The following is a 72089-nucleotide window of genomic DNA, read 5'->3' as shown; positions in this document are numbered from 1 at the left end:
AAATACTAAGGGGTTGCTATAAACATTAGTAAAGTATAGATCAATAACATGTATATCAAATATACCTATGTTCACTTTGCCATCCTTCTTATCCGCCAATTACTTGGGGTAGTTCCGCTTCCAATGACCAGTCCCTTTGCAGTAGAAGCACTCAGTTTCAGGCTTAGGTCCAGACTTGGGTTTTTTCACTTGGGCAGCAACTTGTTTGCCGATCTTCTTGAAGTTCCCCTTTCTTCCCTTTGTCCATTTACTTGAAACTAGTGGTTTTGTTTACCATCAACACTTGATGCTTTTCTTGATTTCTACCTTCGTCGATTTCAGCATCACAAAGAGCTTGGGAATCATTTCTGTTATCCCTTGCATATTATAGTTCATCACGAAGTTCTACTAACTTGGTGATGGTGACTAGAGAATTCTGTCAATCACTATTTTATCTGGAAGATTAACTCCCACTTGATTCAAGCGATTGTAGTACCCATACAATCTGAGCACATGCTCACTGCTTGAGTTATTCTCCTCCATCTTTTAGCTATAGAACTTGTTGGAGACTTCATATCTCTCAACTCGGGTATTTACTTGAAATATTAACTTCAACTCCTGGAACATCTCATATGGTCTATGATGTTCAAAACGTCTTTGAAGTCCCGATTCTAAGCCGTTTAAGCATGGTGCACTAAACTATCAAGTAGTTATCATATTGAGCTAGCCAAACGTTCATAACATATGCATCTGCTCCTGCAATAGGTTTGTCACCTAGCGGTGCATCAAGGACATAATTCTTCTGTGCAGCAATGAGAATAAACCTCAGATCACATATCCAATCCGCATCGTTGCTACTAACATCTTTCAACTTAGTTTTCTCTAGGAACATATCAAAAATAAAACATGGGAGCTAAACACGAGCTATTGATCTACAACATAGATATGCTAATACTACCAGGACTAAGTTCATGATAAATTTAAGTTCAATTAATCATATTACTTAAGAACTCCCACTTAGAAAGACATCCCTCTCATCTTCTAAGTGATCACGTGATCCAAATCAACTAAACCATAACCGATCATCACGTGAAATGGAGTAGTTTTCAATGGTGAACATCATTATGTTGATCATATCTACTATATGATTCACGCTCGACCTTTCGGTCTCCAGTGTTCCGATGCCATATCTGCATATGCTAGGCTCATCAAGTTTAACCTGAGTATTCTGCATGTGCAAAACTGGCTTGCACCCGTTGTAGATGGTCGTAGAGCTTATCACACCCGATCATCACGTGGTGTGTGGGCACGACGAACTTTGGCAACGGCGCATACTCAGGGAGAACACTTTTTATCTTGAAATTTAGTGAGAGATCATCGTATAATGCTACCGTCAATCAAAGCAAGATAAGATGCATAAAAGATAAACACCACATGCAATCAATATAAGTGATATGATATGGCCATCATCATCTTGCTTGTGATCTCCATCTGCGAAGCACCGTCATGATCACCATCGTCACCGGTGTGACACCTTGATCTCCATCGTAGCATCGTTGTCGTCTCGCCAATCTTATGCTTCCACGACTATCGCTACCGCTTAGTGATAAAGTAAAGCATTATAGGGCGATTGCATTGCATACAATAAAGCGACAACCATATGGCTCCTGCTAGTTGCCGATAACTCGGTTACAAAACATGATCATCTCATACAATAAAATTTAGCATCATGTCTTGACCATATCACATCACAACATGCCCTGCAAAAACAAGTTAGACGTCCTCTACTTTGTTGTTGCAAGTTTTACGTGGCTGCTACGGGCTTAGCAAGAACCGTTCTTACCTACGCATCAAAACCACAACGATAGTTTGTCAAGTTGGTGTTGTTTTAACCTTCGCAAGGACCGGGCATAACCACACTTGGTTCAACTAAAGTTGGAGAAACTGACACCCGCCAGCCACGTGTGTGCAAAGCACGTCGGTAGAACCAGTCTCGCGTAAGCGTACGCGTAATGTCGGTCCGGGCCGCTTCATCCAACAATACCGCCGAATCAAAGTATGACATGCTGGTAAGTAGTATGACTTATATCGCCCACAACTAACTTGTGTTCTACTCGTGCATATGACATCTACGCATAAAACTAGGCTCTGATACCACTGTTGGGGAACATAGTAATTTCAAAAAAATTCCTACGCACACGCAAGATCATGGTGATGCATAGCAACAAGAGGGGAGAGTGTTGTCCACGTACCCTTGTAGACCGAAAGAGGAAGCATTTGCACAACGCGGTTGATGTAGTCGTACGTCTTCACGATCCGACCGATCAAGTACTGAACGTACGACACCTCCGAGTTCAGCACACGTTCAGCCCAATGACGTCCCTCGAACTCCGATCCAGCCGAGTGTTGAGGGAGAGTTTCGTCAGCACGACGCCGTGGTGATGATGTTGATGTTCTACCGATGCAGGGCTTCGCCTAAGCACCGCTACAGTATTATCGAGGTGGACTATTGTGGAGGGGGGCACCGCACACGGCTAAAAGATCAACTTGATCATGTTGTGTCTATGGGGTGCCCCCCTGCCCCCGTATATAAAGGAGCAAGGAGGGGTGCGGCCGGCCAGGGAGAGGGCGCGCCAGGAGGAGTCCTACTCCCACCGGGAGTAGGACCCCCCCTTTCCTAGTTGGAATAGGATTTGGGAGAAGGAAAGAGAGAGGGGAAGATGGAAAGAGGGGGCCGGCCCGCCTTGCCCTAAACCAATTCGGTTTGGGCCTTGGGGGCGCGCCCCACACTCCCCTTGCTTCCATCTATTTCCACTAAGGCCCATTAAGCCCCCGGGGGGTTCCGGTAACCTCCCGGTACTCCGGTAAAATCCCGATTTCACCCGGAACACTTCCGATATCCAAACCTGGGCTTCCAATATATCAATCTTCATGTCTCGACCATTTCGAGACTCCTCGCCATGTCCTTGATCACTTCCGGGACTCCAAACAATCTTCGGTACATCAAAACATATAAACTCATAATATAACTGTCATCGTAATGTTAAGCATGCGGACCCTATGGGTTCAAGAACTATGTAGACATGACCGGGACACGTCTCTGGTCAATAACCAATAGCGGAACATGGATGCTTATATTGGCTCCCACATATTCTACGAAAATCTTTATCGGTCAAACCGTACAACAACATACGTTGTTCCCTTTGTCATCGGTATGTTACTTGCCCGAGATTTGATCGTCGGTATCTCAATACCTAGTTCAATCTCATTACCGGCAAGTCTCTTTACTCGTTCTGTAATACATCATCCCACAACTAACTCATTAGTTGCAATGCTTGCAAGGCTTATAGTGATGTGCATTACCGAGTGGGCCCAGAGATACCTCTCCGACAATCGGAGTGACAAATCCTAATCTCGAAATACGCCAACCCAACAAGTACCTTCATGTAAGTGCATCTAGTGCCCCTTAGTGATTTTGGTGTATTGAAGACTCATAGGTTAAGGGACTAATGCGTTTGTGAGTGTACACAGGTCTATAAGTATATGAGGAGTTTGATATTTACAAAGAAAGTCGACCCCTAAAACTGAAGTTCTTCGACTGAAGACTTTGGATTTCTGAAGACTTTGAAAGTGAAGAAATTGGTGTGACCTTGAAGACTTGGTATTCATTCGATGAACATGAAGCGTGAAGACTTTTGTTTTCGTAGTTTCATTTTCTCTTTATTGAGTCATAGGAAACACCCTACTGTTAAAGGGGGTCGAGGAAATACTAAGGAAAAATTTCCATGTGATGCTCAACTCAAAATCCTACACCTACCAATCCCTTCGAGTGAAGCCATTGGAAATCTCATACAGTCCAGTCATATTCTTTAGTGACAGAGACGAAGTTCTTCTGGTCTCTGAGGAATTTGTTCTGACTGAGGAGTTAGGTATTCGCCAGTGCGGATTAGCTACACAGTGAGGAACATGATAGCCCTGAGGATTTTGCTACTCAAAACTCCGACCGTTGTTGTGCTGTGAGCCAGCTGTCCCAAAATATCTATCCACCTAACGGTCATATCATTGAAGGGCATTTATGTCTTATCATGTCGGGCTGCTCCCTAGGCTATAAATAGCCGCTCCCTACAACCACTAGCTGGTTGGCTGCTCCGAGAGAAACTGACACTTGTCATTTGAGAGCAACCCATCCTCCGAGGACTTTGAGCGAAAATCATCAAGTGAGGAAAACCCAAACCCAAACACCTACTGTCGGGGATATACCCCGCGGCGTAAACCGGCCGGAAGCATAACCCGGCCGGACTTGGCGGTTTACTTGAGACCCGGCTAAGACTTGATGACTCACTGGCGACCCGTTTGGGCTTGGCGGTTTACGGTTCATTGGTAATCCGGCAGGCGGGTTAGAAGAACAACAAGACCCGGTGGCCCAACAGACGGTTCATGAAGGCCGGTTCATACTATGGTGGGCCGGTTTAAGGAGAAAGGCATGACGAATATTTACCTTACAAGGAGTTAAGACCAAGACTTGTATCCGGTTCGTATTAGAGATAGACTAGTCCTAATCCTAATAGGACTCCACATGTAAACCGCCCCTTCAACATATATAAGGAGGGGCAGGGCTCCCCAAAGAGGGGAGAGAAAAAGAAGAAACAATCTTAGGGCTAGACACAAAGAGGAGAGCCGGTTTACGGCAACTCCCTCGTGATGATAATGAGACCTAGCCTCAAACAACATGTAGGGCTATTATCGGACGATGTTTCCCGGGGCCCGAAGCTGTCTAAATCCTTGTCTTGCATGTTGATCCGCCCTGCGTCTCTCGTCCCACTCAACCCCTCTCAAGCTACCACATAGATGCGTTGGCCTCGCGACTAAGTCCTGACACTAAGGACATCTGCCGTGACAAATCCACGACAGTTGGCGCCCACCGTGGGGATAGCTCACGGTGGTGTTGAGTTCTTGGAGGGAGCTCTTCAAAGGATCGAGAAATTCGCGATCGGCCGGATCAGAAAGAACCGGTTCAAAGGTATATTAATTATGGCAATGATCTCGTTGGGCAATGGAAAGTATGGTTAGCAAGTGACCATGGAACCATCTTGGAAAAGTCTACGTCAGAGCTATATCCATTAAACCGGATTTACAACCGATGAGATCTGAAGGATACGAGGGTTTGGCATGTTTTCTGTACGTCACCAAGTCGATGCGATCTGTCGAATCCAAGTTGAAGATCAGATTTTGGCCGCTACAGTCGTGGATCGCCAAGGCCGACAGAAATTATGTTGCCGTCTGCCGGGTCAGATCGGTCAACAAGGGTCAAAATCCGAGGCGTTTCCATACATTGAGCTGTTAAAAGCCTGCTGTGGCACGGAGTAGTACTACTTCTAATAAACAATTTATGCTATTGTTGCTTAAAGGCAATGCTACGTGGTTGCTATTCGCATCAAGTGATCCATCTAGTACTTGAGTACTGCATATGTTAAAGCTTAGATTTTTGAGGAGATATTATTGATGAAGACCGCTTCACGTGAGCATGCATGTTTGGACAAAGGACTACCGCATCGGCCTTGCCTCCACTCCTGTCGCACATTGCCGCAGTCTTGAGTCGCCCGCTTGGGTGGCTGGCCTTACCCCGCCGCTCGCCTGTGGCTACAGTTCCAATGGACGGCCTCTTCTGCTGCTCTAGGCTGCCAGCCCGCTTCGCCGGGTCAATTCTGCAGCAGCTACGAGCCGTCCTCGGGTTAAAGTCAATCTGCCGGCCCGCCGGCTTCGTACCGTTCCTGAAGCGGCCCCGCGGCGGGTACCCGCGACAAGCTGGCCTACCGGCGTTGGACAATACTACGAGGTGCTATCCTTCCTACAGATTTTATTAGCACAAATAATGTTTTTTCCAAGAACAATTACTCTGGTCTTTGCTATTTTTGGGCAGGATCATTATTTGTTACAAAAGGTGTCGCAAAGGGACGCATGACAAGATTATTGCACTAGGGCTGGTCCGTGCCATGCTGCTGGATGGCTGCATGGGTAAGTCGCCGTCCCCCGCTTCATCAACACACGGGACTAACTCGCCCATCTGTGCTGGCTTACAACGCCGCGGCCAGCTCGTCCGTCCGTATCGGCTTACAACGCTGCGGCCGGTTCATCCGTTTGTTCCGGCGGGTGACTCATCTATGGTTGATTTTAGCTTCACTGCGGTGGATAAATTCCGGCCTAACATATCAGGTGACATCTATCTAAATCCATTTTTGATATATATTGTTTTTGTAAAAAGAACAATTACGTTGGTTTTGCATATTTTTATATGCAGGACAATTATTCGCCACAACATTGGTGTTACACCATGCATATGGAGCGCGCACTGGCGTCATTATATACTGGCTTTTGACCATTCCGCACTGCTCAATGGACGCGCGCAAACCGCCTGTGGTCTGGTTTACATCAACACGCGGCCGGTTCTCCATCTACGCCGGTTTACAATGCCCGCAGGCGACTCCCCGCCCGCGCCGGTTTACAACTCCCGCGGCCGACTCTCCCGTCCGCGCCGACTTACTATGTCGCGGCCGACTCATCTGGCCGTGCCGTCTCTGAAGCTGCGGCTGTCTTTGTCGTCCGTCTCTCGTGACCTGGTCTACATCAACATACCGGGCCGCACCTGTCTGCATGAGCTGGTGATTGGGCGCACAAGTCGCCGCCACTACAGTTTTGATTAACTGCAAATCGCCAGTTGGAAGGAACCATTGGCCGAGTTGCTGACACGGCTCATATGGGATCATTTACAACCCGCCGCAGTCACCTCAACCTTCTATGGATTCACATAGTGCTATCAACGCCAATGATATACAAGTTATGCCGGTTTATATCACGGTCAAATATGGAGAGTCTCAAGCCAACTCCTCGAGTCACCTTTGAGACTCGGGGGCTACGATGACATGACTCAGCGAATATTGCCAGTTTCAGCAAATTTAAGAACCCCGGGACGATGGAGGAAAGGATAACCCGGTCTCGGAGGCTACTGTTATATTGATAGAAGTTTAAAGGGCGTCAGAAAATTTCCGGTTTAGAAACTATATGACAGTTACAAAATCCCGGTTCAATGAAGAAGATCTGGGTCATCAGAAAGGATTCCGGTTTAAAATCCGGCTCAAGGGAAGTCAGTCTAACTGCAGCTCTCAAATATCCGGTTTACTGTCCAGTTCAAGGGAAATCTGTTCTCCCACAAAAGCTCTGAAGCGCTCAAATCCGGTTTAACAATGTCCGGTTCAAAAAGGAATTAACCTCTCGCAAGTTCAAGTTTAAAGGCCGACAGAAAATTTTCCGGTTGAAAATGAAGATTCCGGTTTAAAATCCGGTTCAAGGGAAAGATGTCTCCCACAAAGCTTTGAAGCTCTCAATATTCGGTTCAAGATCCCGGTTCAAGAAGAATTTATCTTTTGCAAAAAAAAAGTTAAAAGTTGCCAAAGAGGACCTGCTGCCATGATGCGCAGTTCAAACATGGGTATCCCGCCTTACTGGCCTGACATATTATCGATCACATGGAGGCTTCTGCTTTATAAAGCGGGGTCTCTATTCTTTTACATCATGTGAGGTTACACGGAGTTGCTCTAAAGCGGCCTCCGGTTTACCCCTTGAGTTCTCTTTGCTAAAAGCATCGTGTTATATCACTTGGAGGATTGGTCGTGTCCGAACCAATACCATGCCTCTTGATAGGCTAAAGCCACCAGATCACTTGGGGACTAGGTCATGTCTGAACCAGTCACGCCTCTTGATCGGCCTAAGGCCACAGAATCACTTGGGGGCTTGGTCGAACCCGAACCATGACCACGCCATTTGGTCGGCATAAATGCCACAAGAATCACTTGGGGACCTGGCTAACTAGAACCATAGTTACACCTAACGGGAGCTTGGTCGTGTTTAGCCATGGTAACGCCATTTGATCAGCTTAAATAAAACTTTTCTTTTGCTTCACACTTTTCTTTGAAGGGGGGGGTTGCTTTTCATTATGTTACTTAAACCGACAAAAAAAATGATTGACGGAACACAGTTCACGTCAATCCGGAGACTATTTGCCCGGTTTAACATCCACTTATGGAGTAAACCGGTGTTTATCACAACTCGGCATGGTTTTATCATAAACCGGCACAATATGGAAGGAGTTATCAGTACTCAAGATTTGGGTTATCACCCTTACTACAAAAAGTTGGTAAAACCAACGATGTGATTCAATGTCACAGGTATGATATATTTCATATTTGATTATTCTAAATGCAGCCTTGATTATAAACCCAGGTTATATGTTGGGTATTATGACCCATCCGGCGGTAAAACCGCCAGGACACTTTAAACTTGTTGTATGCAGAAACAGGTTTGTTAAACCGGCCTGGTTTTTGGACTATAAGTCGCCAGCATATATATATTTGGATTGCGCCATCGGAATTATGCGCTTATAAATCATTGGGTTATATTATTCAAATAGCCAAACTTGGCTGGATTTTCATTATGATATTGAATGAATAAGGTTTTCATACCGGATTATATTATCTTGAATAGCCAACATGGCTGGATTTTTATGGTTATTAATAACCGGTATTATTGAGTTTTCAAAGTCGCTTTAGCGCAACGGTTATTATTTTATCAAAGGATATGATTTATTCTACAATGGAAGGAATAGTCCCGAGTCGCTGCAGGCTCACGACCCGGCACTTGGGGGCTACATTATTCAAATTGAGGTTACATGCAAGTCTCATGTCGCTGCAAGCATGCACCATGACACTTGGGGGCTAATGCAAAGTCATTTTTACTAGTCTTATTGAAGACCCGACTCATCATATTATAATGAGCCGACCCTTGGGGGCTACCAATTGCTCCAATCAACAATTCAAGTATATATCAAAGTCCCGGTTCAGTATTATTTTACTAAGCCGGCCCTTGGGGGCTACACGTTGTTGTTCAAAGTTTACAAGATTATATTTACAAAGTCCCTGCTCATTATTTGCATAATGACCCGGCCCTTGGGGGATACACTGGTTGAATTTTTTATGAGCATCAAGCAATTACAAGTCCCAGGTTGCTGCAAACATGACAACCCGGCACTTGGGGGCTACATATATGGAGTATTCAGTTTATATAATTGAGATGAACAAACCGGATTTCCTCAAGGTTGAAACACTTATTGGAGCAAGTCTTAAGTTATCACTATGTTCTCTTCTTAAGACTTGGGGGCTACAGGTATTATGCATATAAAGGAGGAACATCTTCTTTTTATAAACCAGAATTATCAGTTTTTATAAACCGGCAGTTTTAGCAATGATAAACTGGCAAGTTCTACATCTTCAAACCGGATGGATATCAGATAAGTATTTCAAGACCAAAATTTCTTAAGCCGGCGTTTTTTGAAACCGACTCAAGTGTATTATTCTTCATAATATTTTTCTATGAGAAACCAATGTTAGCAATTTAAAGTATGAAGCTGATTATTGATCCGGATTTCTTAGAAGAAGGGAATGACAAGGACTAAAGGATGATCAGGTGCCGGTCCACAAGAATTCTTAACCCGGAGCACAACCTGTCAAATTTGTTCTTGTGTTTATTTTACAGGATCAGTTTAATATAGATAAATCCAAATTAAACTGGGGGCTAATGTCGGGGATATACCCCGCAGCGTAAACCGGCTGGAAGCATAACCCGGCCGGACTTGGCGGTTTACTTGAGACCCGGCTAAGACTTGATGACTCACTGGCGACCCGTTTGGGCCTGGCGGTTTACGGTTCAGTGGTAATCCGGCAGGCGGGTCAGAAGAACGACAAGACCCGGTGGCCCAACAGGCGGTTCATGAAGGCCGGTTCATACTATGGTGGGCCGGTTTAAGGAGAAAGGCATGACAAATATTTACCTTACAAGGAGTTAAGACCAGGACTTGTATCCGGTTCGTATTAGAGATAGACTAGTCCTAATCCTAATAGGACTCCACATGTAAACCGCCCCTTCAACATATATAAGGAGGGGCAGGGCTCCCCAAAGAGGGGAGAGAAAAAGAAGAAACAATCTTAGGGCTAGACACAAAGAGGAGAGCCGGTTTACGGCGACTCCCTCGTGATGATAATGAGACCTAGCCTCAAACAGCATGTAGGGCTATTACCGGACGATGTTTCCCGGGGCCCGAAGCTGTCTAAATCCTTGTCTTGCGTGTTGATCCGCCCTGCATCTCTTGTCCCACTCAACCCCTCTCAAGCTACCACATAGATGCATTGGCCTCGCGACTAAGTCCTGACACTAAGGACATCTGCCATGAAAAATCCACGACACCTACAAACCCCAAGTGATTGAGCATCACTGAAGAGATTGATCCTGCGTGGATCCGACACTTGTTACCTTTGAAACTGTGCTTCTTCCAGATGGTTAGGCGTCATGGTCTAGAGCATCCAAGAGGAATTGTGGATCGCCGAGTGACCAAGTTTGTGAAGGTTCGGAAGTCACCTGAAGACTTACCATGAGTGATTGGGCGAGGTCTGTGTGACCTTAGCTCAAGGAGAATACGGTGAGGACTTGGTGTCCTGAGCTGCGTGTTCAGGACTAGGTGTCTGGGACTGTGTGTCCTCGAGTTTAAATACTCAGCCGCTCCAACCAGATGTACAACTGAGACAGCAGTTGGAACTGGTCTACCAAATCATTGTCTTCACCAAGCTTACTAGTTCCATTTCCTCATAACTGTGTTGTGTACTCGTTCATATCTATGCTTGAAGACTTTGACTGAAGATTTTGTCAATTTCCTCAGTTCATTTCTTCAGTCAGTTTGTCTTCATCCTGTGTTATCCTGTGCTTACGCTTTCTGTACTCTGTGTCTGTCTTCATTTCATCATGATGACTATGTTTGTATTATGTTATGTTTACTTTTGAGTACTTATTCCGCTGCTAGGAGTTCTTCGCTAAGGAATTTCCTCATCTGCAAATTCCTTAGTGAAGAATTCATAAAAATCGCCTATTCACCCCCCTCTAGTTGATATAGCGCACTTTCAATTGGTATCAGAGCAAGGTACTCCCTTGTTCTATGTGATTTTGGTTTAACCGCCTGGAGTTTTAGTTATGTCAACCGCAGGTATGAAGAAAGTGACATGCCCCATCTTTGACGGTCACGAGTATCCCAAGTGGAAGGCCATGATGAAGAAACGCCTCATGGTGATGAACAGCGAGCTGTGGACCGTCACTGAGATTGGTCTGGTTGATCTGTGCAAGATGGCGGTAGCAGATGACATTTGCAAGTACACTCTTCTCAACCTCACGGCGAAGGACGTCATCTGCTCATGTCTATCTCAAAATCAGTTCAGGAATATCATGCATCTCGATCATGCGAAACTTATCTGGGACCGTCTCCCTGAGGTCTATGAAGGTCATCGAACCTGTCATGATCCTTGGTTTGAGGACTTCAAGGAATCTCTCAATGCGATGACATTCGAACCAGAATCATCATCTTCTGCATCATGCCTTATGGCAAAAGATGCTAAGGTAAGTGAATGCTACCTATCCGAGTCTAGTGATGATGAATCTGGTGATGAATTTGGACCCAACTATGTCAAACTTGCTTTCCTTGCCACTCAACAACAAAAAGCTTTTGAAAAGGTTCAAAACATGCTAGACAAAAGTGATGATATGTTGGGTGAAGAAATGGATCGCACTAAAGCCTTGACTGAAAATCTTCAGAGACTTCAGACTAGGTTTGACAACCTTCAAGGTCATCATAACACTATCTTATCTGATCATGAGAAGCTTTCTTATGAATTTATTCAAAGAAAGCAAGACCTTGAGAAGTTAAGAGTGAGTTATGAAGATCTTCAGAAGGAGCGCGATTCATTACTTGCTCAACAAATCAGCGCTTCTTGGGAAGAATTTGTTCCTCCTTGTTTGAAATGCATTGAACGTGAAGCTGCTAATTCTTCACCTGAATGTTCAAATGCTACTAATGTTTCAAATTCTTCACATGCCTCTGCTATCACTAATTCCTCATCTGAGGACATTGCTAGTATCACTGACGATGTAGGGATGAAGGAATTGTACATGACAGGCATGTACAAAAGCCTCAAAGGGCATCAGACTCTTCGTGATGTGCTTAAAAAGCAGATCCTCAACAGGAACCCTAGGAAAGAGGGTATTGCCTTTGAGAGGAAACTCAATGCTGATGGTACATATTGGAAGCCTGAGCAGTACCCCAAAACTACATGGGTTGCTGCAAAGGGACCTCCAGTTGATCCATATAACTTATCTGGATTTGTATGTGAATTTCCTCGTTCTGATGATGAGTCATTTGACTCCAACTATAAACTGTTCAAAAAATCAGAATGGTGAAGTATTTGCTAGATATGTTGGCACTAACTGCAGGAACGGTCCCCCTATGAAGAAAATCTGGGTTCCCAAAAGATGCCTTGAAAATCTTCAGGTGAATGTCATCATGACGCCACCTGTGAAGAATAGGAACCCCAGATCAAATTCTTCATATGGACCAAATTCTTCATATGGATCCAAGTCCTCATACGGACCAAACTCCTCACATGGATCATATTCCTCAAAAGGATCAAAGTCCTCATATGAATATCATCATGCTAACCCGTCTGTTTTGCAGGGAAGATCTAAGGATTATGGATATGTGCATTATTCTTCAAATCATTATGTCCATAAGTCCTCGAAGAATTTCTCTGCTTACTCTTATGCTTACTCTAACCCCTCTTATGTGAAACAAAATGGACTGGCATCTATGCCACCTTTCTCTTATGGAGCTCGCAGAATGATGAACTCTTTGCCACCCCTTCAGATGTGGGTGGTGAAGAAAAAGAACTAATCTCTTCTGCAGGGTCAGGTCTCCAGACGTACGTAATCGTCTGAAGAATCTGCTGGAGACCTGAGTATGCCTGAAAGGACGCAGGCTAATCATGAAGAAATGAACCTTCATTTCTCACGTCCTCATACTGCTTTATCTGTTCTTTTGCTTGATGAAATTGATCTGATGAATTGATGTCATATTCTTCACTGATGAAGTATATGAGTTCGTAAGTTGCACTAATTCATCTGCAGGATGATCAACCCAAAGCCACTGAGTGGGTCCTTGATAGTGGATGTACAAATCACATGACTAGTGAAAAGAATCTATTGATGGATGCTCCATTATCTCTGTCGCATCTGAAGCATATCATCTTTGCCGACAAAGGCAAAAGTCAGGTATTGGGTCTAGGTAAGGTTGTGATCACAAAGGATCGACACATGGACAAAGTCATGCTTGTCGAGTCCTTAGGATACAACCTCATGTCTGTCTCAATGCTTTGCGATCTTGATATGGTTGTTGTCTTTGGCAAGTACCGTTGTGTTGTGCTTATGGAAGCTGACAATTCCAAAGTATTCGAAGGCTTTAGGAGAGGAGACTTGTATATTGTTGATTTCTCTACAGGACCACAACCAGCCGTGTGCCTACTTGCAAAAGCTTCAGAAGGCTGGCTCTGGCATCGACGACTTGGTCATGCAGGCATGAGGAATTTGCACACGCTTGCGAAGAAGAAGCATGTCATTGGCATTGAGAATGTCAAATTCCTCAAGGATCACTTATGCGGAGCCTGTGAAGCTGGAAAGATGACCAAGGCCAAGCATCCAGCAAAGACTATCATGACCACTACTCGTCCATTTGAATTGCTTCATATGGATCTTTTTGGTCCTAATCATTATTCTGCTGTTACAAACGATGCATCTCTATATGGCTTTGTTATTGTTGATGATTACTCTCGATACACATGGGTACACATTGTTACTTACAAACATGAAGTGCAGGAAGTCTTCAAACGATTTTCCTCGAGGGCTTCAACCAACTTTGGTGTGAAGATCAAGCACATCAGAAGTGACAATGGAACCGAGTTCAAGAATTCTGGTCTAGATGACTACCTTGATGAACTTGGTATTACTCATGAGTTATCTGCTCCTTATACTCCTCAGCAGAACGGTGTCGTGGAGCGCAAGAACAGGACTCTTGCTGAGATGGCTTGCACTATGCTTGATGAATACAAAACGCCTCATCGTTCTGGATTGAGGCAATTGATACTGCGTGCCACATCATCAACAGAGTATATCTTCACAAATTCTTCAAGAAGACTGCCTATGAACTCCTCACCGACAAGAAACCCAATGTAAGTTATTTCAAAGTCTTTGGTGCTAAATGTTGGATTAGAGATCCTCATCACAACTCAAAATTTGCACCAAAAGCACATGAAGGTTTTATGCTTGGTTACGGAAAGGACTCGCACACCTACAGAGTCTTCAACAACGTTCTTCACAAGGTTGTTGAAACTGTAGATGTGCGGTTTGATGAAACTAATGGCTCGCAAAGAGAGCACCTACCTACTGTGATAGATGAACCAGCACCTGAGGAAAGTATCAAGTTCAAGGCTACTGAAGATGTAATTCCTACTAAAGAATTTGCTGAAGAATTCATTCCAGAACATGAAGAATGTCGAGCTAATGCACCTGAAGAAAATACTGAAGAAAATGGTGCTGAAGAGAATGCTGATCAAATTCCTCAACAACAACCAGCTCACCCTCGCATTGCAAAAGAAGTGCAAGTTGAAAAGATCATCAATGACATCAAAGCGCCAGGTCCTCTCACACGCTCAAAAGCTTCACATTTATCTAACTTTTGTGGGCACTATGCTTTTGTCTCTATCACAGAGCCCACTAAGGTAGATGAAGCATTTCTGGAGCCTGAGTGGATTCAGGCCATGCAAGAAGAACTACATTAGTTCGAGCTCAACAATGTCTGGGAACTGGTCAAACGTCCAGATCCTTGCAAGCACAATATCATTGGCACAAAGTGGATCTACCGCAACAAGCAAGATGAAAATGGCCTTGTGGTGAGGAATAAGGCACGGCTTGTAGCTCAAGGCTACACACAGGTTTTGAAGATCCAAAGAATCCTGACAAAGTCTTCAGACTCAACAAGGCCCTCTATGGCCTCAAGCAGGCCCCACGGGCGTGTGATGAATTTGCCTACATGATGAGTGAAGAATATCAAATGTCTATGATGGGAGAATTAAAATTCTTCTTAGGTATTCAAATTCATCAACAACGCAATGGCATATTCATATCTCAGGAGAAATACCTCAAGGATGTACTGAGGAAATTCGGCATGCAAGATTGCAAAGGCGTCAAAATTCCTATGCCCACAAATGGCCATCTGTGCACTGATGAAAATGGTATTGACTTCGATCATAAGGTATACCGCTCCATTATTGGTTCTTTATTGTACTTATGTGCATCTAGGCCAGATATAATGCTTAGTGTTTGCATGTGTGCCCGATTTCAAGCTACACCGAAGGAATCACACCATAAGGCTGTGAAGCATATTCTTCGATATCTAGCTCACACACCAACACTTGGATTATGGTACCCCAAGGGCTCGGCTTTTGATCTCATTGGATATTCTGACTCTGACTATGCTGGTGATCATGTGGACCGCAAGTCAACATCTAGTACATGTCATTTCCTCGGACGGTCTTTGGTCTGTTGGTCCTCGAAGAAATAGAACTGTGTATCACTATCTACTGCTGAAGCTGAGTATATAGTCGCTGGTTCTTGCTGTGCTCAATTGCTATGGATGAAGCAAACTCTCAAGGACTACGGCGTCAACATGAAGAATGTGCCTCTCTTCTGTGACAATGCGAGTGCCATCAAGATTGCTCACAACCCAGTTCAGCACTCGAAGACTAAGCACATTCAAATTCGTCATCATTTTCTTCGTGATCATGTGTTGAAGGGCGACATTTCTATTGAGCATGTGAAGACTGAAGAACAGCTAGCCGATATCTTCACAAAGCCCTTGGATGAGAAGAGATTTAGCAAGTTGCAGTGTGAGCTAAATATCCTAGAATCTTCGAAGGTTCTTTGAAAAGGACACTCATCCTAACACTTATGCAAAATTGATGACTTAGATGTGCAACACATGAAGAAACATTTTTCTTCAATCAATGAATAATAACACTCTAAGTGTGAAGAAATTAACGAAGAATTTGATTCTCAGAACCCTACGATAATTGTACGCGGTGTCTGAAATCATCATTCTTATACGGTGGGTCACGCCACCACCAAAAGTTGAAATTCCTCAGTTGTTCAAATTCTTCAACTTTGCATTGTCTTCACTGTTTCCGTTGTTTTTCTTCATTGGCTATATATATATATATATGGCTACTTCTTCAAGTTGGTTTTTCTGCTAAGTGAATGTGATCGGACCCTTCCCCCTCTATGCTATACTCAACCCAATCTATTCACAAATTCTTCATGTGCGTTCTATTTGAAACTCATTCAAAATCTTCACTGTGTCCTTGTTAGCTGAAGAAATTGCGAACGGAACTTTTAACGTATCTTATCCAATTTTCGGCTTTGCCTCTCAAACCATTCTGCATCCCACGACATACTTATCCACTCACCCATGATCTAACACGATCTCCACTTCTCAGTACGTGGGTGACACATGTCATGCGAATGAGAAGGGTCAGGGGCACGTTCATCCAAATTCTTCGCGCGAACGGTTTTCACCATGGCTATAAATACCCCTCTCCCCTTCCTCACTTCTTTTACTCCGCTCGACCTCTCTCCAGCTCGAGCCTCTCAAACCCTAGCGCCGCTGCTACTTCATCATCGCCGGTGAGGAAGAGCTTCACTGCCTCGACCTCGTCGCCGCCGTACTCGCGCCGGCCGCGGAAATCTTCACTCCGCCGCCGCCGTAGCTGTCTTCCTCCGCCAAGTTAGGGCGTGGAAGATCTGCACTGACGAACTTCACATCTCCTCACTCCAGTTCGTCGTGTTCTTCGTTCAGGGTAATTAAAAGTTACTTTTACTTCCCTCGTTGATTCGAATGATTATCTACAAAATCTTCAAAGGTGTTTTTTCTTCATATCTTCACACACTAAAACACCTCTCATATCATTTGTTCTTGATTCATTTCTCTAAGCTTCGAATTTCTCTTCAAGATTCCTCAATTGTGCGGATTTCTGATCTGTACAACTCTGGAACCTAGGACTAAGAACGCTTAGTGAAATTCTTCAAGACTTATCTGGACAAATTCCTCAAACTTGTTCTTTTTAAAACCTTTTGAGAACGCATATGACCTCTCCAAATTCCTCGCAACTATACTCTGTTCACAAATACTCATGTCCGCTGCTGAATCACTAGGTTCTCATCAACTTAACTCATTTGAAGCGTTCCTTGAAGAAAATTTGCATACATCTTCAGAGAATTCCATTGTTCAAATTCCTCAACTGAAGAAAATGGCTGACGGTAAGAAGCCACAGAAAGGAGGAAAGAGGCCTGAGGTCAATACTGCTTTTGAGATCCCTGATGACATATATAAGGACTATTGCACCCCTGATGAGGCCACTCATGGCAAGGAAACCAAGAATGAGCGCAAAGTGTGCATCCAAAGAATAGAGAGGAGATGGGCAAGAGAGTGGAGGGAGTACAGGTATGTTACTCCCAAATACATGAAGAAATTCGCACTCAATCCTCCATGCCAAAGACCTCCATTGGCACCTGGCCAAATAGCTGATCCCACCAGCCTCAAGCGCGGTGAGGATTATCCTGACGAATGGGCAAAGCACCAAGCCAAGCTGGCCAGGCAAGCCAGAGAAGCAGTGAGGAAATTCAATGAAGACTCTGCTGCTGCTGCTGCCTTTGCTGAGGCCTCTGCTGTCAAGCCGAAGAAGGCTATGTCAAAGAAGTCTAGGCGTAAGCCAAGTGCTTCACCAACAGTGTCCTCAAGGCCAAGTTCCTCAGCAATGCCCTCACGGCCAGAATCCTCAAATCCCTCACGGCCAATTCCTCATGCTGCTCCTGCTCCTTCAAAAGCCTCAGCTCCTCCAAATTCCTCAGTTGTTCCGACAAAGTCGTCAGCACCTGTGCATCTTGCCTCATGCCAAAGGACTGCAGGCATCTCCATTGCCTCAGGTGTCTCGGCTAGTTCCTTAGCTGCACCAAATTCTTCAATGGGACCCTCTCTACTGAAGACAAAGGCCACTGCTGGACGAGGTCCTCGCCCAAGTCCTCAAAAGAAGTAGGTCGCCTTCCAAGTGCCGTCTGAAGAAGACGAAGCTGATGATGATGAACTTGCTGAAATCATCAGAGATAGACAAGTCAGGGCCGCTAGAGCCAAGGGAACAGATGTGCCACTGCTTTTGGATCCCAATTTGATCCTCAAATACATTGGTGTTTGGCACAAGGACCCAAACACTCCTATGCCTGATTTCAAGTTGACTCCTGGCTAAAGTCACATGTTGACCCATTTCATCCAAGAAGAAAAATGGAAATATGAGAAGGCTAGGTAGATAAAGAAAGCGCAATATAAAAAGGAGAAATTTTTGAAGAACAATGTTGTCACTATGACAACTGATGAACTTGTAAAAATCCAGTCTGAAATCAAAACCCTCAGCGATGACTTCAAAGCCTACTATGCTGATTGGCAAGGAGCCAAGGTCAGGTTTGTTAAACTGGCTGAGAAGTTCACCTCAAATGTTGCAGCTCCATCGCAACAGGAAATTCCTCAGGCTAAAGCATCTACTCAGCCAACTAAAGAACATGCCAGCACCATTGATGAAAATCAGGCTACTGAAGAAAATGTGAGTTCCAGGGCTGATGACTGCATTCCAGCCACTGAAGAAATTGCCAGGGCATCCACTAGTGGTGCGCCTGAAGAAAATGAAGAAATCAGGGCAACCACATCAGTTGTGCCTGAAGAAAATCAACCAGATTCCTCTACTCCTTCTGCGCCAACACCAACTTCGATCCTTCCATCTCCATCAGATGTAAAGAAGACCAAGGCTGCAGAGCGTGCAGCAGTGAAGAAAAGGAAAGCATCAGCTGCTTCAGATTCTTCAGCTCCGAAGAAGATGAAGCCTATGACAAGCTCATTTGCAAATCCAATCGATGTTGTTCCAATCTCAACCATGCCATCAAAGGACCTTGTTCCTTTTGGTGAAGAATACAAGATCCCAAGCGGATCTGATGAAGAAAATCATTCTGCTGCTTCGTCAGAGTAGATTGATGAAGAAATTGAAGTGGATATGATCCCTTCAACACCTGTTATCTCCTCGTCTATGCCTCAGTTCACAGCTGAAGAGGCTGGCGTTGAAGAAATGGAAGATGAAGATGTGGACATTGGCTGCTCCACCCCAGTGATGAGTGATGAATTCTGGGAAAGTCAGCATCCAAACTCTACAATGTTCATACCGTTGCAGCAAATAACTCAGTCCCCTGCACAAACTGTTCAAATGGGCTCTGAAGAAACTCATCCCACTTCATCTGTACGTGAAGAAATTCCAGCCACTAGTGCTGAAGAAACTGCTGCTGCTGAACATTTGAAGACGCAGACTGCCACTAAAGAGGAACCAAAAATTCCTCAGCCTGAAGAACCTGTGATTTAGATTCCTGAGGTCGTGATGCAACTCACTGACACTCCTCTGCCCAAGCCAAAGGATCCATTCTCATGCAAGCAAAAGTTCAAGGCTGATGATTTCTTCGACGAGCACGTATTCTTCGAAGACTACAACCCATATGATTCTGCTCGCATAAGGAAGAGACATTTCTGGACTGCTAGTCAAGAAAATTTCTATTCCTTAGTGATGTTCAACAAAGAGAAAATCTTCTACCATGAGCACATTCCTCACGTGGATATGAAATCTCTGTCGTGCTTCATGCCAGTCCTTAGTGTTCTTCACGACGCCGGCCTATTAAACTTCTGTTCTGACATCTGTGATTGGAATGAAGAACTGATTCTTCAATTTTATGCGACGCTGCACATCACAGGAGATTCTGAAGATGTAAATTCATGGGTGCTGGACTGGATGTCTGAGAACACTCACTACACAGCACGAGCTACTGAATTGCTTCGTGCCTTACCACTCAGTCCTCCCCTTGAAGAAGCTCGTTGAATTTACAGTGAACCTGAGCTTACAAATCACTACATGCAAGTTTTGATGAAACCTTTGAAGCTAGGTCAAGCCCCACGAACCAAATTCCTCGTGAAGGAATTACTTTTTGTGCCCCGAACTGTCTATCGCATTCTAACGAGGACAATGAGTCCCATCAAAGGCCACGACTCCTCTGATGAGGAAATTGTTGGCATCATGAAGAATCTGGTATTCAATATCGTCCATGGCATTCCTGTCAATTATCACGATTTCTTCATGAGGACTCTGGCAAATGTTGCACTTTCACCGTTTGAGCTGAAGCCTTATGCACCATGGATTACGAGATTCCTCAGGACAAGGTCTTCACTCAACTACAAAGCTGATGTTCAGAATCACCTCAGCTACTTGCCCCCGATTGAAGTCCTCAAGCAGACCTATTCGTCAGTTGATGAAAAGGGCAAGGCACCAGTTGTTATAGATGAAGGCATTCGTCCATTGGATGGTGACTTTCGCAAAGCTCCATCTTATTCCACCAATGATGAATCTGTCACACATGACTCTGCCAATGCACCCAAGTCTACTCCTCAAGCCACAGCTCCACGTGTGATGACTGACCGTGAGCTACTTCTTAGTCTTCACCAGAAGGTGGATCGAAATCATAAATGGGTTAAGCGTCAATTTGGTTCATTTCTTCACAACATGACTGCTACACACAATGCAGTGAAGAAAAACCATTACTATCTCCATGAAGTGTTCGGTCGCACCTGGGCCATTCTGTCTCATCTGTATGGTGAAGAAGATCTGAAGAAAATGGGTCTCAAGGAAGATTTTGACTGGTCTACGCCTCCACCGAAGAAATTCAAGAAGGTCAAGGTTCCTTCCTTGGTGGCCAGTTCATATTCTTCATCGCGCGACACCGATGAGAATGAAGACTTGGATGACACTGTGGCAGGCCCTTCCACGACAAACGACCCCAACAACGCTGGCGCTCCTTCATCAACTTGATATTCTTCAGGGGCGTTAGTCCTCATATTCGATCCTTTTGGTCATTTGATGACAAAGGGGGGGAATTTTGAGTTAGTCTTCAAGCGGGTCTTTCTATATGGGCATTTTTTTGTTTGTTAAGTTAAAACTCTCGTTCTTCTGAGACTTTATTAGATCGAGTTGTAAACTTAAACCCAATGGTGCTCTGATACTTTTGATTTGTTTTTCTGCATGCTTATTCCTCATATATGCTAATGCACGCATGCTGAATTACATCAGTCACCATATTCCATCATGCATTTCAAACTCTTCATTGTAATATGTCAAATGCGTGTATGAATTACAAGATATAGGGGGGATCTCCATGATTCTACTCTTCAAGTGTGCAATGCTTCAAAAGCAAATACCTCACTATGCACATATTCAGGGGGAGTTCTATATCTTGCAATCAAATTCCTCAATATCAGTATTTACACTTCATATGTTTATCCCCATTGAAAACTTAACCTATATTGTCATCAATCACCAAAAAGGAGGAGATTGTAAGTGCATCTAGTGCCCCTTAGTGATTTTGGTGTATTGAAGACTTATAGGTTAAGGGACTAATGCATTTGTGAGTGTACAAAGGTCTATAAGTATATGAGGAGTTTGATATTTACAGAGAAAGTCGACCCCTAAAAATGAAGTTCTTCGACTGAAGACTTTGGATTTCTGAAGACTTTGAAAGTGAAGAAATTGGTGTAACCTTGAAGACTTGGTATTCATTCGATGAACATGAAGCGTGAAGAATTTTGTTTTCGTAGTTTCATTTTCTCTTTCTTGAGTCATAGGAAACACCGTACTGTTAAAGGGGGTCGAGGAAATACTAAGGAAAAATTTCCATGTGATGCTCAACTCAAAATCCTACACCTACCAATCCCTTCGAGTGAAGCCATTGGAAATCTCATACAGTCTAGTCATATTCTTCAGTGACAGAGATGAAGTTCTTCTGGTCTTTGAGGAATTTGTTCTGACTGAGGAGTTAGGAATTCTGTAAGTGCATCTAGTGCCACCCCTAGTTGGTTTTGGAGTATTGACGACAAACCTAGTTGAGGGACTAATGTGTTTGTGAGAATTGCAGGATAACACAGGTAGAAGTCCCTCATTGATTCGGTTTTCCTACCAGAGATGACCCCTAAAAATGTATGAAGACATTGAAGTCAAAGGTGGTATGTGAAGACATTCACATTGAAGACTATGACATGAGAAGACATCGCGTGAAGACTATGGAGCGCGAAGACTTAGCAGTTTCGTCGTTCTGTGTTTTTCTTTGTTGAGTCATAGGAACCACCGTACTGTTAAGTGGGGTCCAAGAGAACCAGTCAGAATGACTGAAGTGATGCTTAACCAAAATCCTATATCTTCGAGTGAAGACTATGAGAACAAATCTTGTCCAGAGTTGGATAAGTCAGCTTTGCTTGTAGCCCAAGTAAAGTTGCCGTGTGTGTTTGAAATCTGACCGTTGGAACACGTGTCAGTTCCTTAGTGACCCAGGGTCATTTCGGACAAATCAGGTCGGGTTGCCTAGTGGCTATAAATAGCCCACCCCCTACAGCCATAAACGGTTGGCTTCTTAGAGTTAGAGTACGGCTTTTGTCGTTTGAGAGCAACCCACCTCAGAGCCTTTGAGAGAGAATTCCTTGCGAGGATAAATCCCTAAACACCCAGAGCCAAAGAGTGTTAGGCATCACTGAAGTCTTCCTGTCTGTGTGATCTGAAGACTTATTACACTTGAGGACTGTGAATCCTCCAGCCGGTTAGGCGTCATGTTCTGAGCATCCAAGAGTCATTGTGGATCGCCGGTGAACGAAGTCTGTGAAGGTTTAGAAGTCTACCTTGAAGACTTACCAGAGTGATTGGGCGAGGTCTGTGTGACCTTAGCTCAAGGGGAATACGGTGAGGACTAAGTGTCCTGAGCTGCGTGTTCAGGACTAAGTGTCCGGGACTGAGTGTCCTCAGGTTTAAATACCTATCCGCCCTAACCAGACGTACAACTGTCACCGCAGTTGAAACCGGTCTACCAAACCTTTGTCTTCATCACGCACACTGGTTCTATCCTTCCCATCTCTTTATTTATAGTTGGCTCTTGTGAAGTCAGTGCCTATTTGCATTATCTATTTGTCTTCACAATATCTTCCTACCTGATCCTTACTGCCTAGCTGCTATTAGTCATTGTGCTTTCACTTCATTGAATACTTGACTATGGTTTGCCCAGTGTAGTCTACCTTCCGCTACATGGTAATAGGTTTATTTCTATCGTTGTCTTCGAAACTTACATGTTTTGAAGACTTTCATAAAAATCGCCTATTCACCCCCCTCTAGTCGATCACTAGCACTTTCAAATTCGCCAATGCGGATTACCTACACAGTGAGGAACATGATAGCCCTGAGGACTTTGCCACTCAAAATTCCGACCGTCGCTGTGCTATGAGCCAGCTGTCCCAAAATATCTATCCACCTAACGATCATATCATTGAAGGGCATTTATGTCTTATCATGTCGGGCTGCTCCCTAGGCTATAAATAGCCGCCCCCTACAACCACTAGCTGGTTGGCTGCTCCGAGAGAAACTGACACTTGTCATTTGAGAGCAACCCATCCTCCGAGGACTTTGAGCGAAAATCATCAAGTGAGGAAAACCCAAACCCAAACACCTACAAACCCCAAGTGATTGAGCATCACTGAAGAGATTGATCCTGTGTGGATCCGACGCTTGTTACCTTTGAAGATTGTGCTTCTTCCAGACGGTTAGGCGTCATGGTCTAGAGCATCCAAGAGGAATTGTGGATCGCCGAGTGACCAAGTTTGTGAAGGTTCGGAAGTCACCTGAAGACTTACCACGAGTGATTGGGCGAGGTCTGTGTGACCTTAGCTCAAGGAGAATACGGTGAGGACTTGGTGTCCTGAGCTGCGTGTTCAGGATTGGGTGTCCGGGACTGTGTGTCCTCAAGTTTAAATACTCAGCCGCTCCAACCAGATGTACAACTGAGACAGCAGTTGGAACTGGTCTACCAAATCATTTTCTTCACCAAGCTTACTGGTTCCATTTCCTCAACTCTTTCATTTCCTCATAACTGTGTTGTGTACTCGTTCATATCTGTGCTTGAAGACTTTGACTGATGATTTTCTCAATTTCCTCAGTTCATTTTCTTCAGTCAGTTTGTCTTCATCCTGTGTTATCCTGTGCTTACGCTTTCTGTACTCTGTGCCTGTCTTCATTTCATCATGATGACTATGTTTGTATTATGTTATGTTTACTTTTGAGTACTTATTCCGCTGCTAGGAGTTCTTCGCTAAGGAATTTCCTCATCTGCAAATTCCTCAGTGAAGAATTCATAAAAATCGCCTATTCACCCCCCCTCTAATCGATATAACGCACTTTCACTTCGGAGACACCTGCAGAGCACCTTTATAATCACCCAGTTACGTTGTGACGTTTGGTAGCACACAAAGTGTTCCTCCGGTAAACGTGAGTTGCAAAATCTCATAGTCATAGGAACATGTATAAGTCATGAAGAAAGCAATAGCAACAAACTAAATGATCAAGTGCTATGCTAACGGAATGGGTCAAGTCAATCACATCATTCTTTAATGATGTGTCCCCGTTAATCAAATGACAACTCATGTCTATGGCTAGGAAACTTAACCATCTTTGATTCAACGAGCTAGTCAAGTAGAGGCATACTAGTGACATGCTGTTTGTCTATGTATTCACACATGTATTATGTTTCCGGTTAATACAATTCTAGCATGAATAATAAACATTTATCATGATATAAGGAAATAAATAATAAATTTATTATTGCCTCTAGGGCATATTTCCTTCAACAGCCCCACTCATTATTACGTGAGAGTGTCACGGGCGGCGAGCTTCACAGGCACTAGGCCTTCTTCACAGGAACCGGCGTTGCTTCAAAACGCCAGACGAGGGCCCCGCCTTGCGCCACCCCCTGCCACCGCTGGGACGACCAGAAACCGGGACGGCCCAACGAGGGCAGAGGGGACGCCAGCGGCACCCTCGGCGACCACGGGTCCTTTGCCGGGGGAAAGGTCGTGGTCGCCACCCCGGCAGAGGGCCTACCTCTGAGTGTTGCCTTGCTCCACATGACTCGGGGAGGGGGCTTGCTCCTGGCCCCTTCCACGCAGCCCCCAGCGGGTTTCTCCTGTCGGGCCGGAACCACCGTTCGGCGCCGGGGCCTGGTTCATCTGTGACTCATGGTTAGCGTAAGCTTTCTCCTGAGGGATTAGTGGTACCATATATATGTTGTCGACGGTGCGGTTGGCGGGGCTCTCCGGCGGCTCCTGGAAGGCTTCAGCTCCCAATGCTTCCTCCTATCAACCTGGCCCGAGAAATGAGCTAGGGTCGTCCTCCGGTGTGTACTCTTGATCCATCATGCGGGGCACATAGGCTTCTGGGGCTGTTATCCTGAACACCTCGCCATAGTGCCCCACACTCCACGTCGCCCGACCTAGCGCAGCGTCCTGAGGATGAAGACGAGACGCCCCGCTGGGGCCATGGGGGGCAACGCTCGTGCCCGTGCCCACCAGAGGCGGCGCGAGGGCAGCGGGGCCCACTGTGCCGCCGGCCGTCCTGGCGCCGGGGACGCCCCCCGGCGCGCCTGAGGGCGCGCGGTTGCAGCGTGGCCCGTCATGAGGTCCAGTGGCGGCTCGGGAAGGAAGCAGATAGCAGAAAGGCGGCGCTCCTGATGTCGCCGCATCCAGCAGCTCGGCGACACGTTCCAGCAGTGCGTCGCGTCCGCTCTCCATCAGCCGGCACCGCCGCAACTCTCGCGCCACCGTGAGCGCGGCCCGCATGTTCGCCTGCTCCCGCCGAGTGTATGGTGCCGTTGCTGCGGCGTGGCTTGCGGCCCTTGCAGTGGCTCGCGTTTGCCGTGGAGTGAGGGTGGATGACGCCTGGCCCCACTGCCCGCACCCTGCAGGCGACGCCCGCGCAGCTTGGGGCGCGGGGTCGAGATCTTCGTGGGCTGGTGTCGCCGCCCGGTCTGGCCAAGCTGCCCAGCAGTCGGAGTCAGCCCTTGGGTCACCGGACATCGGGGTCGTGGAGCGTCGGCGGGTCGATTGGCGAGGAAGAGACTCCGGCGCACCCCTACCTGGCGCACCAGATGTCGGATCTGGGGTTTCGGTAGACCCTTAAGGTTCGAACACTGGGGTGCGCGCGAAGTTCCTTCCCTTCTACCGATTTACGCCCTAGCTCGCTAAGGTCTCGCGGACGAACTCGACGCACTCGCAACAGAAAGACACAAGATTTATACTGGTTCGGGCCACCGTTGTGGTGTAATACCCTACTCCAGTGTGATGGTGGATTGCCTCTTGGGCTGATGATGAACAGTACAAGGGGAAGAACAGCCTCTTGAGGTTGAGGTGTTCTTGTGTTCGGTGTGGCTAAGGGTTGGCCCTTGATCCGGTCTCCTCTCTTTGTGGTGGCTAGTTCTATTTATAGAGGCCCTGGTCCTCTTCCCAAATATTGAGTGAGAAGGGAGCCAACAATGGCGGGCAATTTGAAAGGGGGCAGCTAGTACGAGCTATCCTGACAAAAGGTGGTCTTCGCCTGCCAAAGGTTCTGGTGATGACGCCGTCTTGGGCTCCACGGTGACCTCCGTCCTGCCGTCCTGCAAGTCTTGGTCTTGTTGCACCAATATGGAAACATTTGCTTGATGCCTCGGTACTCCCCACATGCGCTTGCTCCCTTAGCACAAAAGAGGAAGCAAGGACACTGCGCACGCTGGCGCCCGCATGGTGTCGATCGTCACGGCTCATGTCATGAGAGCCTCGCGAGGTTCGCCCCGCCTTGATATCTCCGCTCCTCGCGAGGCAGCCTGGTGAGGCCGCTCCTGACGAGGTCTTGCGTCGTCCGCCTCGCGAGGGTCTTGGCTCCTTGTCGATGAAGATGGGCCGTACAGGCCTGCCAACACAGCCACGCCATGGGCCGCAGGCAGGCAAGTCTGGGGACCCCCGTTCCCAGAACGCCGACAATTTCCTCTTTTAGGCTGCCACCTGGGCCTTCTATGCGTGGGCCCTTCTGTATTTTTTAGAGGACTATGCACATGCTACCAATATTTTTTTGAAACAAAATATGCAGATACATATACACCCCTGTCCCCAAAGGCATGGGCCTATGAATTTGCCCCTCCAACGTAGGCGCGGCGCTGACCATGCGTCTATATTGTGTTTTTCTAGAAAACCAAAAGCTACCAAAGTGCTTCTCAACAATTTGTATGGTAAGGAGATAAACATAAACTAGCTGGTTTGTACTAGGGAAAATGCTTCGTGGAGAGAGGACGAGGGTGACTCAAACCCTATTCACCGCCCCATCTCCTCCCTATCTCGTCGCCGGGCAAAGCTTGTGCACGAGCTGTGCTTGCTTGGGAGGTCCTGGTCGACGAGGGGCGGGAAGAGGGGGAGGCCTGCTTGTGGAGGCATTGGAGGGCGGGAAGACAAAAGGAGATGTGTGCTTGAGCGGCAGACTTTGTTAGGTTGTGCCCATGCTGACATTAGTGATCCAAGGCAGCAATCTTCAACGGCGGCCTGACCTGGCTAGGTCACCGGAGGAGAGGGAATTGATGCATAGTCCCTGACGGAGGTGAGCTTGACATTAAACCCGGACCTATCATGCAATGTTCTGGTTGATTTTTTTTTGTTTTCTTTAGGGAGTCTTGGAGTTTGGTTTGAAGCGGTGAGGCGGCGGCCCTGTTCCTTGTAGGAATAATGTTTTCTTTGCTTTTTTGTGTTCTATTGGTATGCTTATCGCCGGCAGAAGGCATGTGGAGATGTGTCTCCAACTTTCTGGGATCTGGTCGGTTTAAGTTTTCAGTTGAATCTGTCAGGATACAACCAACGTTCATGGTCTTTGCAGACCATGGCCGTCGGTGTCGCCTGATCTGCATCGACGACTTTCCTACCGTTACTTTTACAAGCTCATGGGTTTGAAAAAGTTTGCTCCACCTAGGCGAAGGCCTAGAGGCGGCATCGAACTATGCTCATGACATGCAAATGGTGGATGCAGAAGAAAGAAGACTGCAGCATCCCCAATTACTTGAATGTAATTTTATTTTTGTGTATGAGTATGTTTCTAAGGACATGTGAATGTTTATTTTTATTTTTTTGCGGGAAAGGACATGAAAAATTTAATATACTCCTAGAACCTTAGGCCTTTTTCGCAAAAAAAACTGGTTTGTACCCGGAGCTGCAAGGAAGCTAAAATGGCTTGTCGAATCAACAAGAGGCACACTCCTCTTGTTGAGCTGAGCGTAGCTCATATGGTTACATTGCTTGTGGTGGAACTAACCCAGGGTTCAAGTCCTAAATTTGGCATTGATAGATGTATTTTTCATGATTTATTTCAGGCCTTCCTGAGATGTACATTCAGTGAGAGGAGATGTTTCCATCGACTACAAAGGCATGTGTGGCAACTTCATCAATCTCAAAATGATGTGTTTTCTCAGTCACTCGGAGTTGCTTATAAGTATAGGATGTGCGTGCGTTTATAGGGATGAGTTATGTATGAGCGTCTGCGTCAATATTGTGTTAAAAAAGACTCAACAAGAGGCACACAAATGTACTCATGTACTAAAAAAAACAAGAGGCGCACAAATGGGAGTGCGACATGGCAGAAAAAACTCACAAGGCAAGTAAAGATGAATCAATCTTACGCGAAAAATGGAAACCTCAAAGGAGATGTGGAAACCTCAGTGCCCGCCGCAAGTATAGAGGAATCAATCTGACACCAAATATGGAAACAACAAACTTGAGGGGAAGATTTCCCAAAAGAATAAATCGTGGAAAAGAGCTTCCAAATTTATCACGAGGAAACCGGCGTCTATATAGGCTCGCGTGGCGTCTGCATGTCTTGCCGATCGACTAAGTTGGCTTACGTTCTTTTGTCTCGAGATTAAGAGCGTGCAATCAGACCGGCCGAGGCGATGGTTGATCTTCTTCGTCTCACCGTGTGGATGGTGCTTTTGGCCGGCACTGGAACCAATGCTGCCCGTCTCTACCCAACTAATCAACAGGTATGTATACTCATAATCGATCGTGTTAATCAAATTTCTAAATTACAAATAAGTTTGATAATTTGCACGTTCATTGTTGATCAGGTAAACCTCCAAAAGTGGAGGAACGAAACGAGGATGTTCCCCCGAAGATGGTCGCTCGGTCAAGTTTCACCACTCGATACTGAATCTGGTTTTCAAACAGAATACGTAAGTATGTTTATGTTTATTTTTACTTTTTTGCCGGGAGACTAGCATATACTCTTGATTTGAGATATATTCCAAAACCATCGCTAATACTCTTGATGAACACAAAAAACTTGACTTTGTGCTGTGTCGTCACTTAGGTTGCTGCGCACCAGACAGCAGCATCCGATCAGGGTTACTACGGGATCATGGCGACGATGGACGTGTACAACTTCAACCTCGGCATCGAGCAGTACACTGTGGGCTCGATCATCCTCTTCGACGTAGGAGACGGTGAGCCGAGCAGCTACAGTACAATCCAGATCGGCTGGGAGGTAAGTGTGTGTGATATCAACATGCATGCCAGCGCCAAATGCATGGAGAGATGTGATATACAGATGGCTTACATTGCTTCCTCGATCATTGTCGTTCTTCTAGGTTTCACCCAAGATGTACGGCGATTTGCGCACCCGTTTAGCTGGCCTATGGACGGTGAGTCTATAATACTTCCTTCGTTTCTTTTTAATCTACATATAAGATTGTAGGCTGCTTTGGGATCCACAAGATGCATGACTTAATTAACTATCCTTCTATGGACTAACACGTGTTGTTGTTGTTCTTCTTCTTTACTGTTGATGTAGAATGATGGGTTACAAGAAACTGGTTGCCCCAATGCCCAGTGCGGTTTTCGGCCGGCAGAGGGTGCACCCATGACGCTCGGAGGTGTAATTGAGACAGTTTCCCAACCCAAGGGACTCAAACAAACCATCACTATTATAATTTTTAAGGTACACACCTCCACCCAATATTGGCATGTGGTTTCATCCCGAGATGTTTACTAATTTATGTAAAATTATACAAAAAAAATTCCTGAAAACATAATGTGAAATTCATCTTAGATTCCAATCATATAATAAGATGCATCCGTCCACACCCGAAATCTCACTTTCTTAGCTAGACATGTATCTCTGTATCTACGAAGCTAATATAAAAGCAGTCTATGTGGGCAGTGTTGATCTAATCCATCTCATAATTTCTCATCAATGGTGGGCAATTAATATTTCATATTATGCTTAATTTGTATAAGTATAATTACTTGGTTTTTTTACATGTAATTTTGTTACTAAAAGTACACATCTTTGCTCTATCTGCATGTTATTTGGTTCTTTTTTACCAAATTTTAAATTAACATGAAATTATATGATCATTGATGTGCACTGGTTTAAAATTTCTGTGTGATTGTATTGAATAGATATGATATATGATAAAAAAAAAACATGCATGTTATGTGTTTTTCCCGACATCTGGGATATGTATGAAAACATGTCATGAAAGCTGTACTTTTGCATGTTAAGTCGTGTCAATTAGCTTTTTCAACATGGGTGATATGTATGAAAACATGTCATGAAAACTGTACTTTTGCATGTTAAGTTGTGCCAATTTGCTGGGCACGCTTTGCAAGTTTCGTATTAGTGGTTTTGCTAAATGTTAACAAACGTATTTCATTCAACTCTATGCATCGTTGGAACCTAACTATCCCCTAAATTACAGGACGGCGTAATGGGAGACTGGCTGGTGTATTACGGGCTCAATCAGGATGACCCTGCATTTATTGGGTCTTTCCCCAAGTCGTTATTTACCAGAGGGATGGCGAACCAAGCGCCGTCTATCCGTTTTGGTGGATACGTGCAGACCCACACGACGAATTTAGTTCCGATGGGCAGTGGCTACCTTCCCACGGGTGATGCGATTGCGTCCGCGCTCATGAGCAATATCCAAATCTTCGATCAGAATGGCCAAGCCTCGCCGTTGACGCAAGACTCACCCACTGTCATTACTGACTCGAATATCTACCGAGCCACTCCCGTTGTCGATGGGCGATTCTTCTATGGGGGGCCGTTTCAGTCCACATGATGTGAGATGATATAGTTTTTCCTTTAGTGTGAAATATTTATGGAATGTCAATTCTATATATTACTTTGTGGTTGAGTGACATATTTTGTATTCGTTACATTTATGTTCCAATTCCTTATTTAACACCGTATCTAAATTTTATGCCCTATTTGACATCGACAAATAATGTTTTCCTTATCTAACAACGAGTTTAAATTTTTATGCCTTTTATAACACTTTTGTCCATTTCAAACCTAAATGACACATGAAAAAATTCTTTTGCCCTCATATGGTATGTTTCTATGCGCGCGTGTGTGTAATGTCACAGGCGGAGCTCTCGGTAGGAGGTTGGGCGCTCGCCTTACCTTGATTTCCAGCGATTTTTTCACCCTACTATGTATAAATCGTTCGCTAAAAAAATCCACCGAAAATAAAACCACGTATTGGGTGTTCCTCAGCCATCGATCCTGTTCTCGCGTTATTGGTCCTCATGGAAGTCAGGTACACTATTGGGCCATATGCAAGTTACGCACCACCACGACCTCCCGTCCACGACGCTCGATCTGGACGTTCCTTCGTTTATTCGATTCAGTCCATGCCTCCACGGGTCGACACGAACTGGCGACGACGAGCCCTAGCAGTAGCGACGGCTAGCAAGGAGGAGCGGGACACGGGGTGACTACCATTAGGAGGATGGTTCAACTCATTTTTTCAAGGTCATCCTTGCACTGAAGTTTGAGTGCATCCCTATGTCTCTGGACTTCACCAAGCACTTTGTTGTGGTGCCGACGGAGTTCAAATTCAGAAACAACATCGGCTGCTCCTGAAAGTTGACGGTGAAGCTGATGAACGGCAGGGTGATCCTGGATCAGGGTTGGGCCACCTACGCAGCCGTTCATCAGATCAAGATCGGCTACATGGTGGCATTCAAGCTCCTCACTCCCGACACCCTCAAGGTCATCATTTTCGACGACGATGGCATTGAGGTCGTCAACAAGTGCGGGAAGCACGGCGAAACCTTCGCCACCAAGGATTAGAGCCGGGGCACCTCTTCCTAAGTACTACTATTGAGTCTGCTTTGAACTATTTATGTTTGTGGTTTATGCATTGAACTGTTATGAAATGTGGTACTGCTTATCTGAAATATGCTCTTAAGTAGTTGATCCTCTGTTTATACTTTGCTCTGTTTATGATTGCTACATTGTTGTGCCGAAGTGTGCTGGTAACCTCACCAACTAGCCAAAGAGATTACCACACACCAGGCGTTGCATACAACCAAACACCATACCTTGGATTTGTCCACTAACATGCAGACAACAAAACACCAAGCAGTGTGGTTCAGCCCATGCAGACAAGAGGGCGTGCAGGCAACTAAACAATATGCAGATGATGCATTTGAGGCTGCATTTGCATAGTCAGGCTGAGTTGAGAAGGCTATGCAATGCAGCTACTGTAGACTACGGCAACCAAGCACGCCCTGTGTGATGTTGCGCGCGTGTGTGTACGCATACCCATGCTACTGCTGTGTGCCGTGTGTGTGTGTTTGTGTGCGTGTGCTGGTGTGTGCGTGTGTGTTTGCTAGTGCATGCGTATGTACGTGTGTGTGTGTGATGTTTGTGTGCGTGTGCTGGTGTGTGTGTGTTTGCTAGTGCATGTGTATGTACGTGTGTGTGTGATGTTTGCATGCTTGTGTGCTGTGTGCTGCTGCTAGGTATGTGCTGCTGCTGCGTGTGTGTGTGCTGCTGCCTGTGAGTGTGTTGCGTGCGTGTGTGCTGCTGTGTGTGCGTGCGTGTGGTTGCTGTGTGTTTATGTGTTGCTGTGTGTGTGCTACTGGCCTCACACTGATGTTGCGTGTGTGTGCCACTGCCCTCCACACACATATTATATGAGGAGCAAAAGGGTCTTCTCAGGTGTCATTTAGTCTTAAAATGGACGAAAGTGTTATAAAAAGCATAAAATTTAGACTCGTTGTTAGATAGGAAAGAAAAAGGTATTTAGTGTCAAATAAGAAAACGAAATTTAAGATAATGTTAAATAAGGAATTGTTTCTCCATATATCACCCCATGCATGAGTGGAGCGTTCGTGCAGCAAAGTCCATTTATAGATAATTCCTAGACCAAAGTTTTTTCCATCAAATGGCTTGTTTACTGAGTGCCTGATACTGAATCAGGCTTTTGATTTCAAACTTTGAAAAAACATGAGTGTGCAATGTGGCAAGGAGTGGGTGCATGGACCATGAGTATCAGTTAAGCACATGCTACTTTAGGCTTTGTTCGGTTACACCCTGTCTCAAGGGGATTGGAGTGGTTTTGGCAGGGATTTGATTTGTATGGGATTTAATCCCTGCCAAACCCCTTCAAAACCATGCCAACCGAACACAGCCTTAGGAGTGGGAGTAGGACATATGACTGGCTGAAATACAACTAGAAGAGATGTGCATCTATCCGAATCTCCATCTAAAGCGAGCGGCTGATCCATGCACGGCGTGTCTCATGCATGGGAGATAACAAAGTTTTACAACTTCTCCAAATTTTACTGTTCATCAGGGTTCATTTTGGTTGCTGTCCACAAAGAAATGCAGTCATTGAGAAAATAGATTGCCATTAAATATGCACGCAGCATCAGCCATCAGAGTCTGGAAGCCTGGAACCGGCATTAAAATGCGAGGAAAGGCTTAAACATTTGCTCAACAAAAAGGAGACCCCTGAAGATAAAACCCACCTACCACACTAACAATCTACACAAAAGTGGTTTTGCTACGATGGAGGTCCCGCATCATTGCCTCCAGGTTTCCAGCTTCCCACGAGCCTGACTTGTCTACCGTCCTCCCTTGAAGTTAAAGGAAACATGGAGCACGTACCGCATCCTGATCTGCTCTACGTTGTAAACAATGTACTCATTGTACAGCAAGCTACCCTGCAACCAGTGACATGGTTAATCATCATAGAGCTCCTGCATTTCTACAGGGTTGGATTACAACAGTGTACCGACAAAGTGAACAAAACAACATACCCTCTTTGAAGGTTCCTCTTTGGGTTTTCCCAGTGGAACAACAACGCCATCCTCAGTGACCTTCGACTCCGCTGGTGCCATCTGGCCAACTCCTTTGGTACTGCATCAAAATGATTGAAACCAGATGTTTCTCATACTCGTATCAAGCAGCAACAGCAATATTTATGTTATTAACCAGATGTTTCCAACTGATAGAATTGTGCACTTTACACACAACAATATTATCCCCCATCTGATCCAGTGGTCTGGGAATAGTACTGACTAAATAAAGACTTGATTTTTGTAAGGAAAGACATAATGTAAAACTGGTGTTCCTTTTCGAATCAAGTGAGCATTGGAATTGATCGAAAGCATGTTGCATCAGAAACTGACCTTAGTTTTCCCTTGGGCAGGTTATCAGCATCGTATTTCGCATTTAGTAGTTCATTCATATCGCCCAGTGCAACCTGGCAGATGTAAGTTGAGTAAACGTTAAAAGCAGACCACATAGAAATGCAAGTCATCAACACATGAATAACCACACAAAAATGGTTGGGCTCTTGAAACCAACACTCAATCATGGATAAGATGAGGTGAATAATACAACGCTTGGGCTAACATGTAACATGCAAAATCCCAGATCCTGATATCTTGGAGGTGACAACGATAAACAGACCTCACATAGAAGCAGCACCCCAGATCTAGATGTTTGTGAAGCATAGCAGTAGTTTGCACTCTTGGAGAACATATCGGCAAAGTAAACCCCTTTTCCAAACATGTAGCCAGTAACAGGCGCTTCAGGAGGAGCAATTCTCAAACCTGAGAGCAAGAATCATGTTAGTTTTAAAACTGCCATTCATTTATACTAACAAACAGTTGAGGCTATAAACAAAGGCAGTTAACATAAGAGAGGCTCCACCAGAAAATACATTCAGATAATGATGAAGCACAAATTCATGCAGATGAAGGTAATTAGGTAAATTAATCTTAATGTACATTTGATGGGACCCAAATGCTATTTCCGGGAACTAGGAACAGCAACTAGTATGTCATAACTCATACTCCCTCCATTCCATAATGTAGTGCTTCCTCTATCCCCGTGCTTCAACTTTGACCGTAAATTTAACTACCAAGACCGATTGCGGCGGGAGCAAAAATTATATCAGTGAATTCGTATTCGAAAGAAGTTTCAATTATATAATTTTTTCTCCCGCCGCAGTTGGTCTCGTTGGCTAAATTTATGGTCAAAGTTGGACCTCGGGAAGCGCGGGCGCACTATATTTTGGAATGGAGAGAGTAAAACAAACAAGCAAATCTATTTCTATACTTATGAATAAAAAGCTTCAATGACAATCGTGGATAGCATTACCCTGAGAAAATATCCCAGCCCAGTTGGACAGCCGAGAACCATGCCATAAAAGCATCCTGTTTCCTGCACTAGCAAACTGCAAGAATATTTTGAGAAATAGACATTTATAGCAGTTCTCTTGAAATGCTTAGACGCGGCGGATTAGGAAGACCCACTGACCTTCTGAAACCGCTCTGTTTCACCATGTCTTGACACCTTAAACATTTGTAATATGTCAATAGTATAACCCGAGTGTGTTTTGCCATGTGTATTCGTCAGATATGTTTTTATCTGGACAGCAGAGATTTTCAAACAAGGTTAAACCCAAAATCCTTCAAGAAAAAACTGGACAAACATCAACATTCACAAGATTAAAAGAATAAATGTAGTGGATAAGAAGTAAAGCCATTCAAGCGTGATAAGTCAATCAATAAAGTACTCAGACATTTTAAAAGAAGAAAATGCTAAAGATATCCCCACTTTAGTTGTTATAATGACAGTTGCACCTTCATGCACCTGGTGAGCAATATGTAATTTTAAGAGCCGTAAATACCATTGTGGGTCGAGATTATTTGTAGAAGTATTACCATAGAGTACTCTTTTGAATGAACTTCAAGAGGCGTAAAGTCACAATGAAGTTGCTTGTATCGAGCATACAGTGGATCCTCCTACATTCCAGAACACGTTGCAGTTAGGTTGCAACATGTGCAAAGGGTATACAAGCACAAAGATGCTTTAGTTACTTAAAACAATGGGAAAACAAGTTTAAGCAACAAGTAGAAATTCATATCACAGTTTTGGTTATCCAAGACAGTATGAAAGCATGTTATGCATAATAACATGAACCACAAGCTTGAAAATCAAAGATAAATAAAAAATTTGCAACTGATGTAACTCCAGAGTTCAATCTTTAAACAGATTTATTTGCAAAATATCATGCCTGGTCACTTGAATCATCCTCCAGAAGCTTAGTTGCAATTTCAATCTCCCCAAGGGCTTCAACCTAAGAAAAGGCAACAAAATAACACTGAGAAGATTCCATAGAAATCGGAGGCAATAGAGACAACGGTGCAATTCATAGTGGCATACAAATATGAATATTTGCAAGAAAACAATTTGAATGTGAAACTACAAGCCACATAAATTTTGAACAACCCTGATAGCTCTTTTGAGATGGATGACAGGTAAGTTTCTTCCTTTAGACAGTAGTATGCAAGTCATAGTGGCATACAAATATGAATATTTGCAAGAAAACAATTTGAATGTGAAACTACAATCCACATAAATTTTGAACAACCCTGATAGCTCTTTTGAGATGGATGACAGGTAAGTTTCTTCCTTAGACAGTAGTGTACATGATGGAGATAGAACCACATAAATATTAGAACATCCATTGTTCCGAAAGTTTTCTTGAAAAGAATCATTTGTTGAGCATAAGATTTTAACAACTCATGACAGTTAAAATGCTGAGATTAAGCCGAACATGCCGAACATAGTAATACTATTACCATTTCCAGCTTAGCTTTTAATTTCTGAGGAGTGTCAATAAGGAATTCACCTGTCAGATAAATTTGTTAGAAGATCAGATTTGCTCCTACAAGGTATAAAACATAGCCGGATATGCTAAATATTGGCTGTAAGTTCAGTTAATCTAGAAAGTTTGGAACTCACGCATCTTCTTAAAACCAAAGTCATGAGGAATCACGGTGTAGAATTCCCTGTAGCCAAAGGTAATATAAGAAATTGTAGTAAATATAGGTCTTTAAACAACATGACATACAAATATGGTGAATGATGTCGTGCATTGCACAACTATCATTACATGCTGCATGTCATGCATTGCACAACTATCATCATTACATGCTGCAGATCCTGATAAGTCTATGCTACATAGGCAAAACAGCCATTAACTGTAGTCCATCCTAGTGACCGAACCATTTTATCAAAAATGAAACCTGGAGATGTTTACCCTTCAAATCCTCAAAGATGAACTAGCTTTCACTAAAAACAATTGGCATGTGTAATTGTTATATTTAACGGTTGCAGTCAGATAAAAACAGAAGATGGACCCACCCAGTCAATTGTTCAAGCTGTCTTCTGTCTGCCCTTGAAATAACATTGGAAATCCTCTTCAAAACATCATAGCCCTGTGGAAAGCTTTGAAAAGTCACCATCAAAATAGAGAGAAAGGACAAGATAATGGAAAATGAAACCAAGACCTCAAAATGCAAACTGTTACCGCATACCGATTTAAATCTATAAGTACTAGAGTTCATGTTATGCGATTTTCTTCAACACGTAATATGCATACTGAATTGATAATTCCAAGGAAAGATGCATCAAAATAACTCACCTTAAGTATTGTAGATTTGCTTAGCTTTCCAAGGGGAAGTTTATCAGCATTATAACCTAATTGGTTAGGCAGGATGAATTAGTAAAAGCAAATGCTACATGAGTAAGCAACAGGTATATCTACCTGTCAAAAACAAAGAACGAAAACTTTTGGGACAACATAGAACATAAAAGATCTTTTTCAACCGAATTAATCCAACTCCAGTAGTTGAGCAGATGATCATATGTATTTCTAGTATGGCCATTAACTCTTTGTATTCAGTTCCTAAAACTAACTAGTTATAACTCCTGAATCATATAGAAACCTAAGTTGTACAGATACATGTACGGGCACATCAGAACATGAAGGTGGTGATACATCATGAAGATTGCAGGGTGCTAACAATATATCAAATTAGCATATAAACACAGATAAGAAGCTCACTGTAACAGATGAATGTTATGATGCTCATGTCAGTTCAAAAAGCAGGAACTGTCAAGTTACTTACCAATTTCCATCATTTGCTGCTTCATCATACTTATGTTGCAAATGAGGGATATGAATTGGGCAGTTCGAGTTTCAAGCTTTGTCTCTTTTATCTGATCAGTAATGGAACCTTTCTTTTGAACCTGAGTCTGAAATTTGAAGACCACAGGATTAAAAACAACAAAAGTGCTAAACTGCAAAGTAAGTACTAAAAGCCAAATCTCACTGTTTCCTTGTCGACTTCACCATAGTCCATTTCAAGCCATGTGTATTTCTTTGCATAACACTCAAAATTCTTGCGGTCAGACCAACTGTTCTTTGTTTTGTCCTCAAACTTTCCCTCAAACTCGTCTATTGCTTCGTCCCGTGTTGAACAGGGATGTAGCTTTTGTTGACCTCGTGCCCCTACTCTCCCCCATCTATTGAAAACCATGAAGCTTCCACCAGCATCAGATTCTACAGTTAACAAACACTAATTAATTTTCCATTGAATGTTACACATCATTCATAGGTTCGTGGTGCTGGTGCTAGTAAGCAACAGTGACTTGCAGTTGCAGGACAAACCTAAAGCTTGAATGATATAGTACTTATTATTGTTGTCTCCAACATTAGTCTGGTTCAAGGTGGCATCATAAATCTCGTCACCCTGCAATAAAATATGTATAACGAAGATGTGAACAAAATAGTAGAAAGAACAGATAACCGTTCAAGGTAGCTACTGTACATAGTGAATACTAAGATGAATGCGTTGTAGCTACTGTACATACTACATAGTGAATACTAAGATGATACATGAAGGATGCCAGTGAAAGTTTTTGTTGGTCTATTCTCTAAACACATGGTAAAATTAGGCCTGCTAAGATGGTATATTTGGGTGCCGCCATAGGCTATCACATCTATGAATATTAAAGCCAAAGTGACAACCTGAACATGATGTAATGCATCAGATACCATATGAATGAAAATATTTAATTTGGTTGGAGGAATTGTCTAAGTTTGACATTCATGAGAGATCATGTTTTGCATTGTCTAAGTTTGACATTCATGGATAGATCATGTTTTGATTTGAACTCACTCAGCATGCATACTGCATAGGACGTAGGAATTTAGTGAACCATGGTTTCAATTGAAGTGCACACATCCAAGGTACAATATGGGTAAGAAAAATTAACCAATAATAAACTCACGCACCACTTGCAATACATGATAGGTCATTTTTATATCGTCAGGGATGTGCTCATCCAGCACTGCAGCACCTTTCTTCGTGGCTTTGACAATCTTCTCCTTTTTCACCTCCTCTTCAACCTCCCCAACACCACCTGCACGAACAAAAATGCATAAACGACCATGCCAAAAAACAGGTAAAGTTCAAACCTCACCCTCCGGTGATCAATACAAGAAATTAATAGATCAACAAACCTTTTGCAAGTTTCTTCTTGTCCTGGAAACCACCATCAGCAACTGCCACAGAATTAGCAGGGGTTGATAGCAACCTCTCAATAACATCCTTCTTGATCCCATTCGCTGCAAGTCCTCGTGCCTTGGCCAATGCCTGCAGCTCCCGGTAGCCCATGCCCTGTAGCTGTGCCGCATCCAGCATCACATCTGTGACTATTTTTTTCTTTTTCAGCTCCTCAACCTTCCCATCATCAGCTGAACCAATACACAGTGAACAGTTAATACTCAGGTAAAGTTCAGAGCCTACCACTCAATAACCAATATAAGGAAATTAATTGACAAACAAACCTTCTTCTACTTCCTTCTTGTCTTGAATACCACAATCCACAACAGAAGTAGCAGGGCTGGAGAGCAACCTCTGTAGAACATCCTTCTTGCCCCCATTAGTATTGAGCCCCCGTGCCTTGGCCAAAGCCTGCAGCTCACGATAGCCCATGCTCTGTAGCTTTGCCGCATCCAAAATGTCATTTTCCTCCTCATTTTCACCTTCACCATGCCTTTTCCTCTTCCTTTTGCTCTTGCTTTCTGCTTCGCCATCCATAACCACACCGTCTATGCCATCTACATTACATATCTCAGCTGCAGAAGCCGCCTCCTTCTCTTCCTCACGGATTGCAACGTCCAGCCTTAGCACCTAGTGGAAAAGGAATTGCAGGACGTAAGTCACAACGACAATCCCCATATGTCTCAATGTTTGTAAGCACAAAGATACACATCACAAGAGCGAAGCGGGTGTGGGCATATTACACATATGCACAAGCACATGGTGCACACATTCAGCAACTTAACTGTGCACACAACAGCAAATGCTGGCCAGCGGATTGCAGCTAGATGACGCAAAAAGACAGAGCAGGAAATCCGATAATTCAGAGAGATTTGCTGCTCCTGTCCGTGACTCTGCTACCGGTGCCGTCGAGGCAAAATTCAGAGAAAAGGAGCGCGAACAGCCCGTGACCGCTTCTACCGCCTGTGCGCGCGCGCGCTCAGCCAGCCACAGCCCGTGCCTGCCACACGCGACCTTAGGCCGCCACCGCCGCTCGTCCTTGACCCCCGACCCCCAACCCCGCGCTCCGTCAGCCCGCCGAGCCGCGCACGCCCCACAGCGGCCATCACGCCCCGCTACGCCTCCGCCGCCCGGAGAGAGACACGAGACACAATAGATTGGATGGGTGCGGCGAGAGGGGGGATGGGGCGGCGGCGTGGGTGTGAGAGAGGAACCCTAGCGTGAGCCGCGAGACAGCACCCGGTCGGTCCGTTCGTGGCTGCTAGGGAAGTTCTCGAGAAGGGAATGCGGCTCACCAGCGCCGGCTTGGTGCCGGAGGCGTCGAGGCCGCGGCGCTGCAGCTCGGCGCGGAGCTCCTCCACCCGCAGCTTCGCCGACATCTCTCGCCTTCGCCTTCGCGTCCGATCCCCTCGGCCTCCTCGTGTTCCTGGAAGATGTTTGGAAGGGAATGGGGAGGGGGGGAGGAGTTATCGAAATTTTGGGTGGGTGGGCTGGGGTTTTGCGGTTCCGGTGTGGGGTTTCTTCCGGGAGAAGGGGGGCGGAGGGTCGGAGTCTTCCTCGAGAAGGAAGGGGGGTGGAGAGCACGAAGAATTTTGGAAAAAGCGACGCGGAGCGGGAATTGGAAATATTATACGTACTGCTCCTTTTTTTTATTTTCTAACAACGAAAATATTATGGAAAATGTTTGTTTTAAACCGGATGAAAACAGCGTCGACACGCGTCCCAGCTGGGCCCTACCCACTTATTTCTCTGAGTAAATTGCATAGAAGTACCACAATTAAGGCATTGGAAACAGATTGGTATCCAGATTGGTAATTTTTACGTGTGAGTACCAACTTTGAGGCGAGACGTTGCAAAAGAGGCTAAAAATGTTGTTTATACGTATTGACAGAAAAACTGACCAGTTGGGCCCGCCCGTCAGGTGCCACGTTGGCCGGTTGGCGCGTGCCCGCGCGCTGACTCGGACAAGGCTGAGTCGCACCGTTTAGTCGCGGCCCGAGCCTCCGTCTCTGTCTCCGTCGTGCCCGTCGCCACCACTGACCGCCCGCGCCGCCGTGAGCTCGAGGTCCGCTCCTCCACGACCGCGGCCCCGCTCCGGCCCCACACGCGCACCTTCCCCACCCCGGGCCGCCCCGCCGCTCCCGCCTCGCGCTCCTCCATCCGCTTCAGCCGCGGCGCCAACTCCTCCCCTGCCTCCTCCATCGACGCCGCAGCCTCCTCCGCCTTCGCCGTCGCGGCTATCCTCATGCCCCACCTCTCCCCTTCCGCCGCCACCTCCTCCTCATCCCCTTCCCCCTCCCCGTCAGCCCCCGTGTCCTGCCCCGCCACCGTCTCGGCGCCCCGCGCTGGCGCCCCGGTGGCCGTGGAGCTGCCGTGTGGGATGGCCGTTGGCTCGCGCATCACGGTGATGGCCCGGCCAACGAGGAGGAACGGGGCGGCGTCGTGGCAGTTCATGGTGGAGCTGCTCGGCACCAAGGCCGTCCAGGGGGAGGAGCCGCCCAGGATCAGAGGCGACTTCAGCGGCCGCCCCGTCATTGAGCTCAACACCTGCTACCGCATGTAGTGGGCGCTGCCGCAGCGCTGCGTGGCACGAGCATGTCGTGGAGCTTCAACCGGCATCTGCGACATGCATACTTCTTAGAACAATTAGACTTGCAGGTGGAATCGACAATGCACAGGAGCAGCTCTGAACACACAAAATGATTTACTCGAAACATCTAATATGTATATATAAGAACAACCGGTATACAAGTGAGATCAGCAAAGCTGTTAGTTCCTAGATCAAAAACAATTGACACATGTACATGGTGTCAGCATCTAGCTAGTGTCAGAATCAGCAGCTGAATTAACCAGCCACTGACCAAAAGAATGAGCGAATTACGCAAGCTAACTATCCAGAGGGCCTCCAAATCAAGATCAAACTCGAACTCATCCTTGCTGTTTGATTCTCCAGAGAGCCGGGTGTTGCTTTTCAACTACCAAGCAGTCTCATTGTCATCTGGCGTTGCAGCATTGAGCGCTCCCGGGCTGCAGCTTCCTCCGGAGGCAGATCATGTGTTGCGGCGACTGGTAGTGCGCGGTGTAGTTACCGTCGAAGCAGCCGGCCTGGAAGAACTTGACGTCGTGCGAATACTCCACCGGCTGGCGAGTCTTGTCGAACTTCTGAACCCACAATCAGGGGAAAGCACATCCGTTTGTTAGCCTATAGACACACTGACACAAATGCTTCGATATTTACTTACTGACTGACAAAGATGGTGGTAATGACTTACTCTTAGTTTCTGGTTGTCAAACTTAGATACGATGTACTCAGCGATGTCTGATGAAATAACATAGCCCGGTCCGTTTGCGTAAGGTGGGTATACTTCTTCTTCCCATTCCTGAAGAGCAGCAGGAAAATTACATCACACTCATGTATGCTGGGTGAAATATATCACTATCAGTACCAGAACTTTGTCAGAAAGATGATACTCTATTTTTTTCTAAAATAAATATGATACTCTAATACCACTAGTAGGCATGATAAACATAACACCCTGTGTTTAGAAGACGATCATTGGATTTGCAATCATAATCATAGTTCCAGCTGGAGTTAAACCCATGCTTGCTTTAGGAAAGGCAGAGGCTAGCATGAACGCACTAAAACATGAGACTGGAAAGGGGAACTAACAGATATGACCCGTTAAACACGTACTAGTTTTTCTTACTCCATACTCAGCAATGGAAATAGTCTTTAAAACAACGAGGTCATAGCTATCCATGAAAGGGACCAGAACAATGTCACCAAAGAACTCTGCCTCCTTCTTCAGCTCCTCGTTGGCCTCTTTTTCCCATTTTGTAAATAAGTCTTCTATTAGAGTTTGCAAAGTCAGCAAAATAACTTCAAAGTTGTAGCAATCATCCACAGGTACTTACCAGAGCGACGAAGAACCGGCCAACACTGTTAGATGACTTCCTTGTAGCAATCATCCATGACTTGCGGACGGCCATCCGCTCGGCGAAATGGTTGGCTGCAGAAAGGATGCCAATGAACAGCTCGTCAGGTTCAGTCGGCAGAGGTGAGGCCTTCCACTGTTCAGACATTCCCGAGTCCATTTCTCACACTTGACTGGTTCAGCCGGCAAAGGTGAGGCCATCAACTGAAATTGGAACCAATAGCAAGCAAATTCACTGATGAAATTTGTGTTGGTTTTAACGAACAAATAGCTTCAAAATTGAGATACTACTATTAAATTTCTTAGAGAACGGCAAGGAAAAAGCGAGATTGAACTGTGGAATCAAAGGAGCTCACCTCTATCCTCGTCAGGGCCGGGACGTCGGGCCCTCGCAGCGCTGCGGCAGCGCCCACTGCATGCGATAGCAGGTGTTGAGCTCGATGACGGGGCAGCCGGTGAAGTCGCCTCTGATCCTGGGCGGCTCCTCCCCCTGGACGGCCTTGGTGCCGAGCAGCTCCACCATGAACTGCGGCGACGCCGTCTCGTCCCTCCTCGTCGGCCGGGCCACCACCGTGACGCGCGAGCCGGCGGCCATCCCGCATGGCAGCTCCACGGCCACCGGGGCGCCAGCGCGGGGAGCCGAGACGGTGGCGGGGCAGGACGCAGGGGCTGACGGGGAGGGGGAGGGGATGAGGAGGAGGAGGCGGCGGAAGGGGAGAGGAGGTGAGGCAGGAGGTAGCCGTGGCGGCAAAGGCGGAGGAAGCTGCGGCGTCGATGGAGGAGGCGGAGGAGGAATTGGTGCCGCGGCAGAAGCGGATGGAGGAGAGCGCGAGGCGGGCGCGGCGGGGCGGGTCGGGGTCGGGAAGGTGCGCGTGTGGGGCCGGAGCAGGGCCGCGGTCGTGGAGGTGCGGGCCTCGAGCTCACGGCGGCGCGGGCGGTCGGCGGTGGCGACGGGCACGACGGAGACGGAGGCTCGGGCTGCAACTAAACGGTGCGACCCAGCCTTGTCCGAGTCAGCGTGCGGGCACACGCCAACTAGCCAGCGTGGCATCTGACGGGCGGGCCTAACCGGTCAGTTTCCCTGTCAATACGTATAAACAACACTTTTAGCCTCTTTTGCAAGGCCTCGCCTCAAAATTGGTACTGACATGTAAAAATTACCAATCTTGGTACCAATCTGCTTTCAATGCCTCAATTGTGGTACTTCTGTGCAATTTACTCTATTCCTCTCCCTTATCCCCACAGCTGCACATTTCCTCTCCTATGTCCATCGTCTTCCTCGCTCCATTTTCCCTTCCCGCAGACCTCTCCTCTCCCTTTCCTTCTCCTTCCTTCAGACCAGGATCAACGCCGGCAAGCTCATGGCCACCACTACCGCCAGCTTCTGCTTCTCATTGGTGTGCACCGCTGCTGCAATGTCTGCAAGCCGACGGCCACCGCTACTCCTACCTGCTGCTACATAGCAAAAGGACAGCCTCCCCTCGCCTGCACAGGCAACGGCGGCTGCTGGAGGTGTTGCAAGGGTGTTGCCACGACGAAGCCGACGATCGAGGCCGCAGCGGGGGTTGCGCTCGCGTACCAGTTCCTGTGACTCCCGGTGCTACGATGCAGCGGTTTGCCGGCGGAGCTGCTGCTACAAGGGGCGCCGCTGCGAGATCCCGCGGGGCTGCATGGAAGCGGCCGCCGGAGCTGCAGGCGACCACGGTGTCGCGTGGCGGTCGCCACTCGCCACACATGCTATTACAACGGGAGGCTCAGGAGAGGAGCTGCACAACATCGGGTCGCCGGTGTTGTCGCGACAGAGGACCACCGGCGCTCTGTCGTGCTTCAAGCGAGTGGCGAGGTGCTACAGTTGGGGGCTCGTCGGTTTTCTCAATGAAGCATCGCCGGAGTTGCAACGTAGCATTGCCGGGGGACATCCGGTGCTGTGATTCAACATCCCCGGGACCACCGGAGTTGCAATGAAATATCGTCGGGGGCACCGAAGTTGCAATGAAATATCGTCGGGGCGCCGTTGTTGTGATGCAATATCGCCGAGGGCCCCGCCGGAGTTGCAATGAAGCATTGCCAGTAGCTGCCGGAGTGGAAGCGTCGCGGGGCCGTTGAAGCTTCACCGGGTTGCAATGAAGCGGCGTCGACGTTGCAATGGAGCGCCACCGGGCGCGATCCGTGCTGCGCAGTGCTGCCTGATCCTGTGGCTGAGAACATCTAATCGGACATCTCTAGAGGCGGCTTAAATTAGGCTTGCATCATCCGGTAGATTTGTAGTACTTTGATACTCTTTTTTCTACAACGAAAATATTATGGGCCACGCTTCGCCGTCTCAGCAACCATCAGATGGACAGACGTACAGAAGTATTGGAAAGCGTTGTTTTTTTCACGAGACCTGAAACCTCTGGTGATTAGGGTTTCGAGCGGAACTCGACGGCGCACGCCGGATCTGCATGGCGGGGCGTCCCTGGATTCCGCGGGAAGATGTCTGCATCAGCCAGCGGCGATCATCGGGCAGCGGATCTGGTCTCCCCACGGACGGCCAGGGCCCTGCTCGAAGAGAAACTCGGGAAACTAGGGATCACCGATGAGGAGGCGACATCGCTGGTGATCGATGATAGGGAAGAAGGCAAACCGGAGAAGTGGCTATTGGCGGGAAGGGTCTTGCACCAGAATCTCCTCCATATTCAGACCATAACCAACACACTTCGGCCGGTGTGGGGAAACCCTAGGGGACTCCAATTTCGATCGATGGGAGAGAACACCTTTGTGGCAGAATTCGAATCCCAGTGCGATCGCGAACGGATCTGGGAAGGCTCACCTTGGCATATTAGCAAAAACGCCGTCATATTGGCTGATTTTGAGGACTGCATGAGACCTGATGAGGTCCAGTGTAATCGGCTCAATTTATGGGCTAGGGTTCCAAATCTCCCATACAATCCGCGGAATGATGCATGGGGAAAATTGATTGCGCAGCAAATTGATAAGGTAGCCACTTCTATTCAGTTTGATCATGTTTGTGGATATCTGCGTGCGAGAGTCTCTGTTGACATCAAGAAGCCATTGAGGAGATGGATCTTGATTCAATCGGCAAAGATGGGCAAAACTGATCTATATGACATACAATATGAGAAAGTGCCACACTTTTGCTTCTCTTGCGGCCGTCTAGGTCATTCAGATCCTTTTTGTCCCAACCCAGGCCCCAGGGATGAGAAAGGGGAACTGCAGTTTGGCCCTAAGTTAAGGGCACTAGAGGATAAAAGGAGGACAACATCTGGTGACGGCACATCGAAAGAACAACATGCACACACGAGCGGCCAAAGGGAGTCTCGGAATTCAACTACTCCCAGCAAGGAACAAGTGGAGGTGAACTCTCCAGTGAAGAACACATCACAGAATAATAAGAGGAAAGAGGCGCCAAAACAAGTGTACCGGCCAGTTGCAAGTCGTCAGCTACTCCTTACCGATGGCAACAGCTCCGCACACCCTGAACATATGGCTGGTAAGGTAATGGAGGGAGATGGACAGACTACTCATGAAAGAGGAGGAAGAGCCTCTGCGGGACACGAAGAAAAAGAAACCCACACCTGAAAATTCGGCAGAGGCTGCGTTGCAGCCCTGCCGATCGCAATGAATTGTTTGAGTTGGAACTGCCGAGGGCTTGGGAACCCCGAGGCAGTTCACGAGCTTCACATCATTGTGAAGCAAGAAGTCCCCGCCCTGCTGTTTGTAATGGAGACTAAAATCAGGGTGAAAAGAGTTGAAGATATGCGTCACCAACTAGGTTTCGCGAGATGCTTTGCTGTGGAAAGTGAAGGACTAAGTGGTGGCATAGGTCTTTTCTGGTCCAAGGAATATGATGTTCAGTTGAAAAATTATAGTTCCGCCCATATTGATACAATGGTGCGAATTAAGGATCAAAACTCCCTTGAGTGACGATTCACGGGTTTCTATGGAGCACCTAGAGCTGAGAATAGACACCACAGTTGGTGCTTTATGAGAACCTTGTATGCACAATCGCATGTTGCATGGCTATGTTGGGGAACGCAGTAATTTCAAAAAAATTCCTACGTACATGCAAGATCATGGTGATGCATAGCAACGAGAGGGGAGAGTATCGTCTACGTACCCTCGTAGACCGTAAGCGGAAGCATTATGAGAACGCGGTTGATGTAGGCGTACGTCTTCACGATCCGAACGATCCAAGTACCGAACGTACAACACCTCCGAGTTCAGCACACGTTCAGCTTGGTGATGTCCCACAAACTCCGATCCAGCAGAGCTTCGAGGGAGAGCTCCGTCAGCACGACGGCGTGATGACGGTGATGATGATGCTACCGACGCAGGGCTCCGCCTAAGCACCGCTACGATATGACCTAGGTGGATTATGGTGGAGGGGGGTACCACACAAGGCTAAAAGATCAACTGATCAACTTCTATGTCTATGGGGTGCCCCCTATCCACATATATAAAGGAGCAAGGGGAGGGGGCCAGTGGCCTCATAGGGTGCGCCCCAAGAGGGGAATCCTACTCCTAGTAGGAGTAGGTTCCCCCTTTCCTAGTCCAACTAGGAAGGGAAGGAAAGAGGAGGAGAGGAGAAGGAAAGAGGGGGCCGGCCCCAAAGCCCTAAACCAGTTCGGTTTGGGCCTAGGGGGCGCACCCCACACTTCCTTGCTGCCATCTATTTCCACTAAAGCCCACGAAGGCTCATTGACCCTTCCGGCGAATTCCTGTAACTCTACAGTACTTCGAAAAATACCTGAATCACTCGGAACCTTTCTGATGTCCGAATATAGTCATCCAATATATCGATCTTTATGTCTCAACCATTTCGAGACTCCTTGTCGTGTCCCCGATCTCATCCGGGAAGTTGAACTACCTTAGGTACATCAAAACACATAAACTCATAATACCCGATCGTCACCGAACGTTAAGCGTGCGGACCATACGGGTTCGAGAACTATGTAGACATGACCGAGACTCATCTCCGGTCAATAACCAATAGCGGAACCTGGATGCTCATATTGGTTCCTACATATTCTACGAAGATCTTTATCGGTCAAACCATATAACAACATACGTTGTTCCCTTTGTCATCGGTATGTTACTTGCCCGAGATTTGATCGTCGTTATCTCAATACCTAGCTCAATCTCGTTACCGGCAAGTCTCTTTATTCGTTACGTAATGCATCATCCCACAACTAACTCATTAGTTGCATTGCTTGCAAGGCTTATAATGATGTGCATTACCGAGAGGGCCCAGAGATACCTCTCCAATACACGGAGTGACAAAATCCTAATCTCGATCTATGCCAACTCAACAAACACCATCGGAGACACCTATAGAGCATCTTTATAATCACCCAGTTATGTTGTGACGTTTGATAGCACCCAAGGTGTTCCTCCGGTATCCGGGAGTTGCATAATCTCATAGTCAGAGGAACATGTATAAGTCATGAAGAAAGCAATAGCAATAAAACCGAACGATCGTATGCTAAGCTAACGGAATGGGTCAAGTCAATCACATCATTATCTAATGATGTGATCCCGTTAATCAAATGACAACTCATGTCTATGGCTAGGAAACTTAACCATCTTTGATTCAACAAGCTAGTCAAGTGGAGGCATAGTAGTGACACTCTGTTTGTCTATGTATTCACACATGTACTAAGTTTCCGGTTAATACAATTCTAGCATGAATAATAAACATTTATCATGATATAAGGAAATAAACAATAACTTTATTATTGCCTCTAGGGCATATTTCCTTCAGTCTCCCACTTGCACTAGAGTCAATAATCTAGTTCACATCGTCATGTGATTTAACACCAATAGTTCACATCTTTATGTGATTAGTTCACATCTTCATGTGACTAATACCCAAAGGGTTTACTAGAGTCAATAATCTAGTTCACATCGCTATGTGATTAACACCCAAAGAGTGATCATGTTTTTCTTGTGAGAGAAGTTTTAGTCTACGGGTCTGCAACATTCAGATCCATATGTATTTTGCAAATTTCTATGTCTTCAATACTCTGCACGGAGCTACTCTAGCTAATTGCTCCCACTTTCAATATGTATCTAGATTGAGACTTAGAGTCATCTAGACCGATGAAAAAAGCTTGCATCGACGTAACTCTTTATGACGAACTCTTTTATCACCTCCATAACCGAGAAATATTTCCTTAGTCCTCTAAGGATAATTTTGACCGATGTCCAGTGATCTACTCCTAGATCACTATTGTACCCTCTTGCCAAACTTATGGTGAGGTACACAATAGGTCTGGTATACAACATATCATACTTTGTAGAACCTATGACTGAGGCATAGGGAATGACTTTTCATTCTCTTTCTATTTTCTGTCGTGGTCGGATTTTGAGTCTTTACTCAACTTCACACTTTGCAACACAGACAAGAACTCCTTCTTTGACTGTTCCATTTTGAACTACTTCAAAATCTTGTCAAGGTATGTACTCATTGAAAATATATCAAGCGTCTTGATCTATCTCTATAGATCTTGATGCTCAATATGTAAGTAGTTTCACCAAGGTCTTTCTTTGAAAAACTCCTTTCAAACACTCCTTTATGCTTTCCAGAAAATTCTACATTATTTCTGATCAACAATATGTCATTGACATATACTTATCAGAAATGCTGTAGTGCTCCCACTCACTTTCTTGTAAATACAGCCTTCGCTGCAAGTCTGTATAAGACCATATGCTTTGATCACTTTATCAAAGCATATATTCCAACTCTGAGATGCTTGCACCAGTCCATAGATGGATCGCTAGAGCCTGCTCACTTTGTTAGCACCTTTAGGATCGACAAAACCTTCTGGTTGCATCATATACAACTCTTCTTTAAGAAGTCCATTAAGGAATACAGTTTTAACATCCATTTGCTAGATTTCATAAAATGCGGCAATTGCTAACATGATTCAGACAAACTTTTAAGCATCAATACGAGTGAGAAAATCTCATCGTAGTCAACACCTTGAACTTGTCGAAAACATTTTTGCGACAATTCGAGCTTTGTAGATAGTAACACTACTATCAGCGTCCGTCTTCCTCTTGAAGATCCATTTATTCTTAATGACTCACCGATCATCGGGAAAGTCAATCAAAGTCCATACTTTGTTCTCATACATGGATCCCATCTCAGATTTCATGGCCTCAAGCCATTTCGCGGAATCTGGGCTCATCATCGCTTCCTCATAGTTCGTAGGTTCGTCATGGTCTAGCAACATGACTTCCAGACAGGATTACCATACCACTCAGGTGCGGACCATACTCTGGTTGTCCTACAAGGTTCGGTAGTAATTTGATATGAAGTTTCATGATCATCATCATTAACTTCCTCACTAATTGATGTAGGAATCACTAGAACTGATTTCTGTGATGAACTACTTTCCAATTTAGGAGAAGGTACAATTACCTCATCAAGTTCTACATTCTTCCCACTCACTTCTTTCGAGAGAAACTCCTTCTCTAGAAAGGATCCATTCTTAGCAACGAATATCTTGCCTTCGGATCTGTGATAGAAGGTGTACCGAACAGTTTCCTTTGGGTATCCTATGAAGACGCATTTTTCCAATTCGGGTTCGAGCTTATCAGGTTGAAACTTTTTCACATAAGCATCATAGCCCCAAACTTTAAGAAACGACAGCTTAGGTTTCTTGCTAAACCACAGTTTATATGGTGTCGTCTCAACGGATGTAGATGGTGCCCTATTTAACATGAATGCAACTGTCTCTAATGCATAACCCCAAAACGATAGTGATAAATCGGTAAGAGACATCATAGATCGCACCATATCTAATAAAGTACGGTTATGACGTTCGGACACACCATTACGCTGTGGTGTTCCAGGTGGTGTGAGTTGCGAAACTATTCCGCATTGTTTCAAATGAAGACCAAACTCGTAACTCAAATATTCTCCTCCACGATTAGATCGTAGAAACTTTATTTTCTTGTTACGATGATTTTCCACTTCACTCTAAAATTCTTTGAACTTTTCAAATGTTTCAGACTTATGTTTCATCAAGTAGATATATCCATATCTGCTCAAATCATGTGTGAAGGTCGGAAAATAACGATACCCATCGCGAGCCTCAACACTCATCGGACCCCATGCATCAGTATGTATTATTTCCAATAAGTCAGTTGCTCGCTCCATTGTTCCGGAGAACAAAGTCTTAGTCATCTTGCCCATGAGGCATGGTTCGTAAGCATCAAGTGATTCCAAAAGCCCATCAGCATGGAGTTTCTTCATGCGCTTTACACCAATATGACCTAAACGGTAGTGCCACAAATAAGTTGCACTATCATCATTAAGTTTGCATCTTTTGGCTTCAATATTATAAATATGTGTATCACTATGATCGAGATTCAATAAACCATTCACCTTGGGTGTATGACCACAGAAGGTTTTATTCATGTAAACATAATAACAATTATTCTTTGACTTAAATGAATAACCGTATTGCAATAAAAGTCCAATCATATTATGCTCAACAAACACAAAATAACATTTATTTTAGGTTCAACACTAATCCCGAAGGTAAAGGGAGTGTGCGATGGTGATCTTATCAACCTTGGAATTACTTCCAACACACATCGTCACCTTGCCCTCAACTAGTCTTTGTTTATTTTTCAACTCCCGTTTCGAGTTACTACTTTTAGCAAATGAACCAGTATCAAATACCGGGGGGTTTGCTATAAACACTAGTAAAGTACACATCAATAACATGTATATCAAATATACCTTTGTTCACTTTGCCATCCTTCTTATCCGCCAAGTATCTAGGGCAGTTCCACTTCCAGTGACCATTTCCTTTGCAGTAGAAGCACTCAGTTCCAGGCTTGGGTCTAGCTTTGAGCTTCTTCATGGGAGTGGCAACTTGCTTGCCTTTATTATTTGAAGTTCCTCTTTCTTTCCATTTGCCCTTTTCTTGAAACTAGTGGTCTTGTTAACCATCAACACTTTATGCTATTTCTTGATTTCTACCTTCACCGATTTCAGCATCGCGAAGAGCTTGGGGATTACTTTTGTCATCCCTTGCATATTATAGCTCATCACTAAGTTCTAGTAACTTGGTGATAGTGACTAGAGAACTTTATCAATTACTATCTTATCTGGAAGATTAACTCCCACTTGATTCAAGCAATTGTAGTACCCAGACAATCTGAGCACATGCTCACTGGTTGAGCTATTCTCCTCCACCTTGTAGGCAATGTACTGTCAGAGGTCTCATACCTCTCGACATGAGCACGAGTATGAGATACCAATTTCAACTCTTAGAACATCTTATATGTTCTGTGGCATTCAAAACGTTTTTTAAGTCCTGGTTCTAAGCCGTAAAGCATGGTGCACTAAACTATTAAGTAGTCATCATACCGAGCTTTGTCAAACGTTCATAACGTGTGCATCTGCTCCTGCAATAGGTCTGTCACCTAGCGGTGCAGCAAGGACATAATTCTTTTGTACAGCAATGAGGATAATCCTCAGATCACGAACCCAGTGCATCATTGCTACTATCAACTTCCAACTTATTTTTCTCTAGGAACATATCAAAAATAAACGGGGAGCTACATCGCGAGCTATTGATCTGCAACATAGTTATGCAAATACTATCAGGACTAAGTTCATGATAAATTAAAGTTCAATTAATCATATTACTTAAGAACTCCCACTTAGACAGACATCCCTCTAATCATCTAAGTGATCACGTGATCCAAATCAACTAAACCATGACCGATCATCACGTGAAATGGAGTAGTTTTCAATGGTGAACATCACTATGTTGATCATATCTACTATATGATTCACGCTCGACCTTTCGGCCTCAATGTTCTGAGGCCATATCTGCATATGCTAGGCTCGTCAAGTTTAACCCGAGTATTTCTGCGTGTGCAAAACTAGCTTGCACCTGTTGTATGTGAACGTAGAGCTTATCACACCCGATCATCACGTGGTGTCTCGGCACGACGAACTTTGGCAACGGTGCATACTCAGGGAGAACACTTATACCTTGAAATTTAGTGAGAGACCATCTTATAATGCTACCGCCAAACTAAGCAAAATAAGATGCATAAAGGATAAACATCACATGCAATCAAAATATGTGACATGATATGGCCATCATCATCTTGTGCCTTTGATCTCCATCTCCAAAACACCATCATGATCTCTATCGTCACCGGCATGACACCATGATCTCCATCATCTTGATCTCTATCAACGTGTCATCACATGGTCGTCTCGCCAACTATTGCGCTTGCAACTATTGCTATCGCATAGCGATAAAGTAAAGCAATTATTTGGCGCTTGCATCTTATGTAATAAAGAGACAACCATAAGGCTTCTGCCAGTTGCCGATAACTTCAACAAAAACATGATCATCTCATACAAAAACTTATATCTCATCACGTCTTGACCATATCACATCACAACAAGCCCTGCAAAAACAAGTCAGACGTCCTCTACTTTGTTGTTGCAAGTTTTACGTGGCTGCTACGGGCTGAGCAAGAACCGTTCTTACCTACGCATCAAAAACCACAATGTAGTATAGTGATTCATTTTTGATCTTCAGAAACCCTGTTCATTGAAACCGATTCAACTAAAGTTGGAGAAACAGACACCCACTAGCCACCTGTGTGCGAGGCACGGCGGTAGAACCAGTCTCGCGTAAGCGTACGCGTAATGTCGGTCTGGACCACTTCATCCAACAATGCCGCTGAATCAAGGATCAACTAGTGACGGCAAGCAAAATGTATATACCCACGCCCACAACTCCTTTGTGTTCTACTCGTGCATATGACATCTACGCATAAACCTGGCTCTGATACCACTGTTGGGGAACGCAGTAATTTCAAAAAAATTCCTACGCACATGCAAGATTATGGTGATGCATAGCAATGAGAGGGGAGAGTATCATCTACGTACCCTCGTAGACCATAAGCGGAAGCATTATGGGAACGCGGTTGATGTAGTCGTATGTCTTCACGATCTGACCGATCCAAGTACCGAACATACGGCACCTCCGAGTTTAGCGCACGTTCAGCTCGGTGACGTCCCACGAACTCCAATCCAGCAGAGCTTCGAGGGAGAGTTCCGTCAGCATGACGACGTGATGACGGTGATGATGATGCTACCGACGCAGGGCTTCGCCTAAGCACCGCTATGATATGACCGAGGTGGAATATGGTGGAGGGGGGCACCGCACACGGCTAAAAGATCAACTAAACAACTTCTGTGTCTATGGGGTGCCCCTTGGCCACGTATATAAAGGAGCAAGGGGAGGGGGTCGGCGACCTCATAGGGTGTGCCCCAAGGGGGGAATCCTACTCCTACTAGGAGTAGGTTCCCCCTTTCCTAGTCCAACTAGGAGGGGAAGGAAAGAGGAGGAGAGGAGAAGGAAAGAGGGGGCCGACCCCCAAAGCCCTAAACCAATTCGGTTTGGGCCTAGGGGGGAGCACCCCACACTTCCTTGCCGCCCTCTATTTCCACTAAAGCCCACGAAGGCCCATCGACCCTCCTGGCGAATTCCCGTAACTCTACGGTACTCCGAAAAATACCTGAATCACTCGGAACCTTTTCGATGTCCGAATATAGTCATCCAATATATCTATCTTTACATCTCAACCATTTCGAGACTCCTCGTCATGTCCCCGATCTCATCCGGGACTCCGAACTACCTTCGGTACATCAAAACACATAAACTCATAATACCCGATCGTCACCGAACGTTAAGCGTGCGAACCCTACGGGTTCGAGAACTATGTAGACATGAACGAGACTCATCTCCGGTCAATACCAATAGCGGAACTTGGATGCTCATATTGGTTCCTACATATTCTACCAAGAACTTTATCGGTCAAACCGTATAACAACATAAGTTGTTCCCTTTATCATCGGTATGTTACTTGCCCGAGATTTGATCGTCGGTATCTCAATATCTAGCTCAATCTCGTTACCAGCAAGTCTCTTTACTCGTTCCGTAATGCATCATCCCGCAACTAACTCATTAGTTGCATTGCTTGCAAGGCTTATAATGATGCGCATTACCGAGAGGGCCCAGAGATACCTCTCCGATACACGGAGTGACAAAATCCTAATCTCGATCTATGCCAACTCAACAAACACCATCGGAGACACCTGTAGAGCATCTTTATAATCACTTAGTTATGTTGTGACATTTGATAGCAAGCAAGGTGTTCCTCCGATATTCGGGAGTTGCATAATCTCATAGTTAGAGGAACATGTATAAGTCATGAAGAAAGCAATAGCAATAAAACTGAACGATCGTATGCTAAGCTAACGGAATGGGTCAAGTCAATCACATCATTATCTAATGATGTGATCCCATTAATCAAATGACAACTCATGTCTATGGCTAGGAAACTTAACCATCTTTGATTCAACGAGCTAGTCAAGTAGAGACATACTAGTGACACTCTGTTTGTCTATGTATTCACACATGTACTGTGACGCCCCCGGTTTAATCGTACACTAATCATACACGCAAACGTGTACGATCAAGATCAGGGACTCATGGGAAGATACCACAACACAACTCTACAAATAAAAAAAAGTCATACAAGCATCATATTACAAGCCAGGGGCCTCGGAGGCTCGAATACAAGAGCTCGATCATAGACGAGTCAGCGGAAGCAACAATATCTGAGTACAGACATAAGTTAAACAAGTTTGCCTTAAGAAGGCTAGCACAAACTGGGATACAGATCGAAAGAGGCGCAGGCCTCCTGCCTGGGATCCTCCTAACTACTCCTGGTCGTCGTCAACGGGCATCACGTAGTAGTAGGCACCTCCGGTGTAGTAGGGGTCGTCGTCGACGGTGGCGTCTGGCTCCTGGGCTCCAACATCTGGTTGCGACAACCAGGTAGAAGGGATAGAGGGAAAGAAGGAGAAAGCAACCGTGAGTACTCATCCAAAGTACTCGCAAGCAAGAAGCTACACTACATATGCATGGGTATCAAATGGAATAAGGGTATCATATGTGGACTGAACTGCAGAATGCCGGAATAAGAGGGGGATAGCTAGTCCTTTCGAAGACTACGCTTCTGGCAGCCTCCGTCTTGCAGCATGTAGAAGAGAGTAGACTGAAGTCCTCCAAATATCATCGCATAGCATAACCCTAACCGATGATCCTCCCCTCGTCGCCCTGTGAGAGAGCGACCACCGGTTGTATCTGGCACTTGGAAGGGTGTGTTTTATTAAGTATCCGGTTCTAGTTGTCATAAGGTCAAGATACAACTCCAAGTCGTCCTGTTACCGAAGATCACGACTATTCGAATAGATTAACTTCCCTGCAGGGGTGCACCACATACCCCAACACGCTCGATCCCATTTGGCTGGACACACTTTCCTGGGTCATGCCCGGCCTTGGAAGATCAACACGTCGCAGCCCCACCTAGACCAACAGAGAGGTCAGCACGCCGGTCTAAACCTAAGCGCCCAGGGGTCTGGGCCCATCGCCCTTAGCACACCTGCACGTTGCGAACGCGGCCGAAAGCAGACCTAGCCTAGTGGCCTTCCAGTCCAATCCGGCGCGCGCCACTCAGTCGCTGACGTCACGAAGGCTTCGGCTGATACCACGACGCCGGGATACCCATAACTACTCCCGCGTAGATGGTTAGTGCGTATAGACCAAATGGCCAGACTCAGATCAAATACCAAGATCTCGTTAAACGTGTTAAATATCCGCGAACGCCGACCAGGGCCAGGCCCACCTCTCTCCTAGGTGGTCTGAACCTGCCCTGTCGCTTCGCCACAAAGATCCACACAGAGGGCCGTTGGGACAAAGGTCCTTTCAGCCCCCAATCCGTGAATCACTCGCGGGTGCTCCACAAGCTGACCCGACTTTAGTCACCACTTGTATCATGTATGAAGTATATAGTATATACCCGTGATCACCTCCCGAGTGATCTCGGCCCGATAGTATAGCATGGCAGACGGACAAGGATGTAGGGCCACTGATGATAAACTAGCATCCTAAACTAAGCAGTAGGATAGCAGGTAATGGTAACAACAGTAGTAGCAAGGACAGGCTATGCATAAGGATAGGAATAACGGAAAGCAGTAACATGCTACACTACTCTAATGCAAGCAGTATAGAGAGGAGTAGGCGATATCTAGTGATCAAAGGGGGGGGGGCTTGCCTGGTTGCTCTGGCAAGAGAGAGGGGTCGTCAACACCGTAGTCGTACTGGGTAGCAGCTGCGTCGGTCTCGGTGTCTAGCGAGAGAAGAGGGGGAAGAAACAATAAATATAATGCAAGCATATGCATAGTGATGCATGACATGACAAGTAACGGCGTTAGAGGTGCCCTATCGCGGTATGAGGTGATACCGGTGAAGGGGGAAAACATCCGGGAAAGTATCCCCGGTGTTTCGCGTTTCGCATCGATGAACCGGAGGGTGAAAGTTGCGAGTTCGATAGGTTAGGGATGCGTGGCGGACGAACGGGCTGCGTATCCGAATTCGTCTCGTCGTTTTGAGCAACTTTCATGTACAAAGTTTTTCCATCCGAGCTACGGTTTATTTTATATAAATTTTAAAAGATTTAAATCATTTTTAGGATTTATTTAATTAATTTAATCAACATTATCCAGAATAGTGTCTGCTGACGTCATCATGACGTCAGCAGTTGACCAGGTCAACCTGACAGGTGGGTCTCGTTCGTCATACTCTGTTTTAATTAACTAACAGTTAATTAGGTTAATTAGTGATTAGGTTAATCTAATTATAATTAATTAACTTAATTAATTCCTTAATTAATTAATTAATTATTATATTTTTTTAATTCTTTAATTCCTTAATTAATTAATTAATTAATTATTATATATATTTTTTTAATTCTCTTTTTTTTCTTCTTTTTTTAATTAAAACGTTCTGGGGCGGTGGGGCCCCCCTGTCATAGGCACAGGGGGCCTTAACGGGTTTTGGGCGCTGGGGCGACGGCTGTCGCCCGAACGGGCGCTGGGCTAGCGGCAGAGAGGCGGCGGCGGGCAGCAGTGGAGGCGAGGCCGTGCTAAGCAGCGGCGGTGGCGGCAGGTGCAGCGGCAGGAGCGGCCAGAAGGAGCGGCTGGCTCCGGCGGCAAGCTTCGAGGGGCGGCGCGGGGTCAGCGGCGAGGTGACGCGGTGGCGCGGGGCGCGGCCACCATAGCGGGACGGCGAGGCCAGGGGCGGCAGGTGCGGGCAACCGCACGGGAGGGCACGGGCGAGCAAAGGCGGCCGCGGCAGGGGAGGCGCACGGGGAAGCGGGGAGGGGCCGGGGGCGGGACGGCCCGGCGCGGGCGAGGGTGGCGCCGGAGTGCGTCGAGCGGCGACGGCCGAGGCGACCTAGGGGGAGAGGAGGGCGAAGGGGGGGAGCTCACGGGAGGGGGGGGAGTAGGGCAACGGGGCAGTGGGCTCGGGGGCGGTCGGGGAAGACCGGCGAGGAGGAGGACGAGGAGGCGTTCGGCGGCGATGGGGCGGTCCGGCGACGAGGGCGGCGGGCGACAAGGTCGGGGGGCGCGGCGCTGGAACGGCGGCCTCGGCACGGGGCGAGGAGGAGGGAGCTGGGCGGCGGTGGCGATGGTGAACGGCGGCGGGGCGACGGGGATCGACGGCGGCGTCGGGCCGATGGGATCGGGGGGTTCGCCCCGATCCAGATCGGGGGAGGGAGCGAGGGGGGGCGAGCGGGGTGGGGCGAGTGGGGGGGGAGTGGGGATCGGGTGGGTTAGGGTTTTGGGGGGGGGGAATGGATAAGGGGAGGGGGAAAGGCCGGTTGGGCCCGCTCCCGAATGGGCCGGCCAACTGGGCCAGTAGGCCGTGGGAGGGGGTTCCCTCCTTCTTCTCTTTTTTTTGTTAGTTTCTTTCTTTTATTTATTTTCCTTTTCTGTCTTTATTTAATTTAAAATACTTAGGCAGTTTATAAAATTGTGTTTATTACACCATATTGACCTATGTAAAATATGGCATCTCCCGAACATTTTTGTTTTAAATTTTGAAAAACTTTTATTGTTTGCTTTGATTTTGAAATTTGAATTCGAATGGGATTGAATCATCGCGAGGTTTACAACAGTAAGAGTGGTGACGAGGCATCATTAGCAGAGGTTACTGTAGCTTGATTATCCGGGCATTACAAATCTCCTCCACTACAAGAAATCTCGTCCCGAGATTTAGGAGGTAGAAGGAAACAGTGCAGGGTATTCATCGCGAAGACGATCCTCGCGTTCCCAGGTGGCTTCGTCTTCAGAGTGATTCGACCACTGGACCTTGAGGAACTTAATCGCCTTCTGACGGGTGCGGCGTTCAGCTTGGTCGAGAATGCGGACCGGATGCTCTTTATAGGAGAGGTCCTGTTGCAACTCGAGCACTTCATGATCCACCGCTCGGATTGGATCCTTGAAGCAACGGCGGAGTTGTGACACATGGAACACATCGTGAACCTGAGAAAGGTTCGGCGGAAGCTCCAATTGATATGCTACCTTTCCACGCCTTTCGAGAATAGTGAAGGGACCGATATAGCGAGGAGCTAGCTTGCCCTTGATCCCGAAGCGGTGAGCACCCTTCATTGGTGTAACTCGAAGATAAGACTTTTCGCCAGATTGATAGACCATGTCTTGGTGATGACGGTCATACTGACTTTTCTGACGTGACTGAGCAGTCTTGAGATTCTCGCGAATAATGCGAACTTGTTCTTCGGCCTGTTGGATAATATCCGGACCAAAGAGTGGACGCTCCCCAGTTTCTGACTAGTTCAGAGGGGTTCGACACTTTCGTCCATATAGCACTTCGAAGGGGGACATCTTCAGACTAGCTTGATAGCTATTATTATAAGAGAACTCGGCATATGGAAGAGATTCCTCCCATTTCTTGCCGAATGAGATTACACAAGCTCGAAGCATGTCTTCGAGAACTTGGTTGACACGTTCAACTTGCCCTTGCGACTGAGGATGGAACGCAGTACTGAACGACAGATGAGTCCCCATAGCTTCTTGGAAACTCGCCCAAAACCTTGAAGTGAATAAGCTGCCACGGTCTGAACTGATAACCAGTGGGATACCGTGAAGTGAAACAATTCTGGCCATGTAGAGAGTAGCAAGCTGACTAGCCGTGATTGTCTCTTTGACCGCCAGAAAATGGGCAACTTTGGAAAGCCGGTCAATGACGACAAGAATAGCATCATTACCTTTCTGCGATTTGGGAAAACCAGTGACGAAGTCCATTTCAACATGGTCCCATTTCCATTCAGGAATAGAGATAGGTTGCAGAGTTCCAGCAGGCCTTTGATGCTCTGCTTTGATTCGGCGACAAATGTCACACTCAGCAACATAACGAGCAATGTCCTGCTTCATATTAGACCACCAGAATCTTTGACGAATATCCTGATACATCTTTGTACTACCAGGATGGATGGACAGAGGCGTATCATGAGCTTCTTGCATAACCCTTTTAGTCTTATCCAGGTTTTTCTTCGAACATGGTACCACTAAGCGGCCTTTGAAATACAAGGCGCCATCGTCGGCGATAGAGAAGAATGAGGGCTTTCCCCTTTTGAGGCCGCGCTTAATATTGAGGACTTCATCGTCACACTTCTGTATCCATTTGATGGTGTCCACAAGATCTGGTTTCGCAACCAGGGTATTGAGAGAACCCTTGGAAACAACATGGAGGTTTTGTTTGGGGAAACCTTCGGGAGGGGGAGCGAGTGATCCCGGGGGAACAATATGGAGGTTCAGCCTTCTAAATTCTTCGGTAAGCGAGGGCTGAACTTTGTGGACCTGGAGGTGGTTGCAGTAAGACTTGCGGCTTAAGGCATCAGCCATTACATTAGCCTTGCCGGGGGTATAGGATATACCCACGTCAAAGTCTGCAACAGTCTCCATCCATCTTTGCTGGCGTAGGTTCAAATCTGGCTGAGTAAACAGATACTTCAGACTTTGATGGTCGGTGAAGATCTCGCAACGATTACCGAGAAGGTAATGTCGCCACTGCTTCAGTGCATGAATGACAGCAGCAAGCTCGAGGTCGTGAACTGGGTAGTTTTCTTCGTGAGGGCGCAATTGACGAGAGGCATAAGCAATCACTCTGCGCTCTTGCATTAGGACACAGCCTAATCCTTGACGGGAAGCGTCGCAGTAAATGACGAAGTCCTTCTTAGTATCAGGTGGAGCAAGTACGGGGGCAGAAGTCAACTTGTCTTTGAGCGCCTGGAAACTTTCCTGACACTTGTCTGTCCAGTCGAACTTGACACCCTTATGCAACAAATTAGTCAGAGGCCTGGCAATCTTGGAGAAGTTCTCGACGAATCGACGGCAATAGCTGGCGAGACCGAGAAAACTTCGGACTTGCTTCACATTCTTCGGAGGAGTCCAATCGAGTATAGCCTGAACTCGTTCAGGGTTGACGGCAATACCATCCTTGGAGATGACATGCCCAAGATAGGTTACTTCGGGGAGCCAGAATTCACACTTGGAATACTTAGCATACAGTTGATGTTCTCGAAGCTTCTCTAGCACAAGACGCAGATGTCCAGCATGTTCTTCCTCGTTCTTGGAAAATACAAGGATATCGTCCAGATAAACCACGACGAACTTGTCGAGGTAATCCATGAATATATAATTCATCAGACGAGAGAAGGTGGCTGGAGCATTCGTTAAGCCGAATGACATGACGGTGTACTCGTATGATCCATACCGAGTCACGAAGGCGGTTTTTGGGATGTCCTCTTCACGAACACGGATCTGGTGGTAACCCAACCTCAAGTCGAGTTTGGAGAACACTGATGAGCTAGCTAGTTGATCATAAAGATCATTGATTCGAGGAAGAGGATATTTATTCTGAATGGTAGCTTGGTTTATAGGACGGTAGTCTTGGACTAATCGGTTTGTCCCATCCTTCTTAACAAAGAGAGAAGGTGCTCCCCAAGGAGAGCAACTTGGGCGAATGAAACCTTTGACAAGAGATTTGTCGATTTCCTCCTTAAGCTCAATGAGTTCATGCGGCGGCATCTTGTAGGGTCGTTTAGCTATAGGGGTAGTGCCGGGTTTCAAGTCGATGATGAATTCGACAGCTCTAGCAGGAGGAATCCCTGGAAGTTCTTCTGGGAAGACGTCTTGGAATTCACGAACGACGGGAATGTTCTCAATGCCCTCGAGTGGTGCAGCGTTCAACGCGTTCAAGGCATAAAGTCGTGCCTCGGCGTTCTGAACTAGATGAGCTTGGTAAGCTATTATTTCGTCAGAAGGGTGTAGCAGATGGACGACCTTAGTGGCGCAAACTATAGAAGCAGTATGCGCTTTCAACCAATCCATTCCCAGAATGAGGTCGATGCTACAGGACTTTAGTACGATGGGGGAGGCAAGGAACTCCAGTCCTTCAATTTCAACGGGAACGTTGTGACTAACCATAGAGGTTTGACACTGGCCCGCAGGGGTGTGTACCACAATCGCAGTGTTCATCTCTTCGTATTTGATGCCATGCATGAATGCAAACTCAGCTGATATGAAAGAATGTGATGCTCCTGTATCAAATAAAACAGATGCTGGTACTGAATTTACGAGGAGTGTATCCATCACGGTAGCAGGCTGGTCTAGAACTTCATTGAGATCAACATGGTTGGCATGAACACGACCATAAGACTTGGCACTGTTGTTGCGAGGCTGGTTGCTTCCACGGCCAGTTGCTGGAAGGGCCAGTTGATTCTGTTTCTGGTTGCATTCCCTAGCACGGTGCCCTGGTTGTCCACACCTGAAGCACAAACCATTCTCAGGAGTAGGAACAGGAGCTTGGGGTGGTGGAGATGGAAGCCTTGGCTGCCTAGTTGGAGCCGTAGGCAGACGAGGTGCAGCATAGGACTGCCTTGGGGCAGGTGCACTTGGCTGGTACATGCTGTTGGGAATCCATATCTTGCGCTTCTGCGAGGACGGGCCCGAAGATGAGCCCGTGTCACGGCTGCGCTTGTGAGAGCTCTGGTATTCCTGCAGACCAGTTTCGACATTGATGGCTTTGTTCACCAGAGTGGCGAAATCAGCAAAATCATGCACTAGAAGTGCGAGTTTGATGTCAGCTTGAAGGCCATCCCGGAACTTCTCCTGTCTGCATGCATCAGTTGCAATGTCCTCTTCAGCATAGCGGGACAAGTCCAGCAACTCCCGCTGATAAGCTTCCACAGTTTTGTTGCCTTGGGTGAGGTTGCGGAACTCACGCTTCTTCCGGTCCATAACTCCTTGAGGGATGAAGCGAGCACGGAAGGCAGCTTGGAAGTCTGGCCAGGTGATGATTGTTCCAGCTGGCAGAGTACGCCTGTGGCTGTCCCACCATTGAGCTGCGGGTCCCTTCAGGAAGAAGGAAGCAAAGGTGACATAGCTGGCAGGGGCTACATCAGCAGACTCCATCTCATAGGTGATGTCTCGGAGCCAGTCATCAGCATCCAGAGGCTGAGTTGAGCTGCGGTACACAGTTGGGTTTAGGCGCATGAAATCCTGCAGAGTTACTGGGGTTGGCTGCTGGTTCATATTGGGGCGAAGAAACTGAGCCATAATATTCTCCATGAACTGACGATTCAGCTCAAACTGTTGCATCATCCCAGCCATGTACTCAGGTGGTGGTGGGGCGTTGCCACCACGACCACGACCACCTGGTCTAACCATCCTGCTAATATTTAACAGGGGTAGTTCAACATTGAGGAATCGTAAAAACAAGAATCATTCATGATGAAACATGCACAACGAACGTAGCATGATAGATACTACATAGTAGTCGGCATATCTTACAAAAGAGATCAGCATAGAGTTCATTACGCGGAGTTCGGTACATAGGCTAAGACATCATAGGCGGCACACAGGCTCGCGGCGAATGCAGCTAACACTAATAAGCAAGTCTACGTCAGTCCCATGCGGTACTGCGAAGGTAGGTGTAGCCCGACAGCTGGTAGTGACGTGAAGGGAAGACCTCCACGCGAGTAGCCTGGGGCCCACGGATACTCTGGTGTGGAACCCGATGCGCAGGTGGCAGGAGAGGACCCAATGCAGGAGAGTAGCCTCCCACATCTGGCCAGCCGACGCCCTGGGGCATCACGGTCCTGGCTGGGTAGATAGCAGAACGCGACAGCTCCCCAGATCCGACGAAGGGGTGCAACATCGTCAGAGCACGGTAGAGGTGCTGACGAGTGGTGTACAACTCGTGGCGAAGAGCTCGGTTAGCTCGATCCAGCCCATCAGCATGCAGAACCAGGTTCTGATGGTAGAAGGGCTCTCGGGTGACAGTGGAGTAGGCAGCAGTGTAGTAACCCTCCGCACCAACATCGGATGCGATAGCAATGTGCCTGAAGGGGGAGGTGTCCAACTCCTGATACTCTCCACGAAGACGTGTCAGAGCAGCATAAGCAGCATCGTGGACCGCCATATCGATAGTCACTCCAACACCATGAGCAGTGTGCAGCACGGTAGTGGAGTCATACTCCCGAGAGTAGAGGTGGACGATGGCACGATACTGCTCCTGGTTGAAGTCCTGATACTCCTCATAGACGGTGTACTCAGGGTGCCAGCGATAACCCAGATAGGTCATCATCTCAACCAACACAGCAGGTGACCCTGAGGCACCAATGGCTGTCGTGTGGCGCACGACCTGCCTCGTGGGTTCCATCTGAAAACACAGATGTTTTCACTGGAGTCAAATGACAATGTGGATAATGTTCAAATACAATTTTAAAGAATAACTAGGGCTTATCCAACTTTGGGGTGAATGTCGTAACGGGATCCTAGTGTCTGAGTTAGTAAATTCGTTTAACCCGAGTAGAAGAGAGTTCAGAGTCCCAGAGTAAAGGTCGAGGAGTAAAAGATCCTAGTACCACCCGATGGCGACGTGGGCCCGTAAGGCACACAGCCAAGTTAGTAAAAGTTTTTGCAATGTCTAGACTCGACTTCGGCCAAGGAGTGTGGAAGGGGGGTTCCTACAGGCAGTCGGCTCTGATACCAACTTGTGACGCCCCTGGTTTAATCGTACACTAATCATACACGCAAACGTGTACGATCAAGATCAGGGACTCACGGAAAGATACCACAACACAACTCTACAAATAAAAAAAGTCATACAAGCATCATATTACAAGCCAGGGGCCTCGGAGGCTCGAATACAAGAGCTCGATCATAGACGAGTCAGCGGAAGCAACAATATCTGAGTACAGACATAAGTTAAACAAGTTTGCCTTAAGAAGGCTAGCACAAACTGGGATACAGATCGAAAGAGGCGCAGGCCTCCTGCCTGGGATCCTCCTAACTACTCCTGGTCGTCGTCAGCGGGCATCACGTAGTAGTAGGCACCTCCGGTGTAGTAGGGGTCGTCGTCGACGGTGGCGTCTGGCTCCTGGGCTCCAACATCTGGTTGCGACAACCAGGTAGAAGGGATAGAGGGAAAGAAGGAGAAAGCAACCGTGAGTACTCATCCAAAGTACTCGCAAGCAAGAAGCTACACTACATATGCATGGGTATCAAATGGAATAAGGGTATCATATGTGGACTGAACTGCAGAATGCCGGAATAAGAGGGGGATAGCTAGTCCTTTCGAAGACTACGCTTCTGGCAGCCTCCGTCTTGCAGCATGTAGAAGAGAGTAGACTGAAGTCCTCCAAATATCATCGCATAGCATAACCCTAACCGATGATCCTCCCCTCGTCGCCCTGTGAGAGAGCGACCACCGGTTGTATCTGGCACTTGGAAGGGTGTGTTTTATTAAGTATCCGGTTCTAGTTGTCATAAGGTCAAGATACAACTCCAAGTCGTCCTGTTACCGAAGATCACGGCTATTCGAATAGATTAACTTCCCTGCAGGGGTGCACCACATACCCCAACACGCTCGATCCCATTTGGCCGGACACACTTTCCTGGGTCATGCCCGGCCTCGGAAGATCAACACGTCGCAGCCCCACCTAGACCAACAGAGAGGTCAGCACGCCGGTCTAAACCTAAGCGCACAGGGGTCTGGGCCCATCGCCCTTAGCACACCTGCACGTTGCGTACGCGGCCGGAAGCAGAACTAGCCCCCTTAATACAAGAGCAGGCTTACGTTCCAATCCGGCGCGCGCCACTCAGTCGCTGACGTCACGAAGGCTTCGGCTGATACCACGACGCCGGGATACCCATAACTACTCCCGTGTAGATGGTTAGTGCGTATAGACCAAATGGCCAGACTCAGATCAAATACCCAGAACTCGTTAAGCGTGCTAAGTATCCGCGAACGCCGACCAGGGCCAGGCCCACCTCTCTCCTAGGTGGTCGGAACCTGCCCTGCCGCTCCGCCTCAAAACTCCACTCGCGGGTGCTCCTCAAGCCGACCCGTCTTTAGTCACCACATGTATCATGTATAAAGTATATAGCATAAACCCGTGATCAACTACCGAGTGATCTCGGCCCGATAGTATAGCATGGCAGACGGACAAGGATGTAGGGCCACAGATGGAAATACTAGCATCCTATACTAAGCATTAGGATTGCAGGTAAAGGTAACAACAGTAGTAGCAAGGACAGGCTATGCATCAGTATAGGATTAACGGGAAGCAGTAACATGCTACGCTACTCTAATGCAAGCAGTATAGAGAAGAGTAGGCGATATCTGGTGATCAAAGGGGGGGCTTGCCTGGTTGCTCTGGCAAGAGAGAAGGGTCGTCAACTCCGTAGTCGTACTGGGTAGCAGCGGCGTCGGTCTCGGTGTCTAGCGAGAGAAGAGGGGGGAGAAACAATAAATATTTAAGCAAACAGATGCATAGCGATGCATGACACGACAAGTATCGGTGCTAGGGGTGCCCTAACGCGGTATGAGGTGATACCGGTGAAGGGGGGAAACATCCGGGAAAGAATCCCCGGTGTTTCGCGTTTCGCATCGGTGAACCGGAGGGTGAAAGTTGCGAGTTCGATAGGTTAGGGATGCGTGGCGGACGAACGGGCTGCGTATCCGAATTCGTCTCGTCGTTCTGAGCAACTTTCATGTACAAAGTTTTTCCATCCGAGCTACGGTTTATTTTATATAAATTTTAAAAGATTTAAATCATTTTTAGGATTTATTTAATTAATTTAATCAACATTATCCAGAATAGTGTCTGCTGACGTCATCATGACGTCAGCATGACGTCAGCAGTTGACCAGGTCAACCTGACAGGTGGGTCCCGTTCGTCATACTCTGTTTTAATTAACTAACAGTTAATTAGGTTAATTAGTGATTAGGTTAATCTAATTATAATTAATTAACTTAATTAATTCCTTAATTAATTAATTAATTAATTATTATATATATTTTTTAAATTCTCTTTTTTTTCTTCTTCTTTTTTAATTAAAACGTTCTGGGGCGGTGGGCCCCCCCTGTCATCGGCACAGGGGGCCTTAACGGGTTTTGGGCGCTGGGGCGACGGCTGTCGCCCGAACGGGCGCTGGGCTAGCGGCAGAGAGGCGGTGACGGGCAGCAGTGGAGGCGAGGCGGTGCTAAGCAGCGGCGGTGGCGGCAGGTGCAGCGGCAGGAGCGGCCAGAAGGAGCGGCTGGCTCCGGCGGCAAGCTTCGAGGGGCGGCGCGGGGTCAGCGGTGAGGTGACGCGGTGGCGCGGGGCGCGGCCACCATAGCGGGACGGCGAGGCCAGGGGCGGCAGGTGCGGGCGACCGCATGGGAGGGCACGGGCGAGCAAAGGCGGCCGCGGCAGGGGAGCCGCACGGGGAAGCGGGGAGGGGCTGGGGGCGGGACGGCCCGGCGCGGGCGACGGTGGCGCCGGAGTGCGTCGAGCGGCGACGGCCGAGGCGACCTATGGGGAGAGGAGGGCGAAGGGGGGGAGCTCACGGGGGGGGGGGGAGTAGGGCAACGGGGCAGTGGGCTCGGGGGCGGTCGGGGAAGACCGGCGAGGAGGAGGACGAGGAGGCGTTCGGCGGCGACGGGGCGGTCCGCCGACGAGGGCGGCGGGCGACAAGGTCGGGGGGCGCGGCGCTGGAACGGCGGCCTCGGCACGGGGCGAGGAGGAGGGAGCTGGGCGGCGGTGGCGATGGTGAACGGCGGCGGGGCGACGGGGATCGACGGCGGCGTCGGGCCGATGGGATCGGGGGGTTCGCCCCGATCCAGATCGGGGGAGGGAGCGAGGGGGGGCGAGCGGGGTGGGGCGAGTGGGGGGGGTGGGGATCGGGTGGGTTAGGGTTTTGGGGGGGAATGGATAAGGGGAGGGGGAAAGGCCGGTTGGGCCCGCGCCCGAATGGGCCGGCCAACTGGGCCAATAGGCCGTGGGAGGGGGTTCCCTCCTTCTTCTCTTTTTTTTGTTAGTTTCTTTCTTTTATTTATTTTCCTTTTCTGTCTTTATTTAATTTAAAATACTTAGGCAGTTTATAAAATTGTGTTTATTACACCATATTGACCTATGTAAAATATGGCATCTCCCGAACATTTTTGTTTTAAATTTTGAAAAACTTTTATTGTTTGCTTTGATTTTGAAATTTGAATTCGAATGGGATTGAATCATCGCGAGGTTTACAACAGTAAGAGTGGTGACGAGGCATCATTAGCAGAGGTTACTGTAGCTTGATTATCCGGGCGTTACATGTACTAAGTTTTCGGTTAATACAATTCTAGCATGAATAATAAACATTTATCGTGATATAAGGAAATAAATAATCACTTTATTATTGCCTCTAGGGTATATTTCCTTCAGGCTATGCATGGGTGACTTTAACGAGACTCTGTATGGCGATGAGCACTTTAGTCGCTCGGCTCGGCCGGAATGGCAAATGCGAGCCTTTAGAGAGGTTGTTGATGATGTTGCTTTCCAAGATCTAGGGTGGACTGCATTGCCCTATACTTGGGATAATAGACAGGATGGAGATGCTAATGTAAAGGCCAGGCTTGATCATGCTTTTGCAAACGAGGCTTTCCGTCAGCATTATGAATTCATTCAAGTACGTCATATCAGTGCAGTGGAGTTGGACCACTATTTCATCATTGCGGAAATGAGAGACAAACCACATGATCATGGCGGTCGGCGATCGAAACAGTTTCGATATGAGAACGTTTGGCAAACTCATATGGACTATGAGAATTTAGTCACGGAAACATGGCTACAGCAGAATCGTTCCCATGGTCTACAAGGGATAGTTGAATCATTGGGTGCGCTGCAGCGAACAGTTGAGCCATGGGGAGAGTTTGGATGTCTCACAAGATCAGTTCAGCAGCTACAGAAAAAGTTAGATAAGCTGCGGAGGCAGTCCATTGGGCGAGGGCCATCAGACGAAGAGAAGAGGACAACGGCTAAGCTCCGGGAAGCTCTCGCCCCTCCCACGCCATGGAGGCCATGGACCAGAGGGGAAACCCTTCTCCCATCCAGGGAGGAGGTCAAGGAAGAAGAAGAAGGAGGGGGACTCTCTCCCCCTTGCTTCCGGTGGCACCGGAGTGTCACCGGGGGCCATCATCATCACCGCAATCTTCACCAACAACTTCACCGCCATCATCACCAACTCTCCCCCTCTATGCAGCGGTGTAACCTCTCTCTTACCCGCTGTAATCTCTACTTAAACATGGTGCTCAATGCTATATATTATTTCCTAGTGATGTATGGCTATCCTATGATGTTTGAGTAGATCCGTTTTGTCCTATGGGCTATTTGATGATCATGATTGGTTTGAGTTGCATGTTTTATTATTGGTGTTGTCCTATGGTGCTCTCCGTGTCGCGCAAGCATGAGGGATCCCCGCTGTAGGGTGTTGCAATACGTTCATGATTCGCTTATAGTGGGTTGCGTGAGTGACTGAAACACAAACCCGAGTAAGGGAGTTGTTGCGTATGGGATAAAGAGGACTTCATACTTTAATGCTATGGTTGGGTTTTACCTTAATGATCTGTAGTAGTTGTGGATACTTGCTGGAGTTCCAATCATAAGTGCATATGATCCAAGTAGAGAAAGTATGTTAGCTTATGCCTCTCCCTCAAATAAAATTGCAATAATGATTACCGGTCTAGTTATCGATTGCCTAGGGACAAATAACTTTCTCGTAACAACAAGCTCTCTACTAAACCTAACTTAGTTGTGTCTTTATCTAAACAGCCCCTACTTTTTATTTACGTGATCTTTATTATCTTGCAAACCTATCCAACATCACCTACATAATACTTCTAGTTTCATACTTGTTCTAGGTAAAGCGAACATCAAGCGTGCGTAGAGTTGTATCGGTGGTCGATAGAACTTGAGGGAATATTTGTTCTGCCTTTAGCTCCTCGTTGGGTTCGACACTCTTACTTATCGAAAACTGTTGTGATCCCCTATACTTGTGGGTTATCAAGACCTTTTTCTAGCGCTGTTGTCGGGGAGCAATAGCGTGGGGTGAATATTCTCGTGTGTGCTTGTTTGCTTTATCACTAAGTAATTTTTATTTGCTGTTCGTAGTTGTTTTCTATCTTTAGTTATGGGTAGGAAACGTAAAATACCAAAAAAAATTAGTTGTACCTACTAAACCAATGGTTGAAGAACCACTCAAAATCTATCACACTCCTGAAGCTTATTACTTGGATCATCTTCGATCCCTATGTGCTCGTGCTGAAACCCCAACTAGCTTAGTTGAGGGTAGATCTTTAGATGAGCATGCGTGTTATGTTCAACGTCACATTTCTGAAAAAGGGAAACTTTTACTGGGTCAAATTCATCGTTTGCAATGCTATGCTTGGAATTTATGTGAAATATATGATATTACTTGTTGTTCTGAAGACCCTAATAAACACCTTCCCTACCAATGTTTATTTAGTGATAATGGAATCGTATCTTCTTATGCTAAAGGTGTTTATAATTACTATGATGTTCAACAAATTGAAGAATTTGTTGCTTTTAAGGGTGCTTATGAAATTGCTTCTTTGATTGAAACATATGATGCTACCCTTTACAAATCTGAAAATTTTGCCATACTTAAATATTGCTATGATAATTATGCTTCTAATGCCTATGTTTAACCATATATTGAGGACTACTCTGCTATCCAAGAAGAGACTAATATTTTGCAGGAGTCTATGGAAGAAGAAATTGATGAAACTGTGAGCTCATTAGGTGAAAAAGATGATGAGGAGAGCGAAGAACAAAAGGAGGAAGAGCGGATTAGCTACCCGTGCCCACCTTCTAATGAGAGTAACCCTCCAACTCATACATTGTTTAATTTCCCTTCGTGCTTACTGAAGGATGATTGCTATGATGACTGTTATGATCCCGTTGATTCTTTTGAAATATCCCTTTTTGATGATGCTTGCTATGCTTGTGGCCAAGATGCCAATATGAATTATGCTTATGGAGATGAACTTGCAATAGTTCCTTATGTTAAACATGAAATTTTTGCTATTGCACCCACACATGATAGTCCTATTATCTTTTTGAATTCTCCAAACTACATATATCGGAGAAGTTTGTGCTTATTAAGGATTATATTGATGGGTTGCCTTTTACTACTACACATGATGATTTTGATGAATATAATATGCATGTGCTTGCTGCTCCTACTTGCGATTATTATGAGAGAGGAACTATATCTCCACCTC

The 72089-nt window shown here is 46.4% G+C and overlaps 2 protein-coding genes and 2 pseudogenes across 3 annotated transcripts; 1 reads left to right on the top strand and 3 right to left on the bottom strand.

Moving 5' to 3' along the window:
• The first annotated feature begins 28854 nt into the window (after positions 1-28854).
• LOC147960673 (protein neprosin-like) lies at positions 28855-32039 on the top strand. The gene is made up of 7 exons (XM_087533478.1): positions 28855-28944; positions 29029-29133; positions 29271-29444; positions 29548-29601; positions 29751-29897; positions 30661-31007; positions 31859-32039. Exons 1-7 carry the CDS (start codon positions 28855-28857, stop codon positions 32037-32039), a joined length of 1098 nt encoding a protein of 365 aa, XP_087389604.1.
• A 1548-nt stretch (positions 32040-33587) lies between these two features.
• On the bottom strand, positions 33588-41128 carry PARP2 (poly(ADP-ribose) polymerase). Its single transcript, XM_048687815.1, has 19 exons — positions 40918-41128; positions 39907-40252; positions 39580-39813; positions 39352-39479; positions 38725-38806; positions 38387-38616; positions 38183-38309; positions 37696-37751; positions 37416-37489; positions 37014-37060; positions 36851-36900; positions 36283-36345; positions 35930-36010; positions 35523-35633; positions 35364-35439; positions 34671-34813; positions 34388-34461; positions 34016-34115; positions 33588-33919 (listed from the first exon to the last, which is right to left on the bottom strand). The coding sequence occupies exons 1-19, from the start codon at positions 40999-41001 to the stop codon at positions 33821-33823; spliced, it is 2205 nt and encodes a 734-aa protein (XP_048543772.1). The 5' UTR covers positions 41002-41128; the 3' UTR covers positions 33588-33820.
• Positions 41129-42489: 1361 nt separating this feature from the next.
• LOC147960672 (uncharacterized) lies at positions 42490-44644 on the bottom strand (annotated as a pseudogene). The gene is made up of 4 exons (XR_015611727.1): positions 43914-44644; positions 43538-43761; positions 42895-43472; positions 42490-42784 (listed from the first exon to the last, which is right to left on the bottom strand). The product of XR_015611727.1 is annotated as an uncharacterized LOC147960672 (transcript).
• LOC125519128 (hydroxyproline O-galactosyltransferase GALT2 pseudogene) lies at positions 42617-43717 on the bottom strand (annotated as a pseudogene).
• Positions 44645-72089: the final 27445 nt, after the last annotated feature.

The sequence above is a fragment of the Triticum urartu genome, chromosome 7A (genome assembly GCF_056163025.1).
Source record: "Triticum urartu cultivar PI428250 chromosome 7A, HENAU_Tu73, whole genome shotgun sequence".
Lineage (NCBI taxonomy): Eukaryota > Viridiplantae > Streptophyta > Magnoliopsida > Poales > Poaceae > Triticum > Triticum urartu.
Note: the sequence above shows the minus strand (reverse complement) of the source record. Positions and strands in the feature narration are given on the sequence as shown.

What these genes read in the sequence shown, in the direction of transcription:
- PARP2 (XM_048687815.1), bottom strand. Translation starts at nt 41,001, where the DNA reads ATGTCGGCGAAGCTGCGGGTGGAGGAGCTCCGCGCCGAGCTGCAGCGC. An exon ending in CCGGCACCAAGCCGGCGCTG is followed by an intron (nt 40,253 to 40,917) that starts GTGAGCCGCATT and finishes CTTTTCCACTAG; the next exon opens with GTGCTAAGGCTGGACGTTGC. An exon ending in CAAGAAGGAAGTAGAAGAAG is followed by an intron (nt 39,814 to 39,906) that starts GTTTGTTTGTCA and finishes GTATTGGTTCAG; the next exon opens with CTGATGATGGGAAGGTTGAG.
- LOC147960673 (XM_087533478.1), top strand. Translation starts at nt 28,855, where the DNA reads ATGGTTGATCTTCTTCGTCTCACCGTGTGGATGGTGCTTTTGGCCGGC. An exon ending in CAATCCAGATCGGCTGGGAG is followed by an intron (nt 29,445 to 29,547) that starts GTAAGTGTGTGT and finishes TCGTTCTTCTAG; the next exon opens with GTTTCACCCAAGATGTACGG. An exon ending in TCACTATTATAATTTTTAAG is followed by an intron (nt 29,898 to 30,660) that starts GTACACACCTCC and finishes CCTAAATTACAG; the next exon opens with GACGGCGTAATGGGAGACTG.